This window comes from Ahaetulla prasina, chromosome 10 (genome assembly GCF_028640845.1).
Source record: "Ahaetulla prasina isolate Xishuangbanna chromosome 10, ASM2864084v1, whole genome shotgun sequence".
NCBI classification, from domain to species: domain Eukaryota; kingdom Metazoa; phylum Chordata; class Lepidosauria; order Squamata; family Colubridae; genus Ahaetulla; species Ahaetulla prasina.
The window spans coordinates 27013327-27074274 of NC_080548.1; the positions used below are offsets into that span (position 1 = coordinate 27013327).

A 60948-nucleotide genomic window follows, 5' to 3' on the forward strand; every position below is an offset into this window, starting at 1 on the left:
CACCCAGCAACCAGGCAGAGAACCTCTTGCTAAAATTTTCTGAAGCCCACTCCTGAACACTTTGCTAAACCAACAAAGGGTAGGGAGAATTAGAAAATGTATTCGTAAGTAAAAGAGAATAAAAGAGAGAACGTGGTGTCAGAGAAGCTGGAGAATTATAGAGACCAAGTGCTATTGTAAATAAATGCCTTCATTCCTTCTCCCACTTTGTTTGAAAGACTACTAGACCTCATGGATGGGGAAAAAAACTCGAACATTTTATTTGCAATTCTGGAGACCATTCGGCCATGTTGGCCTTTTTATCAGGCACAGATGACTTCACGAGAGGTTCTGGATGAAGAGGACTCCAGCAAGGGATGAAAAAATGATGCCTGAGGAAGAAATCACACCCCATACGCCCCTGTCGGTGCAAGCGGCTTTCACACTCAGCTTATATATCTTCCCCCCAAAAGGCACCAGGTCATTCTGTTGCAAGCTGCAGGCATTCGTAGTCGCACAGCCCTTGATGGCGAAGGATTGATTCGTAGATTTATCTGCAACGAGAGAAATAAGCAAAGCTACATTTGTGCAAACATGGGAATTGTGGAACCGGAGCTGGTTCTCACCTGCAAGTTCAACTCCGGAGTATTGTCTTACAGGTGCAAATCAAACAACGCTGAACTTCCTAAGTACATTCTTTTATTTTACCCTACAACAGGGGTGGGGAACTGTGGCCCTTTTATAGATTAACTGTTCTGTCTCCTTCCCCACTTCGGATTAACGAGCTGGCCTTCAGCCAGTGGATTCACGGCTCTTATCAGTATCTTATGATTATATTACTTGTCTGTTGTTTGTCTCCAGAGTTATGCACCGAAGACAAATTCCTTGTATGTTCAATCACACTTGGCCAATAAAAAATATTCTATTCTATTCTGTTCTGTTCTGTTCTATTCTATTCTATCCCCCCAATTTAATTATATCTTCTCTGAAAGTATTATCGTAAGAGGAGATGGTAAGGATCTTAGTAGCCTCCTCCAACTATGTTCCACACAATTTCTAAATTTCTTCCTTCTTGGAAAAGTGACTGGGTAACATTGGAAACTGCTCCATTGTGGGCTGAGGTTTTAGTGCTCATATGACGCAATTGGCTGAAATTATCCCAGGATTAAAAGTCTCTCCCGATCAAATTAGGTTTTGGAGGTTGTGTAACATATTAACCCCACCCCATATCTAGCTTGACACGTTACGGAAACCCATCCAGGAAGTTCTGAAGAGGAAACCTCAATTTAAAAATACTCATTTCCTCATTTGATGTGTATGATACCCGTCTCACCTAGAAAATCTAAAGATTTTATCCAAGGTAGATGCCTCATAACTTTGGATGTTGCTAAGTGTTTGATTATTCCCCAGTCATGTACAAGTAGGACTTGTAGGACTGGAGAATAATCTTGTACAAGTAGGACTTGTAGGACTGGAGAATAATCATATGAAGATGATTTGAGATCCATGCCAGAAATCCTATGTATTTTTCCTTACGTTTTATAGAATGTAGTAAATTCCTACATAGTCGAGAGGACACTTTCAGGGGTGGGCTTGCTGGGGAGTTCGCAGGGGTTTGGGAGAACCTCTAGCTAAGATTCTGTGCAGTTCAGAGAACCTTCAAATCCCACTCCTGGCTGGCCCCGCCCACCCCTCCCCTCCCAGGAATCCCCACGCGACCCGTTTTGGATGCAGGTAAGTGCAGGGTGCGCACAGAGGCTCGGGGAGGGTGAAAAACGGGCCTACTGGTGGCCTAGTCAGCCTCCAGAGCCTGGGGAGGCCATTTTTGCCCTCCTGGAGACTCAAGGAAAGCCTCTGGAGCCTGGGGAGGGCAAATATGCCCCCCGTGGTACAGGAGGCTGACTAGGTCATGCCCACCATGGCCACACCCACCCAGCAACCAGGCAGAGAACCTCTTGCTAAAATTTTCTGAAGCCCACTCCTGAACACTTTGCTAAACCAACAAAGGGTAGGGAGAATTAGAAAATGTATTTGTAAGTAAAAGAGAATAAAAGAGAGAACGTGGTGTCAGAGAGGCTGGAGAATTATAGAGACCAAGTGCTATTGTAAATAAATGCCTTCATTCCTTCTCCCACTTTGAAAGACTACTAGACCTCATGGATGGGAAAAAAACTCGAACATTTTATTTGCAATTCTGGAGACCATTCGGCCATGTTGGCCTTTTTATCAGGCACAGATGACTTCACGAGAGGATCTGGATGAAGAGGACTCCAGCAAGGGATGAAAAAATGATGCCTGAGGAAGAAATCACACCCCATACGCCTCTGTCGGTGCAAGCGGCTTTCACACTCAGCTTATATATCTTCCCCCCAAAAGGCACCAGGTCATTCTGTTGCAAGCTGCAGGCTTTCGTGGTCGCACAGCCCTTGATGGCAAAGGATTGATTCGTAGATTTATCTGCAATGAGAGAAATAAGCAAAGCTACATTTGTGCAAACATGGGAATTGTGGAATCGGAGCTGGTTCTCACCTGCAAGTTCAACTCCGGAGTATTGTCTTGCAGGTGCAAATCAAACAACGCTGAACTTCCTAAGTACATTCTTTTATTTTACCCTACAACAGGGGTGGGGAACTGTGGCCCTTTTATAGATTAACTGTTCTGTCTCCTTCCCCACTTCGGATTAACGAGCTGGCCTTCAGCCAGTGGATTCACGGCTTTTATCAGTCCTGGCAGAGAAATCATTGCTGCCTGCCAAAGTTCAAACAAATGACTCACGTAGCAAGACTTTCAGCTCTTTTTGAAACAGTTCAGCTAAACTTTTGCTTCCCGTGGAGTGAGAGCAGTCCCAAAGCTCCTTATATATCCTGTGGGGTGGGGCTCCTGCCCCACTCTTCCCTTTGATCTCTAATCTTCTGAAGCGCGGGTCAATCCAAGCTTGATTAGTATTATTATCAGCTGGGTCTGAAGGTGTAGCCTGGGGAAAGGAGGAATCGGGGGATGACGGCCTCATTACGTCCTCTGACTGGCCTGGTTCTGGCTCCTGGAGCTGGGCCAAAGGAATCGGTGCTCCCGAGGTAAGCCTTACCGGCCCTTCCCCCTCACTCTCAGAGTCACTTTCAGGCATGGGGCCAGGTTCGGGGGCTGGAGTCACAACATTAACAGAGTTGGAAGGGACCTTGTAGGTCATCTAGTCCAACCCCCTGCCCAAGCAGGAGACCCTACATCTGTGACGGCGAACATATGGCAGGCGTGCCAGAGGTGGCACGCAGAGCCCCCTCTGATGGCACGTGAGCCGTTGCCCCACTTCAGCTCTGCTGCACATGCACACACGGCTCCCGCCAGCCAGCTGGTTTTTGGGTTTCTACTGTGCATGCACAGGGGGTGGGGTGCATGTGGGGGTGCGTGTGCACATGCGCAGAGGTGGGGGTGCAGGGCATGCAAGGGGCTGCAGGTGCATGTGGGGGGACAGGGCGCATGTGTGAGGCATGCACACATGCATGGGGCAGGACGCATGCAGGGGCCACGCGCACATGAGCGGGGGCAAGGCGCATGCACGGGGGGCGCACCCCCATTGCATTTTGGGGGTTTGTGCGCAATCTTTGAGCACTCAGTCCAGAAAAGGTTAGCTATCACTGCCCTACACCATTCCTGACAGATGGCAGTCCAGTCTCTTCTTGAAAGCCTCCAGTGATAAAGTTCCCATAACTTCCAAAAGCAACTTCTGTTCCATTGGTTGATTGCTCTCCCTGTCAGAAAACTTCTCCTTATTTCCAGGTTGAATCTCTCCTTGGTCAGTTTCCATCCATTATTCCTTGTCTGGCCTTCCGGTGGTTTGGGAAATAGCTTGGCCCCCTCTTCTCTGTGGCAGCCCCTCAAATATCGGAAGACTGCTATCCTATCTCCCCTGGTCCTTCTCTTCCCTAGACAAGACATGCCCTGTTCCTGCAACTGTTCATCGTATGTTTTAACCTCCAGTCCTCTAATCATCCTGCTTCTCTGCACTTTTTCCATATAAAATCTTTGCCAGACCTATGCTTGATTACCGCTTACCTGCCGGGAACCCTCACTGTATTTCAGACATCAATACATTAGAAAGGGTCCGGAGATATTTTACTAGAAGTGTACTCAAATCTTCTGCTCGAAATAAAATTCCGTATACCACCAGGCTTGACAATTTAAGTCTAGATAGCCTCAACTGCATCGCCTACATTTCGACCTATGCTTAGTTGATAAGATTATTTACCAAAACGTTCTACCTGTAAATTGATGTACTTTTATTTCAATCGTAATAACACAGGGGCTATCAATAGATTTAAACTCAATGTAATTCGCTCTAATGTTAATTGTAGGAAATATGACTTCTGCAATAGAGTTGTAAATGTCTCGAACACTCTACCTGATCCTGTTGTTAGTCACTCTAATCCCCATACCTTTTACCTTAAACTGTCTACCATGGACCTTTCATGTTCCTTAAGAGGTCCCTAGGACATCCAGGACATAAACTGTTTCAACTCCACCCTCAAAATGACGCTATAGAGCACTGCACAACAGAACAACTAGTCACAAGAACAGTTTTTTCCCGAAGGCCATCACTCTGCTAAACAAATAATTCCCTCAACACTGTCAAACTATTTACTAAATCTGCACTACTATTAATCTTCTCATAGTTCCCATCACCAATCTCTTTCCACTTATGACTGTATGACTGCAACTTTGTTTATATTGATATATTGACCATCATTTGTGTTGTAAATGTTGTACCTTGATGAACGTATCTTTTCTTTTATGTACACTGAGAGCATGTGCACCAAGACAAATTCCTTGTGTGTCCAATCACACTTGGCCAATAAAAATTCTATTCTATGCTATTCTATTCTATTCTATTCTATTCTAAGGGGGTGTGCATAAGCGCACCAGCGTGCCTACCGTCCCTGTCCTACTATTCCCATTTATATGTAATCATTCTATGTGTTTATGGCTATGTTTTGCCTATTTATATCCTTTTATTTGTGCCCAATTTTTTTCATGCGTCCATTTCTGTCTCTATTCTGTTACTTGTTTTCTTGTACTTGTTGACAAAATAAATAAATGAATGAATAAATAAATAAATATTGGAAGACTGCTATCATGTCTCCCCAGTCCTTCTCTAAACTAGACTAGCCATGCTAAGTTCCTGCACCCATTCATCATGTTTAGCCTCCAGTCCCCTAATCATCTTGGTTGCTCTTCTCTGCACTTTTTCTAGAATCTCAACTTCTTTTTATAGTGTGGTGACCAAAACCGGATGCAGTATTCTAGGTGTGGCCTTACTAAGGCTTTATAGAGTGGTATGAGTACCTCCCTTGATCGTGATTGTATCCCTCTGTTAATGCAGTTTAGGATTGCGTTATGGACTTAATTCCCAGAATTCCTGAGCCAGCCATGCTTTAAGGCAGGAGTCTCCAACCTTGGCAACATTAAGACTTGTGGACTTCAACTCCCAGAATCCCTCAGCCAGCAAAGCTGACTGAGGGATTCTGGGACTTGAAGTCCACAAGTCTTAAAATTGCGAAGGTTGGATAACCCTGCTTTAAGGATTGTGGTGTGATTCCAGCCAGTATATTGGAGGAAAGGGTGGATGGGTGATGAAATAATTGAAGAAATACCAGTAGAAACTCCTGCGAGAGTAATGCATTTCTCCTCAGTTCCGGTGCAGGCAATGTGACTTTTGATTGCACACTCCTTCTGATTGTAGCTTTCACAGGCTGGGCAAGACACCCCGTTTCCCAAAGTACCAACTGCGGGAACTGTAAAGCAAGATAGATTTTCATCTTAGCATCCAAGTGAGAAGGAATATCAAGGGATCTGTTGGGGAGTACAGTCAGTGTCAAAAAAAAAAAAATCAGGATTGCCACCATGATCACATAACACTCTTAGTTTTGGTAGTGTAGCCAGGTACTATTTTGAATTTTTTGATACTACCAATACTACCCTTAGACACTCTGAGCCAGGGGTCTCCAACCTTGGCAACTTTAAGCCTGGAGGACTTCAACTACCAGAATTCCCCAGCCAGTTTTGCTGGCTGGGGAATTCTGGGAGTTGCAGTCCATCAGGCTTAAAGTTGCCAAGATAGGAGACCCCTGCTCTGAGCGATTAGCGTCCTGTACAATGGTGGGTTTCAAAAATGTTTATTACTGGTTCTGTGGGTGTGGCTTGGTGGGTGTGGCATGGCTTGGTGGGTGTGGCAGGGGAAGGATACCATAAAATCTCCATTCCCACCCCACTCCAGGGGAAGGATATTGTAAAATCTCCATTCCTACCCCACTCCAGGGGAAGGTTCCTGCAAAAATCCCCATTTTCTCCTGATCAGCTGGGACTCGGGAGGCAGAGAATAGAGGTGGGTGAGGCCAGTCAGAATTTTTACTACCGGTTCTCCAAACTACTCAAAATTTCCACTACCGGTTCTCCAGAACTGGTCAGAACCTGCTGAAACCCACCTCTCTCTCTCTATATATATATATTTAGAGAGAGACAGAGAGAGAGACAGAGAGAGAGAGAGAGAGAGACAGAGAGACAGAGAGACAGAGAGACAGAGAGAGAGAGGTGGGCCAAACCCCCAACCAATCAGAACACACCTCCACCCAATCAGAACACAGCCAAGCTCCCAACCAATCAGTTCAAACCCCCATTAGCAGTTAAAAGGAAGAAACAGCTGCAATCACACATTGCTCCCAGAAGCACGAAGCTGAAGCCTGAAGATGACAAATGAGACTTCACGAAACATCGCCAAGACATTTCCAATTTACACGGGAGAAAACCCGAATAACCAAAGACCTACATACAAACACCCAAACCTCAGAAAATATATATATATATATGTATGTATGTATGTATGTATATATTACATAAGAGAGTAGAATTCTTACGTTATAGTTTCCTCTTTTAAACAAAATAGTTCTATTTATTTTTTTTAAAAAAAGGAACAGTTCCCAAGCCCAGGAAATACCCACCACTTAGACTTAACCTTTCATTGCACATATCTGTTGAGCAACAGGCCATATTGCTTTGAATGTGACGTCCAGCAGCTGTGGTGAAGGTGAAGGCCAGAGGTCTACAATACTCAATGCATCCTTTGTATGATCCACTGGGACTGACATTTCCACCTGGGAAGAATGCATGAAAAGCAGATAGAGAAGAACAGAGCTAATCTCATTGGCTTTGGTAAAAAACAACATCAACCCACCTCAACCCTTCTTAGCTGAAGATTCTACTGAGTATTCTTTATTTATCTGAGTTTCATCCCAACTTTATAAGTAACTCAGGGCAGTGAACATACAGTACGTACTATTTCCTACTCCTAGTTTCCCCACAACAACCCTGTGCGTTGGGCTAAAAGAGGGTGATTGGCCCAAAATCTCCTAGTGCAAGGGTCTCCAACCATGGCAACTTTAAGCCTGGCGGACTTCAAGTCCCAGAATTCCCCAGCCAGCAAAGCTGGCTGGAGAATTCTGGGAGTTGAAGTCCGCCAGGCTTAAAGTTGCCAAGGTTGGAGACCCCTGAGCTAGTGGACAGTCATGCCTAAATCAGGATTAGAACCAGTGGTGAAATCCAAATGTTTACTACCGGTTCTGTGGGCGTGCCTTGGTGGTCGTGGTATGGCTTGGTGGGCGTGTCTTGGGGGGGCATGGTAGGGGAAGGATACTGCAAAATCTCCATTCCCACCCCACTCCAGGGGAAGGATACTGCAAAATCCCCATTCCCTCCCCACTCCAGGGGAAGGATATTGCAAAATCTCCATTTTCTCCTGATCAGCTGGGACTGGAGGCAGAGAATAGAGGTGGGTGAGGCCAGTCAGAATTTTTACTACCGGTTCTCCAAACTACTCAAAATTTCCACTACCGGTTCTCCAGAACTGGTCAGAACCTGCTGAAACCCACCTCTCTCTCTCTATATATATATATTTAGAGAGAGACAGAGAGAGAGACAGAGAGAGAGAGAGAGAGACAGAGACAGAGACAGAGAGACAGAGAGAGAGGTGGGCCAAACCCCAACCAATCAGAACACACCTCCACCCAATCAGAACACAGCCAAGCTCCCAACCAATCAGTTCAAACCCCCATTAGCAGTTAAAAGGAAGAAACAGCTGCAATCACACATTGCTCCCAGAAGCACGAAGCTGAAGCCTGAAGATGACAAATGAGACTTCGTCGAAACATCGCCAAGACATTTCCAATTTTACACGGGAGAAAACCCGAATAACCAAAGACCTACATACAAACACCCGCGAAAACCTCAGAAAATATATATATATATATGTATGTATGTATGTATGTATATATTACATAAGAGAGTAGAATTCTTACGTTATAGTTTCCTCTTTTAAACAAAATAGTTCTATTTTTTAAAAAAAAAAAAAAAAAAGGAAGAGTTCCCAAGCCCAGGAAATACCCACCACTTAGACTTAACCTTTCATTGCACATATCTGTTGAGCAACAGGCCATATTGCTTTGAATGTGACGTCCAGCAGCTGTGGTGAAGGTGAAGGCAACAGGTCTACAATACTCAATGCATCCTTTGTATGATCCACTGGGACTGACATTTCCACCTGGGAAGAATGCATGAAAAGCAGATAGAGAAGAACAGAGCTAATCTCATTGGCTTTGGTAAAAAACAACATCAACCCACCTCAACCCTTCTTAGCTGAAGATTCTACTGAGTATTCTTTATTTATCTGAGTTTCATCCCAACTTTATAAGTAACTCAGGGCAGTGAACATACAGTACGTACTATTTCCTACTCCTAGTTTCCCCACAACAACCCTGTGCGTTGGGCTAAAAGAGGGTGATTGGCCCAAAATCTCCTAGTGCAAGGGTCTCCAACCATGGCAACTTTAAGCCTGGCGGACTTTAACTCCCAGAATTCCCCAGCCAGCAAAGCTGGCTGGAGAATTCTGGGAGTTGAAGTCCGCCAGGCTTAAAGTTGCCAAGGTTGGAGACCCCTGAGCTAGTGGACAGTCATGCCTAAATCAGGATTAGAACCAGTGGTGAAATCCAAATGTTTACTACCGGTTCTGTGGGCGTGCCTTGGTGGTCGTGGTATGGCTTGGTGGGCGTGTCTTGGTGGGCGTGGTAGGGGAAGGATACTGCAAAATCTCCATTCCCACCCCACTCCAGGGGAAAGGATATTGCAAAATCTCCATTCCCTCCCCACTCCTGGGGAAAGGATATTGCAAAATCTCCATTCCCACCCCACTCTGGGGCCAGCCAGAGGTGGTATTTGCCGGTTCTCCGAACGACTCAAAATTTCTGCTACCGGTTCTCCAGAACCTGTCAGAACCTGCTGGATTTCACCTTTGATTAGAACACACCATCTGCTGGCGATTGGCCCAAAGTCACCCAACCAGCTTTCATGCCTAAGGCGGGACTAGAACTCACGGTCTCCTGGTGATTGGCCCAAAGTTCTCCAGCCAACTTTCATGCCTAAGACAAAGCTAGAACTTACAGTCTTCCCGGTTTCTAGGCAAGGACTTTAACCACTGCACCAAACCGGCTCTATGCGTGGCATCTGATGAGACCCAGCCCTCTTACCCAGTGTATTGACTTCTGCCAAAGTAACACATGCAAGAGCTTTGCAAGTAGCTGCGCATTTGGTGCTTCCAAGGGGACATGAAACACAGGTTGTTACATTTACTGCTCCTGGAGAGAGAGAGAAAAAAAATGTAAATTATGTGGGGGGGGGAATTGAGACACTTCTCTGCTACAGACCCCAACAGGCCTTGATCTTTGGACCACTGGAAGCTTTCAAGAAGAGACTGGACTGCCATCTGTCATAAATGCTGCCGGGCCTCTGGCTAGGGCAGGGGCAGCAGTGGGTTTCAGATTATGTTACTACTGGTTCACCCTACTCGCATGTGCTCACTTCATGCGTGAGCCTGGTTCGCGTGCACATCTGGCTTCCAGACATGCACCCGGCCTTTCGCGCATGTGTTTTGCTCATGTGCGTACCTTCTGCACATGTGCCCGGTCTCAAAAACATGCCTAAATAGGATGGCGATTTCCGCTACCAGTTCTAACTGGCTGAATACCGATCCAAACTGGCTGAATACCACCTCTGGGGGGAGGGTTGGACTAGATGACCTACAAGGTCCCTTCCAACCCTCTTCATCTGTTAATCTGTTAAATTGGAAATGTCCACTCAAGAGGGCAGCTCTGATAACTTCCGCGCTAATTTTTTCTTTCCTTCTTCCTCTCCTGGTGTTTGCCTACATATGAGGTGCTGGTTCTACAGCAAGGAACAGCACAGGCAATCCTCGATTTACGACCACAATTAGGAGCAGAATTTCCACTGCTAAGCAAACCACTGCAGTTGTTAAGCGAATCACTTGGTCCTTCAGTCAATCCGGGTGCACTTCAAGGTGTTGGTTATCACCTTTAAAGCGCTCCATGGCATTGCACCGAGATATTTACGGGACCGCCTGCTGCCGACAGTTACCTCCCATTGTCCGTTACGTCCAGTGCGCGCTCACAGGGAGGGTCTTCTTAGGGTGCCGTCGGCTAGTCAATGTCGGCTGACGGCCCCCAAGGGAAGAGCGTGGGTTTCAGCAGGTTCTGACCAGTTCTGGAGAACCGGTAGTGGAAATTTTGAGTAGTTCGGAGAGGGTCCTTGAGTGGCTCAGACTGTAAAGACAGTCTGTTATTAACAGCAGCTGCTTGCAATTACTGCAGGTTCAAGTCCCACCAGGCCCAAGGTTGACTCAGCCTTCTATCCTTTATAAGGTAGGTAAAATGAGGAGCCAGATTGTTGGGGGCAATAAAAGTTGACTTTGTATATAATATACAAATGGATGAAGACTATTGCTTGACATAGTGTAAGCCGCCCTGAGTCTTCGGAGAATGCAAATAAATGCAAATTAAAAAAAAAACTGGTAGTAAAAATTCTGACTGGCCTTGCCCCCATCTATTCTCTGTCTCCCAAGTCCCAGCTGATCGGGAGGAAATGGGGATTTCGCAGTAACCTTCCCCTGGATTGGGGTGGGAATGGAGATTTTACAGCATCTTTCCCCTGCCACGCCCACAAGCCACGCCCACCAAGTCATGCCATGCTCACCAAGCCACGGCCACATAACCGGTATTAAAAATAAATAAATTGAAACCCACCAGGAATTCACACGCCTAGCACAAACCCAAAAATTCATGGTTGAAAGGACTCACCGCGGACCCAAGGGAGGAGAATAGAAATAAGGCAGAGGGTCAAATCTCTCTTCATGGTTTCTTGTGGGGAGAACAAACAAAGGTGAACTCAGCAGCCGCTCCAATGGGGGGGATGCTTTCTGTTGCGTGAAGAAACAAATATTTCATCCCTTGGCTTCAAATCAGGACTTTCGTCTTACAAAACCGTATGGTTTTGCTTCAGTCCTCGTCACTTCTCGCCTGGACTACTGTAACGCTCTCTACATGGGGCTCCCCTTGAAGTGCACCCGGAGACTTCAGTTGGTTCAGGATGCAGCCGCGCGGGTGATAGAGGGAGCCACTCATGGCTCCCATATAACACCGATCCTGCGCAGGCTGCACTGGCTACCTGTGGTTTTCCGAATGCACTTCAAGGTGCTGGTTACCACCTTTAAAGCTCTCCATGGCATAGGACCGGGATATCTTCGGGACCGCCTTCTGGTACCACATGCCTCCCACCGGCCGGTACGCTCCCATAGAGAGGGTCTTCTCAGGGTGCCGTCAGCCAAACAGTGTAGGCTGGCGACCCCCACGGGGAGAGCCTTCTCGGTGGGGGCACCTACCCTCTGGAATGAGCTTCCCCCAGGACTTCGACAACTTCCTGACCTCCGGACCTTTCGCCGCGAGCTGAAGACATATCTATTCTTCCGAGCAGGACTGGCTTAAATAGGGTTTTTAAACATGGATTTTATTGGGGTTTATTTTATATTTTGTATTGTATTTTAAATTTAGGCTATATTGAATAAGTTTTTTAAATAGTGTTTTTATTGTAATGTATTGTATTATTTTATCTGCCTGTTCACCGCCCTGAGTCCTTCGGGAGAAGGGCGGTATAAAAATTAAATAATAATAATAATAATAATAATTATTATTATTATTATTATTAGTTCCATTTTAAAACGAAGACACGCAAGAGGAATGATCACTAAGTCACCTTGGAATTAAAACTGCCCTCTAAAATGTGCCACATCGTTCCACAAGCCCTGGGAGAATAAAAGTCGAGGTTAGCCATGGGCAGATTAGGGCTATTTTATGATGGGCAGATGATTTATTTATTTGTAAAATTTATTATCTTGCCCGTCTTGCCACATGGTAAATCCGGCTGGCTGAATAATTTCTGGTGAGCGTAAAATGTCAAAGAGAACTTCCAGGTTTAAAGAGTCCAATTGTGAGTGTTGAGGTCCAAGAACTTTCAATAAAGAAGGGTGGGGAATTTCCACATATTTTAAATAAGTCGTCTGTCCATTCTTTCTCCAAGTTTTACATTTTTTATTGTTCGGCTAAAGGTAAAGGTACAGGTTCCCCTCGTACATACGTGCTAGTCGTTCCTGACTCTAGGGGGCGGTGCTCATCTCCGTTTCAAAGCCGAAGAGCCAGCACTGTCCAAAGACGTCTCCATGATCATGCAACCAGCATGACTAAACGCCAAAGGCGCACGGAACACTGTTACCTTCTCACCAAAGGTGGTTCTTATTTTTCTACTTGCATTTTTTATGTGCTTTCGAACTGCTAGGTTGGCAGAAGGGGGGAAAAGTCACGGGAGCTCACCCCGTTACACGGCAGCACTAGGGATTCGAACCGCTGAATTGCCAACCTTTCGATCGACAAGCTCAGCGTCTTAGCCCCTGAGCCACCGCGTCCCTTATAGTTCAGCTAGAAGCATGCAAACTGATTGAATTCACCTTACGCTGCCTTCCCTCATTTATTTATTTATTTTATTTATTTATTTTGTCCCAACAATATATATGAAGAAGAAAAGAAAAACAATAGGACAGGAACGGTAGGCACATTTGTGCGCTTATGCACGTCCCTTATGGTCCTCTTAGGAATGGGGTGAGGTCAATAGTAGAAAGTTTTTGGTTAAAGCTTTTAGGATTATGAGAAGAGACCACAGAGTCAGGTAAAGTATTCCAAGCACTGATGATTCTGTTACAGAAGTCATATTTTCTGCAATCTAGATTAAAGCGGTTGACATTAAGTTTAAATCTATTGGTTGCTCTTGTATTATTGCAATTAAAGCTGAAGTAGTCTTTGACAGGAAGGACATTACAATAGATGATTCTATGAGTTAAACTTAGGTCTTGTCGAAGGCGACGGAGTTCCAAGTTTTCCAAGCCCAGGATTTCAAGTCTAGTGGGATAAGGTATTTTGTTGTTTTCAGAGGAATAGAGAACTCTTCTTGTAAAATATTTCTGGACACGTTCAATTGTATTGATGTCCGAGATATGGTGAGGGTTCCAAACAGGTGAGCTGTATTCTAGAATTGGTCTAGCAAATGTTTTATATGCTCTGGTTAGTAGTGTAGTGTTTTTGGAAAAGAAGCTACGCAAGATTTAGCCCTGGACCAGTTCAAGTTTGAAAATGCCACCAGTAAATTTAGAAATGTACCTCTAACCATTTGGAAATCCACCCACAAAATAATTTGGCAGCTTTTGAAATAACATTAATCTGGATGATGTGGGAAACAGAAGCAAGGAGAGAAAAGAAATAATACAAGGGAGTGGATGTCTGTCACTTATGCTAAAAAAGAGAGAGAGAAATTCATCACAACTTACCTACAAATTTGAGATCCGAAAGATGCGATTCGTTCCAGTTCAAGCCATCTCTTTTCCCCCTTTTATAGAGCTGATGATGGATTTGCTTAGGGAAATTATTCACCGACTAATAACATGACAAATTAGTTCCTGATAGCATACAAATGTCTTTAGACTTTGCCACTTCCGACCGCTAAGAATATTGTTCCAAACAAAACAATAGTTCTCACGAACGAAGGGAAATATACGGGTCCAGGGGTGGGGCAGCTGGGGGTTCGCAGGGGTTCGGGAGAACCTCTAGCTAAAATTCTGTGCAGTTCGGAGAACCTCCAAATCCCACTCCTGGATGGCTCCGCCCACCCTGCCCTACTCCTCCCAGGAATCCCCACGCAGCCTATTTTGGATGCAGGTAAGTGCAGGGCAAGCACAGAGGCTTGGGCACGGCGAAAAATGGGCCTACCGGAAGTTCAGGCCCATTTCCTCGCGCCTCCGGGAGGACAAAAACAGCCTCCAGAGTCCCTCCAGAGCCTGGAGAGACCGTTTTTGCCCTCCTGGAGGCACGAGGAAAACCTCCAGAGCCCGGGGAGGGCAAAAATGCCCACCCACCCACCGTGGTGCAGGAGACTAACTAAGCCACACCCATCATGGCCACACCCACATAGCAACTGGGCAGAGAACTGCTTGCTAAAAATTTTGAAGCCCACCCCTGTACGGGTCCCAGGATATTGTTGCAAGATCCAATCTAGATCGGTCACCAAGACCAGAAATTTTGTCTTCCGAGCTTTCGGATTCGTGCTGGAGTCCCTTACACATTCTGGTGAGAGAGAAGTTCCCTGAGAATGGGCTCCAGCACCAGTCCGAAAGCTGGGAAGACAAAAACGTCTGGTCCTGGTGACTGATCCAGATTGGATACTTGCAAAACAACACTTGCTGCTTGGTAGAAGTATCCTTCGGTTGTTGTGATGTAGAAAGTAAGAGTGATAGTGTTTGGAGGAAGAATCTCTGTATCTTTCTCCCATAGCTCATAGCCTAGCACGCTGGCTGGGGAGTTCTGGGAGTTGAAGTCCACACACCTTAAAAGTTGCCAAGGTTGAGAACCGCTTCCTGATGCTAAGCTGTCATGAGGTTGGCTTGCTTAGCTGAACACATTGTGTGAACCTGACTTGCTTAAAACATCCATTACTTCATGGCCATCCCAGTGACTAAGTTCACACAAACTTTGGAACTGGCCTGAAATGAGATTGTGATCCAGCCTGTTACAAACCCAAGGATCATCTTAGCATGGGCCTAGATTCAACCCAGAACATTACTCAAACTTGAAAAGTAACAGGGCACAGTTCTTGCTAAGTTAGTTTGTTTAAGGTAAAGGTTCCCCACGTACATACGTGCTAGTCATTCCCGACTCTAGGGGGCAGTGCTCATCTCCGTTTCAAAGCCAAAGAGCCAGCGCTGTCCGAAGACGTCTCCGTGGTCATGTGGCCGGCATGACTCAACGCCGGAGGCGCACGGAACCTTCCCACCAAAGTGGTCTCTATTTTTTCTACTTGCATTTTTTACGTGCTTTTGAACTGCTAAATTGGCAGAAGCTGGGACAAGTAACAGGAGCTCACCCCATTACGTGGCACTTGGGATTCGAACCAAATGATTTTAAGACAAGAACTACCCGTAATGAATGTTCCCGGACTGTATCTGACGCTGGGTTCTCCTAGACTTTCCAGCATAAACCAGATTATGGTACAAGCAGAATATTGTTTCTTGGAGGGCTGCAATGTCCTGTGGACCCAGGAATTTGATTTTGGCAACTGGAGTTCCTTTAGAACTTGGTGAATCTCTGAAGGATGAAAAGTTCTGCTGACTTTACCAGGAAGGACATCAAGGCCTCCTCAACCTGCCCTTTCCAACTTCCAGCCGGAAGTGAGGTCATCTTGAAGAAGGCCACATGCACAACTTTGCTTGTTTCCCTGCATGTTGGGGTGCCTACCACTGCTTTTGTCATGCGTGTTGCTTCCACAGCCGTGTATTTAAAAATCCGGCAATATAGAGATATGACTCATTTGGACAGTCCACATTCTAAATCCTTTCTTCCCAACAGAATGTTAGATACAATTCATCCTTTGCCCCAGAAAGATTGTGAAGTCTTGTGTAACATTGGAGAAGTTCTGTAGTTTCACCCTGATAAAGGCTGACATAAAAGGCAGCTATAAATCAGCTAAACTCCCAACTGGAGCAGAAACTTGACAGTAATGCATTACTTCTATTGATTTATTTATAGTATTTTTTTTATTATTAGCTACGAGTAATCTTGGGCTCCTTTTTCCCAACCCATGTAATCACATCTTCAGCTATTCAGGATATGGGGGAACGGGTTAGCAATAGCAAGAGCACTTAAGACTTATATACCACTTCATAGTGCTTTTACAGCCCTCTCTAAGAGGTTTACAGAGTCAGCCTCTTGCCCCCAACAATCTGGGTCCTCAGATTGTTAGGGAGTCTGGATGAATGGAGATGTAGAGATAGATAGATAGATAGATAGATAGATAGATAGATAGATAGATAGATAGATAGATAGATAGATAGATAGATAGATAGATAGATAGACAGACAGACAGACAGATAGACAGATGATAAATAGATAGATAGATAGATAGATAGATAGATAGATAGATAGATAGATAGACAGACAGACAGACAGACAGACAGACAGACAGACAGACAGACAAACAAGATAGATAGATAGATAGATAGATAGATAGATAGATAGATAGATAGATAGATAGATAGATAGATAGATAGATAGATAGATAGATAGATAGATGATAGATAGATAGACAAACAAGATAGATAGATAGACAAACAAGATAGATAGATAGATAGATAGATAGATAGATAGATAGATAGATAGATAGATAGATAGATAGATGAATAGATAGATAGATGAGATAGACAGACAAACAAGATAGATGAATAGATAGATAGATAGATAGATAGATAGATAGATAGATAGATAGAATAGATAGATAGATAGATAAATAGATAGATAGATAGATAGGTGGACAGACAGACAGACAGACAAACTAGATAGATAGATAGATAGATAGATAGATAGATAGATAGATAGATAGATAGATAGATAGATAGATAGATAGATAGATAGATAGATAGATAGATAGACAAACAAGATAGATAGATAGATAGATAGATAGATAGATAGATAGATAGATAGATAGATAGATAGATAGATAGATAGACAGATAGACAGATGATAGATAGATAGATAGATAGATAGATAGATAGATAGATAGAGAGAGAGAGAGAGAGAGACAGACAGACAGACAGACAGACAGACAGACAGACAGACAAACAAGATAGATAGATAGACAGACAGACAGACAGACAGACAGACAGACAGACAGACAGACAGACAGACAGACAGAGGGGTGGCCTGCTGGGGGTTCGCAGGGGTTCAGGAGAACCTCTAGCTAAGATTTTGTGCAGTTCGGAGAACCCCCAAATCCCACTCCTGTCTGGCCCAGCCCACTCCTCCCCTCCCCTCCCAGGAGTCCCCACATGGCCTATTTTGGATGCAGGTAAGTGCAGGGCACATGCGGAGACTTGGGGAGGGCAAATAACGGGTCTACTGGAAGTTCAGGAAGGCCTCCGGAGTTTGGGAAGGCCGTTTTCGCCCTCCTGGAGGCGCAAGGAAACCCTCGGGAGCCTGGGGAGGGCAACCCCCCCCCCGCCATGGTGCATAGGCCACACCCACCACGGCCACGGCCACCCAGCAGCCGGGCAGAGAACCCCTTGCTGAACTTTTTGAAGCCCACCCCTGGGCAGACAGACAGACAGAAACAGACAGACAGACACCTGTCTTTTTAGCAAGGAATAATCTGTCCTTCTGTGTCTGTCTGTCCGATTACTCCTTTCTAAACAGATGTGTACCTTCATCCATGACTCCTTCTCCAAATCTTAGTCTATGTTTACTTTTTACAGCACTTTTTGGCAACTTTTAAGACCTGTGGACTTCAGCTCCCAGAATTCCCTAGCCGGCTTGGCAACCGACATGTATTTTCCGACAGTTGCAAAATCCCAGGGTAAAACAGTCACCCTCTGTGACCTTCCCAGCAAACATCTGACAAGCCAAGTCAAAAGGAGTAGCTGGATTCACTTGATGACCGTGGCTGGCTGAGGAATTCTGGGAGTTGAAGTCCACAAATCTTAAAAGTTGCCAAGGATGGACAAGGGTTGGGACATCAGGGTTCCAAAATTCAACCTTTCAAGGGTAGAAAGAAATGGAGACTCTAGAAAGAGTGCAGAGAAGAGCAACCAAGATGATTACAGGACTGGAGGCTAAAACATATGAAGAACAGTTGCAGGAACTGGCTATGTCTAGTTTAATGAAATTAAGGACTAAGGGAAACAAGATAACAGTGTTCCAATATCTCAGGGTCTGACATAAAGAAGCGGGAGTCAAGCTATTCTCTAAAGCAGGGGTCTCCAATCTTGGCAACTTTAAGACCCAGAAGAAGACTATTCTGGGAGTTGAAGTCCAAAGCTGGCTGAGGAATTCTGGGAGTTGAAGTCCATAAGTCTTAAAATTGCCAAGGTTGGAGACCCCTGCTCTAAAGCACCTGAGGGCAGGACAAGAAGCAATGGTTGGAAACTAACCAAGGAGAGAAGCAACTTAGAACCAAGGAGAAATTTCCTGACAGTTGCAACAATTGATCAGTGGAACAACTTGCCTCCAGAAGTTGTAAATGCTCCAACACTGGAAGTTTTTAAGAAGATGTTGGACAACCATTTGTCTGAAGTGATGTAGGGTTTCCTGCTTAAGCAGGGGGTTGGACTAGAAGACCTCCAAGATCCCTTCCAACTCTGTTATTCTATATTAAAGGAACTATTCTTTGCATTACAATCATCATGATTGTAATGAGTCCCTCGGGAGATAGGGCGGTATAAAAATGTGATTAAATAAATAAATAAATAAAATCACTCAGAAATGGCCAAATCCTCAGCCCAGTTAGGTAAACTGAGTCTCTCAAGTTAATGGTCTTATGGAGGTAGGCCATCTGGAGAGCAATGTATTCCAACTTTTTCCAAGCAGGGTAATCCAATCCCTCATTTTTTTTTATGAACCCTCCCTGAACTTTCAATTGCATGGGGACATTTGTTTCTGCCCCACCTGTTCGCAGGTTAATGATTAAGCTCCCTTTTTCTTTTCATCCATATGCACCTTATTCAACTGTTGAATGTGGGGAAAAATGGGCCGACTCCTTCCCCAATTTTTTTTTTTTTTAAAAAAATTGGACAATGGAATTTTCTCACAAGGTTGTGAGCAACTGGGAAGGAATTTATATTCTGTTTCGAAGTAGGGTGGAGACATTTTCAACAGCAAACATGGCAGGATCTTGGATTGTCTGGGTGGGTGGGTGTGTGTTGGTCAGAATGGGAACTGCAATGCATTAAAAAAAAAAAGGAACAGGGCTTGGTTTGCATAATTGCAGTTAATATATTGACTTATTTTGCAATCACCTGCAGACCTCTAGACCAGGGGTGAAATGTAAAATTTGTTACTACCGGTTCTGTGAGCGTGACTTGGGGTGGGGGTTGTTAATGTGACTGGGTGGGCATGGCCACCTTTTTTGTTTTTACTTTTAAAAGCATTTTTTCTACAACCTCTTTGGCTGAAGGTCGTAGAAAAAATGCTTTTAAAAGGCTCCTCTGACGATCCCAGCTGAGCCGCGCGATCATCAGAGGCTTTTTTTATTTTTTTACTTTTAAAAGCATTTTTTCGGCTGAAGAAAAAATGCTTTCAAAAGTTTTTTTAAAAAAAAACCTCTGACGATCACGCAGCTCAGCTGGGCATGTGGGGGGGGGCAGGGATTTTTGCTACCGGTTCTCTGAACAATCCACCACCATTGCTACCAGATCGGACAATCCGGTCTGAACCAGGAGCTTTCACCCCTGGTCTCCAATCTTGGCAACTTTAAGATTTGTGGACTTCAACTCCCAGAATTCAAGCTTTGCTGGCTGAGGAACTCTGGGAGTTGAAGTCCACAAATCTTAAAAGTTGCCAAGATTGGAGAGCCCTGCTTCTAGACCGCACTCCGGAATTAGGAGGGAAGGTCCAAAGCTATATTTGATTTCACTTCCAAATGATTTGAATGGAATATTAAGTGGTATGGCCTTCCTCTCATGCATTTCATGAGTTCCCTCTTCTGTCTTAATGAAACCTGTTGTTTGGTAACAGTTTTCTGAGGAATTTGAAGGCCGTATTTAGAATAGAATAGAATAGAATAGAATAGAATTTATTGGCCAAGTGTGATTGGACACACAAGGAATTTGTCTTGGTGCATATGCTCTCAGTGTACATAAAAGAAAAGATACGTTCATCAAGGTACAACATTTACAACACAATTGATGATCAATATATCAATATAAATCATAAGGATTGCCAGCAACAAGTTATAGTCATACAGTCATGTGGAAAGAGATTGGTGATGGGAACGATGAAACAATTAATAGTAGTGCAGATTCAGTAAATAGTCTGACAGTGTTGAGGGAATTATTTGTTTAGCAGAGTGATGGCCTTCGGGAAAAAACTGTTCTTGTGTCTAGTTGTTCTGGTGTGCAGTGCTCTATAGCGTCTCTGTAAGCAGATACGGTTTCCCCATCCATTTTCCAGGCCTTAACGCCAGTGTATTCTCCCTGTTGCTTGTGAAGGAAATATTTTTTTTTCTTACTTTATTCGAAGCATTTCTCAAACGGCTGGATGACTGCAGCTTTTATTCCCAGTTTGTTGGTTGAAACTTGAGGAAGGAACCCTGCCAGCATTATACGCCAACAGTGAATTCATCCAAAATCAGAATTCCTAAACATTTGCTACTGCAGTTAAGACGATTGGCAGCATTTCAATATCATTCGAAGCCCTTTTAATGCACCGCCTGAATTAATAGCGATCCTTTTCGTTAGAAATAAAATTCCGCACTGCCATACTGTTCACGCATCGATTTGACATTTTTATAATAAATAAATAAATAAATAAATAACTTAGAAATAGAATTCCTAAACCTCTTTTGAAGATCCAATTTTAACTTTGGTTTGAGTCAATTGTCCAGTTGGTGCCACTTGGGATAATTCCATGTTTTGCCCTGGAGAATAATCTAGTCTGCCATCTAGTGGAGGCTGAAGGGAACAATACATTTTTTACCGGAAGTTTTAGCTTTGGTCGCGTTGGTGGATGATCTCTGGAGGGCCAGAGACAGGGGTTATTCCTCTGCTCTGGTCCTATTAGACCTCTCAGCGGCTTTCGATACCATCGACCATGGTATCCTGCTGCACCGGTTGGAGGGATTGGGAGTGGGAGGCACCGTTTACCGGTGGTTCTCCTCCTATCTCTCCGACCGGTCGCAGACGGTGTTGACAGGGGGGCAGAGGTCGACCGCGAGACACCTCACTTGTGGGGTGCCGCAGGGGTCGATTCTCTCACCCCTCCTGTTCAACATCTATATGAAGCCGTTGGGTGAGATCATCAGTGGCTTTGGGGTGAGATATCAACTGTCGCTGATGATACTCAGCTGTACTTTTCACCCCGGCCACCCCAACGAAGCTGTCAAGTGCTGTCCCGGTGTTTGGAAGCCGTGCGGGTCTGGATGGGGAGGAACAGGCTCAAGCTCAATCCCTCCAAGGCGGAGTGGCTGTGGATGCCGGCACTGATACAGTCAGCTGCAGCCGCAGCTGACTGTTGGGGCGAGTTATTGGCCCCAAAGGAGGAGTGCGCAGCTTGGGTGTTCTCCTGGATGCACGGCTGTCGTTTGAAGATCATTTGGCGGCCGTCTCCAGGAGAGCCTTCACCAGGTTCGCCTGGTGCGCCAGTTGCGCCTTCCTTGATCGGGATGCCCTATGCACAGTCACTCACGCTCTGGTTACCTCCCGCCTGGATTATTGCAATGCTCTCTACATGGGGCTCCCCTTGAGATGCACTCGGAGGCTTCAGTTGGTCCAGAATGCAGCTGCGCGGGTGATAGAGGGAGTCACGCGTAGCTCACATGTGACACCTCTCCTGCGCAGACTGCACTGGCTTCCTGTTGCCTTTCGGGTGCATTTCAAGGTTTTGGTAACCACCTTTAAAGCGCTCCATGGCTTGGGACCTGGGTACTTACGGGACCGCCTTCTGTTACCTCATGCCTCCCACCGACCCGTACGCTCGCACAGAGAGGGCCTTCTCAGGGTGCCGTCCGCCAGACAATGTCGGCTGGCGGGGCCCAGGGGAAGGTCCCTCTCTGTGGGGGCCCCCACTCTTTGGAACGAACTCCCCCCTGGTTTACGTCAAATTCCTGACCTTCGGACTTTCCGCCGCGAACTGAAAACATATTTGTTTGTTCGTGCGGGGCTTTCTTAAATTGTTTAATTTTAAATTTTAAATTTTTTCTTTGGTTTTAATTGGGGTTTTAGATTCTTAATTCTTAATTATTTCGGCCATACTGTATAATAAGTTTTTTAATTGTATTTTTAATTGTATATTGTTCTTTTTTTATCCTGGCTGTACACCGCCCTGAGTCCTTCGGGAGAAGGGCGGTTTATAAATCCAATAAATAAATAAATAAATAAATAAATAAATTTATATTTGTATTTTTTGTTAATAACAAAAGTGCATTAAAAATGGGATACAGGCAGTGGTGGGATTCAAATAATTTAACTACCGGTTCTCTGCCCTAATGATTTTTTCCAACAACCAGTTCACCAAAACTGCTCAGAAAGTTAACAACCGGTTCTCCCGAAGTGGTGCGAACCGGCTGAATCCCACCACTGGATATAGGTAGTCTCAACTGACAACCGTTCATTTAGTGACCGTTTGAAAACACAACAGTGCTGAAAAAAGTGACTTACGACCTGTTTTCACACTTAGGACTGTTGCAGTTTACCCATGATCACATAATCAAAATTTGGGCATTTAACAACTGGCATATATTTAGGAGCAGTTGCCCTGTTCTGTTGCATGGGCCAGGAGGCTGAAGATGATTGAGAAGATTTACAGCAAATAATGTCCAGAATCGACAGCATTAGAATCAACAGCATTAGAATCAACAGCACTTTATTGAGCATCAGACAAAGTTTATATAGTTTCTCAGTTTCCCATGTCTCACCTAACATATGTGTTACTTCATTATTGGTTAATTGGTCTCCAAGGCACAATAATTGGTTAGTAATTACGTCATTGGCTTTTCGTGAGAATACGTGTTCATGCTAGAAAGCAAATGCAACAGTGTTTCAGGGCTACAACTTTGTTTCATCCTGTATTCTTGTATATTTTATTTATTTATTTATTTTGTCACAACATCATACAAAAAGATTATATAGTATATAAACATATATATGAGTAAATGTTAGGAGGTATAAGCATATATATATATATATAGGAAGAAGAAAAGAAAAACAATAGGACAGGAACGGTAGGCACGTTTGTGCGCTGGGAACGCTGCTTAAATGAGGTTTGCCATCCAAGATAAGAGGCTACCCACATAATATTGTGACTGACTTTTCAAAAGGAGAAATGAAGGAAAGACAGAGATTAATGCATCAAAAAAAATGGCAAGAGACAAAAGTATTATTCTTTGAATTATTAATAGACAAAAATATTATTGTCCCCGAAAGACAATGACCAGGACCACTTAAATAGCTACTGTAACGCTTGGTATTGAAATTTTATAATGTGTTGTATTGTATCTTGAATAGAATATTTTTGAAAGAGTTTATGTAAGGAAGACCTGGGGGGAAAAATTATATGGTTATAGAAGCTATAAGGGAGATATTTTATGAACTGGATTGCATTTTTATGTTTTAGTTGATTTTATACTTTAGGATTAATTTGTTTTATTGATTTATATATTTTGTTATTCTTAATTCTTAATTTTCTTATTTTTATATATATATTTTTCTTCTTGAAGGATTTTGGATGTGTTAGGAGGAAGCCAGAGTTAGAAAGGGAAAATTGGTATAATAGTTTTGGGGAAAAATTTTCTTAGCATATGTTTGTTTTATTTTTAACTATACCTTGTGCTTCATCCAGGAAGTCAGGGGGGAGGGGGGAGGGTTTAGTGAAGGGAGGGGGGTTGGGGGAAAAGGGGGGGGATTTTTTTTTGTAAAACGTTTTGAATTTAAAAAAAAAAAAAAAAGAGGCTACCCGCATTCCAAAATGCATACATGATGAACAACAAAATGTTTGCCTTTCGCAATGTTTGCCTTTCACAAACCCTTCACTGTTCCTGGGTCATGTGATCCCCATTTGTAACCTTTCCAACTGGCTTCCAACAAGCAAAGTCAGTGGGGGAAGCCAGATTCATTTAATAACCAGAAGATTCACTTAATGACTGCAGTGGTTTGCTTAAGAACGGTGCGAAAATCAAAAAGCGGGAGAAAGTCACTGAACAATTGTTTTCTTGCTTAACAATTGAAATTGTGTAATCTGGGACTACCTGTACTGAAATAGGTTTAAGATTAGAATCGTTTATTCCTCTGATTATCGTAACTTTTCATGCTTTGTAGGTGCATTCAGCTGAGAAATTCTACCCTCACCAGCCCACATTAAAAAAAACTCCTAAACTCATAAATTTGAAAATTTGTGTTTAAAACAGTGTACATGGTCTCTGCAAATATGCACACTTTGTTAACTTCCACAATTGTTCCACGGTGATCTACTTTTAAGCCATTTGTGCAAATAGCAATTGTATGATTGTCTTCCTCAAGGATGGCTTGCATGATTAATAACTCCGTGGTCATGTGGCCGGTATGACTAAACGCCAAAGGCGCACGGAACGCTGTTCCCTTCCCACCAAAGATGGTCCCTATTTTTCTACTTTGCATTTTTTACCTGCTTTCGAACTGCTAGGTTAGCAGAAGCTGGGACAAGTCACGGGAGCTCACCCCGTTACTAGGGATTCGAACCGCTGAACTGCCAACCTTCCGATCGTCAAGCTCAGCGTCTTAGCCACTGAGCCACTGCGTCCCCCAAGGGATGATAAGAATGGTCTATAAATTGTATGTATAAAATGAATGAATGACCCACTGAGACATCAAGAGATTCCAGAGCATTTATCATTTCAGAAAGGTTGCTGCTGTAATAAAAGATTCCAAGAACCAATTTATTACATGAAAAACTGTAAAACTCCTCCCAGTAACCAAATCTGCTACAGCTAAAGAAATGCAAAGTATCTTCCCAATGTATGTAGTGTCAGCCTTTGAAGATTTATCTCAATAACCTTTGGGGGGGGGCAGAGGGGTTCTCTTCATAGGATAGGCAGCAGACAGGGTCTGCTTGGTTAGGGTCTCCTGGCCGGTTTGACCAATTGGAGAAAACAAGAAGCAACAGAGAGGCAGAAAAGAGAAATAAAACCCACACGTTTGTCCATCTCCAAGCAATTTTGGGCGGCGTTCTTGATCCGTCTTCATTCATAGATGAAGCCCGGTGAAGGATAGCCCTAGGAGTCCTGGACCTCTGTCTCCAATCCATATGCTCTTTCCAAGACCCTCTGGGCATCTTCTGCAAAGCTATCCAGAGCTGTGTGCAGCAAGTAATAGGCAGCCACGAACGAGGCGGCCCCTGCTACCAAGTTGTTGAAAAAGGGGAACTGGCTCTTCAGCATCATGGCCATCACCTGCCCACAGACTGCAGCTTGGCTCAAAACCGCCCGGACAGCATCCCCCGAAAGGTGTCTCACGAAGGTCGAACGCACTTGGTTTTTCAATTCGTAAAAGGGCTTTGAGACCGTGGCAGCCAAGGTCTTCAAAGACGCATCATCCAAGCCGAAATGCTGCTGGTAATTCTTCAGAGTGTTCACAAGCATGGGGACGTTGAGGTGGATCGGATGGCCAGGCAGGGCTGAAACGATACACGCCAGTAGCGCCGTCTTCCAGATGTGCTGGCGCAGCGAACTCTTCTTCTTCTGCACAGCTGCGGCGGTGACGGACGGGAAGGATAGCAGAAGGGTGTGTCTCTTGTGACCTTCCAGCTCTTCAGCCAGAGTCTCCTGCAAGCGGCAGAAATCGAATCTGTGCAAATGGAAGCTGGAGATCAAGAAGACTTTGGGGTTCTCCAGACCTTCCTTCTTCAGCTGGCGGGTACAGTCTGCCTCTATTTGCTGCAGCACTTGAGCTTCCTGGAACAAGGTTGGCCTTCGTTGTTGGGTAGCCCACACATCCTGGTCTATCTTGGAACGGACGAAGTAGAAGCGTTTGCCCATGGCAGCCACGGCCCGAGCGAGCTCAGCGTGATTCTCTCGGAAACGCTCGGATGCGACGATGATGAAGAAATCGTATCTCTCAAAGCTCACCAGCTGCAGATATTTTCGGGCTTGGAAGGAAGGGGTACCAATGCCTGGCAGGTCCCAAAGCCGAACACGGGGCAGATGAGGGTGATGAAAAGGGGTGGGGGAAGCAGTAGTCTCAACCACGCCAGTTTTGGCCGCGCGGAAGTCATCATCGCTGATCCCCAACATGGCGTTGATGAAGGTGGACTTGCCAGCCCCACCTTCGCCCGTCACTGCGATGTCCAGCGTGGTGGTTTCTAGAGAATCCAGGAGTGACTGGACTCGAGAGGATACCTCCACGACAACTTTCGACTGGATGACAGAAGCCATCTCTCTGAGGTCCTCGTCCTGGAAGTCCATGGTAGAAGCTCAGCTGTAGAAGAAAAATAGAAAAAATAAATTACAAGCTATTTAAAAGAAACCCTCACCTGTAGTTCCTATTTGGGATAGAGTTGGGGTGAGTGGACGGAGCTGTGCGTTTACTGGCCAGACGCCCTTCCTGACACCTACATAGAGTTCACAGCAGATTTTTTTTCTTCTTCTTTGTGCCTCAGGAGAGAAATATCTGTTGCAACCTAGGATTGAACTCTCAACCTTCTGAGTGGGAGGAGAGCATCTTCACCACTTCTTTCTATACGCTCTTCTTTCTATATATGCACTATATTTGCAAAATATAGAACGGGCAACAGCTCCCTCTGCAGGGCAGCTTTAGTCATGCACTGCTGGCTTGAAAGCACTGTCTCTACACCTTACAAATAACTCAAGGTGGCAAATATATTCAACGCACTTTCTCTTCTTATTTTTCCCACAACAACAACCCTGCCAGGTGAGTTGGATTGAGAGAAAGGGACTGGCCCAAGATTACTCAGCTGGCTTTCATGGCTAAACTGGATTTATTTAACATAACATAACAACAGAGTTGGAAGGGACCTTGGAGGCCTTCTAGTCCAACCCCCTGCCCAGGCAGGAAACCCTACACCATCTCAGTCAGATGGTTATCCAACATTTTCTTAAAAATTTCCAGTGTTGGAGCATTCACAACTTCTGCAGGGAAGTCGTTCCACTTATTAATTGTTCTAACTGTCAGGAAATTTCTCCTTAGTTCTAAGTTGCTTCTTTCTTTGATCAGTTTCCACCCATTGCTTCTTGTTCTACCCTCAGGTGCTTTGGAGAACAGCCCGACTCCCTCTTCTTTGTGGCAACCCCTGAGATATTGGAACACGGCTATCATGTCTCCCCTAGTCCTTCTTTTCATTAAACTAGACATACCCAGTTCCTGCAACTTGAATTCACCGTCTCCTCCTGGCTTTCTAAGCGTGGTGCCACACGAAGGCTGCATCGAAGTGCATTTCTGTTCATCAAAAACTTTTGTTTTTCTTCCAGGCCTGCAAACCTCGGCCCACTCTTTCTCTAAGCGACTGCTGCTTTTGTTCGGATTCCAACAGCTCTTAAAACCCACAGACATTTTCCTCCTACGGCTACTCAGTTTAGAATCCACAGTCCCGTCCACACAGGGCACACCCAAAAAAGCAACAAGGGAAGGAAGCGGTTGTGCTCCTTTTTTTTTTTTGCTACGCTGAAAGAACGACTCGAACCATGGAGCACCGGCACACAAAAAAACGCCAATCCCAGCAAATGAACGTTGTGCGCGCACGACCATTTAAAAACATGAGCTGAAAAGCATCGCCAGCAAATCCTCAGCAAGCATCTCTGCGCCCACCCACTACAGCCCACCCTATCCTACCCCAGAAAGCACATGACACTCATACAGTGTGGTCACCACACTATAAAAAAGATTTTTTTTTGGTTTTTTTTAATTTGCATTTATATCCCGCCCTTCTCCGAAGACTCAGGGCGGCTTACAATGTGTTAAGCAATAGTCTTCATCCATTTGTATATTATATACAAAGTCAACTTTTATTGCCCCCAACAATCTGGGTCCTCATTTTACCTACCTTATAAAGCATGGAAGGCTGAGTCAACCTTGGGCCTGGTGGCACTTGAACCTGCAGTAATTGCAAGCAGCTGCTGTTAATAACAGGCTGCATTAGCCTGTTGAGCCACCAGAGGCTGAGACTCTAGAACAGTGGTGGCTAAACATTTTGCCATCACGTGCCGGGAGGTGGGTGGGGGTCGTGCGCACGCATAAACACACCCATAATTCTGTGTGCTCTGCCCCTGCGCATGCACGCCCGACCCCCCCCCGACCCCCTTGATTCCGGTGTGACCAGAAGTTGGCAAACGGGCCATTTTTTGCCTCCGGAGGACCTCCGGGGGGTGGGGGAGGCTGTTTTCGTCCTCCCCAGACTCCTAGAGAGGCTCTGGAGGCAGGTGAGAGAGAAAAACGGGCTTTCCCCACCACCCTCGAGGCCCTCTGGAGGCAGGAAACAGCCTATTTCCCTACTTCTGGTGGGCCCAGAAGGCCCGAAAATTACGTGGCCGGAGCACCCATGCATGCCAGAGCTGAACTCGCGAGCCCACTGATATGGCTACGCGTGCCACCTGTGGAACTGGGCCTGGCTAGTCTAGTGAAGAAAAGGACCAGGGGAGACATGAGAGCAGTCTTCCAATATTTGAGGGGCTGCCAGAGAGGAGGGGGCCAAGCTATTTTTCTAAAGCACCTGAAGGCCAGACAAGGAATAATGGATGGAAACGCACCTATTTATTCAAGCGGGACTGGCTTAGAAGTTTTACTAAATTTTAACTGGGGCTATTTATATTTTAGGGTTTTAAACTGTTTTAAATTTTGGCCATCTTGTAATATGTTTTGTTTCAGTCTGGTTTTTAAAGTGTATATTGAAGATTTTTATTTGGCTGTACACCGCCCTGAGTCCTTCGGGAGAAGGGCGGTATAAAAATCGAATAAAATAAATAAATAAATAAACTGACCAAGGAGAGATTCAACCTGGAAATAAGGAGAAATTTTCTGACAGTGAGAGCAATCCACCAATGGAACAGAAGTTGCCTTCAGAAGTTTTAGGTGCTTCATCACTACAGGCTTTCAAGAAGAGACTGGACTGCCATTTGTCATAAATGCTGTAGGGTCTCCTGCTTGGGGTTGGACTAGATGACCTACAAGGTCCCTTCCAACTCCATTAATCTGTAAATCATTTGTTACACACAACTGCAGTTGTTTCTCCAAATACGACCACAATCAAGCCTCTCGCTAAGCAAGGCAGCCGTTAAGCGAGTCAAGCATCATTTTCGCTTTTGGCCACATTTTTTTTTTAAGCAAATCGCTCAAATTGTTCAATGCATCGCATGGTCGATAACTTTGCTTGTCAGAAGCTCTGTAAAAAAAAGATTGCAAATGCCAATCCAAGGGGTGAAATCCAGCAGGTTCTGACAGGGTCTGGAGAACCGGGTAGAGGAAATTTTGAGCAGTTCGAAGAACCGGTAGCGGAAATTTTGAGTAGTTAGGAAAACCGGCAAATACTTCCTCTGGCTGGCCTCAGGAGTGCAGTGGGAATCACACGGCTCAGCTGGGATCGTCAAGAGCCTTTTAAAAGCATTTTTTCCACAACCTCTTCGGCCAAAGAGATTGTAAAAAAAAAAAATACTTTTAAAAGGCTCTGACAGCGGAGTTGCCTGATCGTCCAAGACTTTTAAAAGCATTTTTTTACAACCTCTTCCGCCGAAGAGGTTGTCGAAAAAAATGCTTTTAAAAGTTTTTTTTTTAAAAAGTTGGCCACGCCCACCCAGCTACATTACACCCCCCCATCAAGCCACACCCACAGAACTGGTAGTAACAAATTTTACATTTCACCACTAGTTGGCGACTCCTGTTCTAATCACACTTGGCCAATTAAGAATGTCTATTCCAGGGGTAGTCCACCTTTTTATACCTAACGCCCACTTTTGTATCTCTGTTAGTAGTAAAATTTTCTAACCGCTCACCGGTTCCACAGTAATGCACCATTTATCGTCGTCTGCGCATGCCTCTCGTGTATCGTAGATTGGGTTTGGGGCAGTGGTGCAATTCAAATAATTTAACAACCGGTTCTCTGCCCTAATGATTTCTTCCAACAACCAGTTCGCCAAACTGCTCAGAAAGTTAACAACCGGTTCTCCCGAAGTGGTGTGAACTGGCTGAATCCCACCACTGGTTTGGAGGGGGTGTGGTGTGCCGGCTACCAGCTCTGCTTGTCTGTTACAACTGGGTGGTGTGGGGGGAGATGCGCAAGCTATTCTGGGACGAGGCATTTTGTTTGCGGTTGCACTATAGCGCCATAACATAACATAACATAATAACAGAGTTGGAAGGGACCTTGGAGGTCTTCTAGTCCAACCCCCTGCCGAAGCAGGAAACCCTACACCATTTCAGACAAATGGCTATCCAACATTTTTTTTAAACCTTCCAGTGTTGGAACATTCACAACTTCTGCAGGCAAATTGTTCCACTGATTGATTGTTCTGTCAGGAAATTTCTCCTTAGTTCTAAGTTGCTTCTCTCCTTGATCAGTTTCCACCCATTGCTTCTTGTTCTTGCCATTTAGTTTCACTTACGTAACGTGAACCAAACTTATGCGCGGGCGATACAAAGAGTATATTTTCAGAAATCTAAATCGTCAGGGGGAATTTTATGAAAAACTAATGCAAATGTTTTTAAATAATGCTATGAATTTTTTTTTAAAAAAGTCAATTAAATTAAAAAAAAAAGGAAAGTGCTTCAGTAGCAGACAAAACCCCTACCACCCACCATGAAAGCTGGAACACCCACTAGTGGGCGGTAAGGACCAGGTTGACTACCCCTGGTCTATTCTATATAGCAGGGGTCTCCAACCTTGGCAACTTCAAGACTTGTGGACTTCAACTCCCAGGGTCCCTCAGCCAGCTTTGCTTTGCTTTGCTTTGTTTTGCTGGCTGAGGAATTTTGGGAGTTGAAGTCCACAGGTCTTGAAGTTGCCAAGGTTGGAAACCCTGCTACATATATAGTGAAAAGTCTGCAAGAAAACAAGCAAACTCCGAGAGCAACCAAGTCCCCTCTCTTGAGACCCCCTTTTTCAGCGCTTCTGTCACTCTGAGCAGTCACTAAACGAACTGGTCGTAAGCGGAGGGCTACCTGTTGCCAACGTTTTGCTGCACCCGCAGGGCGGATCCGAGCCCACCGACCCCCCTGGCAACCGGCTTCGGTCTTGCGGGAGCCGTGAATTAAGGAGATGCGCGCGATCCTTCGGGGCTCCTCGGTCTCCCAGGAATGCGAAAGCCACCCAGGGTTTCTCTTTCTGGATCGGATTTCTTCCCTCCCGTGAAACGAAGCCGGAGATGGGCAGCCTTTCGCTCGGATGGGAAGGGAAAGGAAACAGAAACTTAGCCCCCGAGAAGGCGGAGCCGCTGACGAGCCGAAAAGGAAAGAGGGGAGGGAGTTGCTTTCCGAATTCCCCGAAGGCGCAAGCTTGCACGGCATCCTAAACAGAGTGGTGGGGAGGAGAGGGTTAAATCCGGAGGGGCTCCGGTTTGTTTTTTTTCGTCTTGGGGGTGGGTGGGAAGGGTTTTTGCAGACCGGTTCGAAACACTGGCGAACTGGTTCCGTTTTATTCGATGCGGGCCGATCTTCCCATTTTGCAAAGGCGATGCGCGCGTTTTCAAAAAGGGATCCGCGCACCAGGGGAGAGAACGTTGCCAACGCCGAGCTGGCTTCCAAGTTTGCTTGCAAAAAAACAGCATCCCTGCTTATTCTGTCTATGGAGATTTTCCTCCCAAAAATCTGTTTATTATGTATATGGAGACTCTCCAAAAAAAAAAAAAATCTGCTGCTTCTAACTGTCCATGGAGATTCTCCCCCCCCCCCCCCAAAAAACACAATCTGCTTCTTCTAACAGTCTATGGCAGGGGTCTCCAACCTTGGTCCCTTTAAGACTTGTGGACTTCAACTCCCAGAGTTCCTCAGCCAGCTTTGCTGAGTCCCAGGGACTCTGGGAGTTGAAGTCCACTAGTCTTAGAGTGGCCAAGGTTGGAAACCCCTGTTCCAGGACACCATAAATGAAAAAGGCTGAGTGAAATGCGCTGCCCCCCCCCAATTGATTTTTTATCATTTTGGGGAAGTCCATCCCCCGCAATTTGGCTGGATTCGAGACGGGAGGCGGCGAGGATGAGGGCGCAATCTTATTTCGGAATTAAGGCAACCTCCATTTATTATAAAACTTAAATGAAGTTGGAGGGCGCCAGGTTGAAGAAGGTCGGCCCAGCCCTGCTTCCCAAAGAACCCGCCCCTTTCTGTCGCTATGGTTACCAGGCTTGCGCCACAAAGCAAACTACGCAAGAACGAAGGGGCGGGGCGAGCAGCCTCCCCCTGACGCTTGCGTGGCTGAAGAACTACAAGCTCGGGAACGTTCGTTGGGAGGCGGGACGCAGTCTCGCGCTCCTATTGGCTGGCCCGCGGGGAGCGACAGATCAACAGAGCTTAGCTCAGGGGTGTCCAAACTTGGCGACTTTTAAGACCTGTGGACTTCAACTCCCAGAATTCCTCAGCTGAGGAATTCTGGGAGTTGAAGTCCACAAGTCTTAAAGTTGCCACGTTTGGACACCCCTGCCTTAGCTGATCCCAGCAACTGATTCTAGCCGAGCATCTCTATAAGCGTGTGTGATGCACATCGATGCAAAAGTGACTTTTTTTATTCCGAAGTAAGCGTGCAACGGGGTTGTTGTATCTTTAAATTGTGCCAGACTGGTTGTCCACAGAGTCATCAGGATTCAAAAATCGAATGTTAAAAACAGGAGGGTCACGCAGCATGGACTTTGTAATACTCGCAATATGGGTTTCAAAGTACCACCCAAGAGTTGCGATGGAGTGGGTGGGTATATATTTTAGCAGACTTTATTAAACTTGTCATGAAGAAAATTTCCCACGCTAAAGAACGGCAAAATCCCTATTACAATCTAGCAGCGATTTCGGGAGACAAGGTTGGCTTCTTTAAAGCTTCAGAACTTTGGTTGGGTGTAAGACTCAGATGGATGTTTGTTTTTATCCTGCCTTTTAAAAAAAATGCCTCCGACAGGACCTGTGTTTAACTCATAGAATCATCTATTGCAATGTCCTTCTTCAGCTTCAATCACAATACAAGAGCAAACAATAGATTTAAACTCAATGTTAACCGCTTCAATCTTGATTGCAGAAAATATAACTTCAGTAACAGTTGTTAATGCTTGGAATGCACTACCTGACTCTGTGGTCTCTTCTCAAAGGCCCCAAAGCTTCAACCAAAAACTATCTACCATTGACCTCACCCCATTCCTAAGAGGTCTGTAAGGGGCGTGCATAAGAGCACAAACATGCCTACTGTTCCTGTCCTATTATTCCCTTTCATTATATCCAATTAATATAGTTATTACATACTTATGCTTATATATATGCGTATATATTATATAGTTGTTACATGTCAATACTTATATATACTGTTGTGACAAAATAAATAAATAAAATAAATAATTCAAGATAGCAAACATAAAACTACTGCTTCCTATTTTCCACACAACAACCCTGTGAGGTGGGTTGGGATGATGAGAGAGAGAGAGACAGGGAGATGTTTGGGGCGCATACGCGGGGGCCACACACAAATTAATTTTGGGGGAGGTTCGGCACATGCATGTTTTGGGCACTCATTCCGGAAAAGGTTAGCCATCACTGATATAGAGTCTCTTGCTTCAGCAGGGGGTTGGACTAGAAGACCTCCAAGGTCCCTTCCTGCTCTATTCTGACTGATTTGAGCACTTCACGGCTGTCATCTGACCACCAGAGTCGATGGAAAAGCTGGCAGTAAAATCACAAGTCATGTGTCACACATGAAAAATCAGGCAGTTCAAACGTATAGTCAGTCCTCAACTTACAACCACAATTGAACTAAAAATTTCTGTTGCTAAGTGAGACATTTGCTAAGTGAGGTTTGCCCCATTTTACGACCTTTCTTGCCACCGTTGTTAACTGAATCACTGCAGTTGATAAGTTAGTAATCCGGTTGTTAAGCGAATCCGGCTTCCCCATTGACTTTGCTGGTCAGAAGGTCACAAAAGGGGGTCGCACGACCCCTCCTGGGACAATGCAACCCACATAAACATGAACCCATCTGAATTCTGATCACATGATCATGGAGATGCTACAAAGGCCGTAAGTGCAAAAAAATGGTCGTAAGTCACATTTTTTGGTGCCGTTGCAACGGTCACTAAATGAACAGTTGTAATTTGAGGACTACCTGTATAGGTTTATTGTAAGCTTAACCACTCTGCAAAGAATCTGAACTACTAGTCAAAGGAAATTGGTGGTAGATAAAGGATCGGTGGAATTCAAGTGGGCTTAAGATCTCTGCTGGGTGCAAAGGGACTCCAGACTGATGACACATTTGATCCCTCCCTCGGGTTTAGCGTAGCCATCTCCTACATCATGGTCACATGCAGTGGTGGGATTCAACCGGTTCGTATCACTTCGGCCGAACCGGTTGTTAAATTGCTGGCTGGTCCCACCCCTCTCCTTCCAGAAGTCCCCACGTGCCCTGTTTTTGCTCCCAGGAGGCTGCAGCGAGGCCTATTAGGCCCAAAACGGCACAGGGGGGTGTAGCATGGGCCCCCACAGCCCATTTTTGCTCCCAGGAAGCTGCAGGGAGGCCTAATAGGCCCAAAACGGGGTGCAGAGGGTACTCCTCCACCTTGCAACCCATTTTTGCTTCCGGGGGGGGTGCAGGAGGCCGAGCGCTGCCTGTCACACCCCTTGGCCACATCCACTATGGCCACCCTCACCCAGCTGGTCATTAGGGCAGAGAACCGGTTGTTAAATTATTTGAATCCCACCACTGGTCACACATTGTCCTAATAAACAACCACAAACAGAAGTGAGGACGTGATTCCGTTAGGCTGATGTGATCTCTTGCTTAGCAACTGGGTCACTCAGCGATGGGGTTACCAGTCCCAACTGTGGTCCTTAAGTGAGGACTCTACAAATTTTTACTTGCTCTGTCTTCCCCTTTCCCTGAACCTAGTAATGACAACTATTCAAGAAAGCTTTTGCCCGCTGTTGAAAGAACAAGAGAGGGAACCTCTCCAGAGAGGTGTAAAGTTTTCCCAGCTGAGATCAGCGTCCACAGGCTTAAAAGGTCGAGGGGGGTTAATTGAGGACACTGGCCTTCACCGGCCATTTTCTAAACCGCCAGCGTCTTTGGGATGCTCTGTTCAATGCCGGCTTTATACGTTGAAACCCGCGAGTAAGATTTGAGTAAAAGCACCTCCAGCAGGTCCAAACGGTGGCTTGTTGCAAACAGGACCTTGCTGGAGGAAGCCAGCTCAGAGCCTTTTGCAGAAGAGAGGCTCGTGTGCCAAATCAGGGCCTCAGATGGCCGATTTTTCCAAAGAACAGCTGCCAATTTTGGCCGCTCCCTTTTTTTAGCAGTGTGAATAATGCAGTTTGGCCCTTGGACGTTTCCATCCTTGGAACAAAAGTCAATACTGTAGAACAGGGATGTCGAGGGCCGGATCAGCATTGTACTATAGTTCTCCTCTGCGTGCCAGCCGGGGAGGGGGGCGGGCAAGATGGGACGGATGTCCCCTGCAGCACTCTGTTGGCAAAAGCAGGGCACAGGGGACCGCATGTGGGCCCCTCGTGTCCCTTTTTGGCCTGGACGGCCTCCTGCAGTACTTTGCCAGCCAAAACATGCCCCGTTTTGGCTGGCAGTGCTGCAGGAGGCCATCCAGGCCGAAAACAGAACATGGGGGAGGGGTTTCCGTGCCCCCCCCCCGTGCCCCCTGTTAGATCCGAGTAAGGACAAAGGCGAGGCTGCCACAACTTCTCTTTATTGGCATTCAGTTAACTCAACTTACATTTCTAACCGTTCCAAACTAGTCACAACAACTTCTGAGGCGAGCGCTTGCCTTGACAGCTACACAAACAGGAGCTGTCAAGAGGGGAACCAATCACAGCTCTTCCTGGTTCCCGCTTTTCTTGTTGCCTGCGCTTTATCCAATCAGCGCGCGGCTAACCAGCTTTGCTGAGGCAGACAGGACGTAGCCGCGAGGACTTAACACCCCTCAACCCCCGGACCGCGCATGCGTAGTCGGCCAAATACGCCGGCCGGCGCCGACTCCGCCCCGAGCGTCTCAGTTCGGGGAGTGGCGCGGTCGAAGGAGGAGCTGGAGGCCGGCCCTGAAGGATTATCGATGATGGCATAGGCAAAGGAGGAGCCGGACCTTCGGAGATCGGACCCAATGGATAATTAGGTACGTCATCCGCCGAGAACGCCCGGCTGGCGCGGTGGTGGTCGATTGGTTGGGACAGTGTTGAGTGGCCTTATTGTCGGCTGGGCCTGATCACTTGGCGGTTCTAATTGGGTATCAACCTCGGGCTGAGTGGGCGACTGGGGTTGTTGGCAGTCCACGTCGACGTCTTTTCTGCGCCTTAATTGATTGATGTGCCGCCGCCACACTCGTCTGTTTGGGAGCTGGACCCTATAAGAGCAGGGTCCAGTTATTTGAATTATGTGACCCGCAACCATTTTGAGTCTCCAAATTTTGTGCAAATATAGGATCCCCATTACTGAATGCTCGGGCTCTAATGTTGGGCTCTTGGAGCTTTTCTGGCATGTAAGTGGGGTGCAAACGGTCAAGGACAGTCCTCAATCGTCGTCCCATTAGCAACTCTGCTGGGCTCATTTTAGTCACTTGGCATGGGGTGGTATGTTGGGCCATTAAATATTTGTTTATGTTCTGTTGCCAGTTAGAGGTGCCCAGGCGGCCTAACGCCTCCTTGGCTGACCTCACGGCCCGTTCTGCCCTGCCATTCGCCGCAGGGTGGAACGGGGCCGTGGGGGCATGCCGAACCCCGTGGATTGCTAAAAATTGTAGGAATGACGCCGAGGAGAATTGGGGCCCATTATCGGTGACTAGCACATCTGGGAGTCCGAATGTTGCAAACAGCCTGTCCAGGATCCGGACTATATTGTCTGTGGTGGTGGAGTGCATTAGGAATAATTCTACCCACTTAGAATATGCGTCCACCACCACTAGAAATGTTTTTCCGTGGAAGGGGCCAGCGAGATCCAAATGGATCCGAGCCCACGGTCCCCGGGGAGTTTCCCACTCCCGGACGGGCGCGGCCGGGGCTGCAGCCCTGGAGCCCTGGCATTGCGGGCAACGTCCTACCCACGCTTCTATGTCTTGGTCTAGCTTCGGCCACCAAACATAGCTGCGACCTAGGGCTTTCATTCTCCCTATACCTGGGTGGGCCATGTGTAGGCATTCTAGCACTTGAGATCGTAGGGCCGGAGGAACCACCACTCGACCCCCCCAGAGTAGGCAACCCTTATGCACTGACAATTCCCCTAGCCTGCGGGTATAAGGCAGAAATTCCGGCCCCACCGTTCCTTTCGGCCAGCCCCTGCGGGCCCAGTCGAGGACCTGTACCAAGATTGGGTCCTTAGCGGATTCTCGAGAGACGTCGTGCGCTGAGATAGGGGAGTTCGACTCCTCTATTAGAAGTACAGGCAGGGACGGGGACGGGTCGATGACCCCCGTAGGAAGGGGGCAGCGGCTGAGGGCATCTGCGTGTCCTATAGCACTTCCCGGCTTGTATTTTAGTTGGTAAGAGTAAGCCGCTAGGAATTCTGTCCACCGTGCCATGCGCGGTGACAATATCTGCGGGGTAGGGCGGTCACTGGCTAGCAATCCTAACAATGGCTTATGGTCAGTGATCAGAGAAAAGAAACGGCCATATAGATAGTCGTGGAATCTCTTGATTCCAGCGACAATGGCAAGGGCCTCTCTATCCAGCTGACTATAGTTCCGTTCAGCTGGAGAGAGGGTGCGGGAATAAAACGCTATGGGGGCCTCCGACCCGTTTGGAAATTGGTGACTGAGGACAGCCCCAACCCCATACGGCGACGCGTCACAAGTGAGTGTTAGGGGGAGCCTTTCATTGTACTGCACCAGGACTGCGGAAGAAGTCAGGAGCCGTTTGACAGCATCAAAAGAGGCTGCTGCGGCTCTAGACCAATTCCAGGTGGCGCCAGCATCTAGGAGGCGATGGAGTGGCTCGGCCACCGTCGCCTTATGGGGAAGGAATATAGCATAAAAATTTAGCAGGCCCAAGAAGGCTTGGAGCTCGGCCTTAGACTTGGGTGTGGGGGCTCTTCGGATCGCTTCAACTTTCGAGGGGGTTGGACGGATGCCATGGGCATCCACAAGGAACCCTAAGAATTCAACTTGGGGCACTCCGATATGACATTTGTCCTTCCTCAATTTCAACCCCGCTTGGCGGAACCGGCTTAAGACAGCTCTCACCTTGGTGACCAGTTCTGGGAGGTCTTTACCAGACACCAGAACGTCATCAAAGTACGGAATAACTCCTGGGAGACCATGGAGCATCCGCTCCATAAGTCCCTGGAATATTCCTGGCGCTACACTGACTCCAAACTGGAGTCGTGTACATTTGAAAGCTCCCCGGTGGGTGACGATGGTCTGAGCGAGAGCTGTGTCGTCATCCACCGGGAGCTGTTGATAGGCCTGTGCCAAATCCAATTTGGCAAAAACCTGGCCCTGGCCCAGGGAGTGGAGCAAATGCTGCACTACCGGGACAGGGTACGGGTTGGCTTGGAGTGCTTTATTTATTGTTCCCTTGTAGTCCGCACAGATCCGTATGGATCCGTCCGGCTTCAGGGGGGTCACGATGGGGGTTTCCCATTTAGCGTGATCGATGGGAACCAGAATACCCTGGGCTATCAGTTTGTCCAGTTGTTCGTCTACCCTCGGTCGGAGTGCTAAAGGGACCTGTCTTGGCTTCAATCTAATGGGTTGCACCTGGGGATCAAGCTGAAATGACACTGGTGTTCCATTATATTTACCCAGGGAGTCTTCAAACACGTCAGCGAATTCGCTGGCCAATGCTGACGGCATGTCAAGGGACGTGGCATGGACACCTGCCACGTTTAGGCCAAGGGCAGCGAACCAATCCAGCCCTAGTAGGGTTGGCAAGGCACTTTTAACAACGATCAGTGGTAATCTGCCCTCGAATTTCTGGTATGCCACCCGGAACCTGCCCATGCCCAAGGTTGGGATTGCTTTCCCTTGATAGTCTCGTAATGTCACTGAGCAGGGCTTGAGAGATCCCTTTTCCAGCTCCGGGACTAGTTGTTTCAGGGTAGACCAGGCAATAAGGGAGCGCGACGAGCCGGTATCCACTTCCATGCTGCACCGTGCCTTCGAGCTGTACCATCAGGTGTATTTTGGTGGTAGGCGTTGTGGAGGAGGCGAAACTGACGACATCGTCGGTTGAATCGGAAGCGGTAAAATAGGCACGTTGACGTGGCATCGGTCTCCGGGTTGGGTTCAGCGACTTGGCTCGCTCCGGGGTGTTGTCGCTGGACGGCAGGGTTGCCCTGCACACCCGTGCCAGGTGTCCCCGTTTCCCGCAGCGGCGACAAACAGCTGTTTTGAATTTGCAGTCGCCTCTGCGTGGTCTCCACCCCACCCCATGCAAGGATTTGGCAGACGCTTGTCGGTGACCCCCTCTCGCCGCCTCTGGCGGAGCTTCAGGCGGCACACGTCGGCGTCTTCGTCCGACGAGCCCCCCTGAGTATCATCTTCATGGTGGACTCCCAGGGGGCGATCGCTTGCTAGGTGTCCCCTCTGGTGCCGCTGGAGCTCAGCGGCCGAGTCATCGGCTAGTTCTGCAGCTCTAGCCTCGGATAAGGCCATTGGGAGATCTAAATCGTTCCGTGCCAGGAGGCGCCGTTGGAGCCTTATGTCTCGGACACCACAGACCAACTGGTCTAACAGCATGTCATCCAGAAAATCTCTAAACTCACATTGGAGGGCAGCCAATCTTAAGGAAGCCATATAAGCATTAATTGATTGTCCTTCCTTTTGCATGCAATGCCGGAATGCGTGTCTGCGGGCAATTCGGGAGGGGGCGGGCGCGTAGTGATTCTTTAATTTTTCCACCAGTGCTTCCCAGGTTAAGTCAAAAACTAGCTGTGGGGCAGCGAGAGCTCGAGCGGTACTGAACACTTCGCTGCCGCATGAGCTTAGGAAATAGCCCGTTTCCTCGCGCGGACAAGTCCGCGAGATTATTGGCGTGCAGGGCCCACTCGAACCTCTCAATGTACTCGTCCCACTTCTCGGACGAAGGAACGAACGGCGGAAAGATAGGTAGTGCACTAGCCATAACTAACGTGAGTCGGGCGTCTCTCTTGCCGCGTGGTATTTGGCTTCGCCAGGCGCTTCCTTCTCTGTCTGTAGCTCGGATCTTTAACGTCGGTAGGATCCCACCTTCGTCGCCAGTGTTAGATCCGAGTAAGGACAAAGGCGAGGCTGCCACAACTTCTCTTTATTGGCATTCAGTTAACTCAACTTACATTTCTAACCGTTCCAAACTAGTCACAACAACTTCTGAGGCGAGCGCTTGCCTTGACAGCTACACAAACAGGAGCTGTCAAGAGGGGAACCAATCACAGCTCTTCCTGGTTCCCGCTTTTCTTGTTGCCTGCGCTTTATCCAATCAGCGCGCGGCTAACCAGCTTTGCTGAGGCAGACAGGACGTAGCCGCGAGGACTTAACACCCCCTGTTTTGGCCGGCAAAGTGCTGCAGGAGGCCGTCCAGCAGAAGTGGTATTCAGCTGGTTAACACCGGTTCGGGTGAACCGGTAGCAACGATCGTGGGTGGGCCCACTCACCAGCGCTCCAAGTTGTGACTTTTAGGGTACGTTTTCGAGGCTGGGCGCAGGTGCGGAAGGCGCGCGAGCGAGCAAAGCTCATGCGCGGATAGCGCATGCATGCACAAAGCACACATGTGTGCAAAGCGCAGGTACCCACACGTGGCGAACTGGTGGTAAAGGTAAGTGAAACTCTAACCCCTGCCATTCTGGCTGAAAATGGGGCGTGCGGGGGCTGCGCGTAGCCCCCCTCCGCACCCCATTTTGGCCGGCAAAGTGCTGCTGGAGACCATCCAGGCCGAAAACAGGGCACGGGGGAGCTGCGTGTGCCCCCCGCACCATGTTTTGGTCAGCAAAGCACTGCAGGAGGCCGTCCAGGCTGAAAATGGGATGCAGGGGGGGGCCACACCCCATTTTGGCTACAAGAGACACCACAGACTGGTTCTTTGCTATTTCCAGGCCAGCCCAATGGGTCAGATTTAAGCACCCCGGGCGTCGAATCCGGCCTGCCAGCCTTGAGTTTGACACCCTTGAACAATAGATTTGGGGGAGTGGGTAAAAGGTAGAGGGGTCCCTGTGGATTTTACTCCGCTGGTCGTTGCCGATTATCGGGGACGGTGCTCATCTCTGTTTCAAGCCCTTTCTGAAGACACTTCCATGGTCATGTGGCCAGCATGACATCACAGTGTCATCAGCTTCCCACAGAAGTTGTACTTATTTTATCTACTCACATTCCCATGTTTTCGAATTACTAGGTTCACAGCAACTGGGGCGAGGACAGGAGCTGTAGCCTTATATAACAAAATGTGCCAACTCGACCATTATTAACTTGCCTGAATACCAACTTCGGGCACCGCTCTGCACGTCTGCCAATACCACCACACCATAACACGCAAGAGTCAAATGTGCTCCTTCCTTTTATCTGGCCCCAGAATACTACTTGGGTGGCCTCACCATATAACATGGTTTCTTGAGCTCGTCCGTATTAAAACAGGCGGACTTCAAGTGGTCACGTTTGAGAAAGATGATAGCAATAGCACTTATATACCATTTTATCGTGCTTTACAGCCCTCTCTTAAGCGGTTTAGAATCAGCGTCTCACTTCCAATCCTCTGGGTCCTCATTTTACCGACCTCAGAAGGACGGAAGATTAAGTTAATCTTGAGCCGGTCAGGATTGAACTCCAGACTGCAAGCAGAGTTAGGCCTTAATACTTCATTCTAAGCACTGCACCACTACAGTCTACATCTACCCCAGCACTCACAACTATGGCTCCACACACCTAGCAGAAAATTGCACCCACTTCTACTCGATCCTTAAGTTACTGCATTCATAGATATTTGAGGGTTCACATCATCCATTCACTTCCATTCTTCCGAAGTCGATAAAATGTGGACCCAGATTGTTGGGGGCAAGAGGCTGACTCTGTAAACCGCTTAGAGAGGGCTGTAAAGCACTGTAAAGCGGTATATAAGTCTTAAGTGCTATTGCTATTATAAGAGCTGTGGTGGCTCAGTAGTTAGAATGCAGCATTGCAAACCAACTCTGCCCACTGCCAGGAGTTCGATCCTGACTGGCTCAAGGCTGACTCAGCCTTCCATCCTTCCGAGGTCGGTAAAATGAGGACGCAGATTATTGGGGGGGGGGCGATAGGCTGACTGTAAACCGCTTGTAAAGTGGTATAGAAGTCTAAATGCTATTGCTATCTATCTATCTATCGCTATATATTGTCTTAGGGACAGTGGCTCAGTGGCTAAGACGCTGAGCTTGTCGATCAAAAGGTCGGCAGTTCAGCAGTTCAAATCCCTAGTGCCACGTAACAGGGTGAGCTCCCGTTACTCGTTCCAACTTCTGCCAACCTAGCAGTTCAAAAGCCCGTAAAAAAAGCAAGTAGAAAAATAGGGACCACCTTTGGTGGGAAGGTAACAGCGTTCCGTGCGCCTTTGGCATTGAGTCATGCCGGCCACATGACCACAGAGACATCTTTGGACAGCGCTGGCTCTTCGGCTTTGAAACGGAGATGAGCACTGCCCCCTAGAGTGGGGAACGACTAGCACATATGTACGAGGGGAACCTTTTCCTTTAGCTTATATATGTTGCCTTGTATTTTTGTTATGGATTGCACCAGTAGAGGCTAAACCAATTTCACAGTATACATGAGGTACAATGACAATAAAGGGTATTATTATTATTCTTTATTGGCCAAGTGTGATTGGACACACAAGGAATTTGTCTTGGTGCAGAATGCTCTGTGTACATAAAAGAAAAGATACATAAGATACAACACTTAATGATAGTCATAGGGAACAAATAAGCAATTGAATCATACTAGGAAACAATCAATATCAATATTGATAATATTTAATATTAGTATTAATATTAATCTTCAGGGTCAGCCTTGCATGCAGCATCTTGCCTTAGTCAAGCAGTCAGGTGACTAGGGATTGAGTTGACATAAAGTTTACTGGGAAAGACCCACTGCAAGTAACTTTTTCAGTGCCATTGTTAAGTTGGAACCCTTGCTAAAAAAAAATATGGTTTTAAGTCAAGGATTATCTCCATACTGTCCTAGATTTTTATTGTATTTTATTTATATCCCACCTTTATTATTTTTATAAATACTCCTCCTACTTCCTTACTCTTTATACTCGGCTTTGCAACTGGAAGCTTCGTATGTTATTACTGTTGTCTTTTGTTATCCACCCAATCCTAAACTCCCCAAGAAGGCTGGGTTCACACACACACCCAAAAATACTTTGCAAACATAAAACCACAACCAAGCAGCTGCTTAACCCCTGCCCAATTTCTCCTGGGTCTGGATAAGAATAGAATAGAATAGAATAGAATAGAATAGAATAGAATAGAATAGAATAGAATAGAATAGAATAGAATTTATTGGCCAAATGTGATTGGACACACAAGGAATTTATTTTGGTGCATATGCTCTCAGTGTACATAAGAGGGTAATATTTTATCTATAAGTAACCATATCAAATAGGTTTTTTAAGGGTTGTTTTTAGTTTTGTATTGTTGTTTTCTTTCTGTATTTTATTCTTGGCTGTACACCACCCTGAGTCCTTCGGGAGATAAATAAAAATATTCTGTTCTATTCTATTCTATTCTATAAAAGAAAAAGAAAAAAAACCTTCATCAAAGGTACATTTACAACACAAATGATGGTCATAGGTTGCAATTTAACCCTGAATAGAATAGAATAGAATAGAATAGAATTTTATTGGCCAAGTGTGATTGGACACACAAGGACTGTCTTGGTGCATATGCTCTCAGTGTACATAAAAGATACCTGCATCAAGGTACAACATTTACGACACAAATGATGGTCAATATATCAATATAAATCATAAGAATTGCCAGCAACAAAGTTACAGTCATACAGTCGTAAGTGGAACTAGATTGGTGATGAAAACGATGGGAAGATTAATAGTAGCGCAGATTCAGTAAATAGTTTGACCGTGTTGAGGGAATTATTTGTTTAGCAGAGTGAAACTCGAGTGTTGGTTTCACAGTGAAACCAACAAGGCTCCACGTTTGTCCTTCTACACGCTTCCCGTGCCCTCGACCTCCTTTTGCAATCCCCTCCCTCTCCCCCTGCACCCGAATAAAATTAGAAAGTGAAGTCAGGGGGGCTCTCAGGGAAAAGGAGGGGGGGGCGCAAACGTTTCCAGCGGGGGAAGCTTTATTTGGAGACGACGAGCGGGTCCTCCCCCCGCCTTCCTCCTTCTCCTCCTCCCCCCGCGCGCGTGCAAGGGAAGCGCGGGAACGCGCCTTTCCCCCCAGCTTTCTTGAACGTTCCAGCCTGTTCGGCCCGGGGGGGAAAACGGCGGCCGCGGGAGCGCGCTTTTTTTGCAAAAGCACCGCCTTTTGCAATAAGGCCGGCCGACCGACAGAACCGACCGGATTGGACGAGGGAAGCAGCCAAGTCGAGAAGGTTCTGTAAAGTGTCCGGGGGGGGGGTGAGGAGGAGGAGGAGGAGGAGGGAATGTACTAGAAGGGGCGGGGTGGGAGCGGGGCTCTTGGCCTATAAAGTCGGGCAAGAGGCGGACCGTCGGGTTCGTTAAAAAGTGGGGGTTGCAAGAAAAGCGTGCGCGAGAGGAGCGGTTTTGGGGTTTTTTTCTTTTGCACGGCGGGTTGCGAAGAGCCCAGCGCTTTTTGGGGGGGGTTAATTCGTCGAAAAGCGGATTGCAACCGAAGCGCGAACAAAAAAACAACAACAAGGTACCGTATTCGGGGCGTGCAAAGTTGCTAGGAGAAGGAAAATCGCAGAGGCTTCGGCAAGGCGTTGCATTGCATTTAATTGCATTGCATTTAATTGCATTGCATTGCATTGCATTGCATTGCATCCCCCAAGAACCGTGCAAGGGTCGTGAGCCGGCCGCGGGGTTTTTTGCTGACCTCTTCTTCTTTTTCTTTTGCAAAGTGTCGGTTTCTTCCCCTGCCCGTGCAAAAAAAAAAGCGCGGTGCGTAGGGCTTGGTTCTCGCCGCCTTTTCCGCGCGCTCCCGCCCCGGGTTCAACTACTTACTGCCCCCGCCCGGCTTGGGAATCGCCCGCCCCGCCTGTCCCGCTTTGGCTGCCAGGATCTCGTTCCCACGACGCGCCAGCTCGGTTGGGAAAGTTGCATTGAGTCGGGGCTGTTTTTTGGGGTTGCTTTTGTGGGTTGTTTTTTTTTTCTTGCACAAGTTGGGCGTCCTGGGTTGAAGCCAAGCCCGTTTGCTTGGGGAATCTTTACGGGTTAGAAAGTTGGGGCTGGTTTCGGGAGACGCGTGTCGTGTGAATGCAGGCAAGGGGGGGGAAGGAGTTTTAGGAAAAAGGGTTGCCCGCGTTTGCTGCGGTCTTGAGGAATCAACATGGGCTGTTGTGTTGTGGGTGGAGGAGAATAAAATAAAGAGGGCAGGGTTGGCTGGGCCAAGGATCCTTGTGCGATAAAGAGGGGGAGACACGGAACGTGGGGATGGGGCGAGAGAGAGAAGAAAGCCTTAAACGCGTGCGAGCCTTATTGACACTTTTCGCTGGAAACTCCCCGCTTTTCTTTTTTTTTTTGGACACGTCGGAATCCCAACGATTTGTTCCAGAGACTTTGAAAAGTGTGGGGAAGGGGGTGCCACATAAACTAGTAGTAGGGGCCCCCTAGATTCCCACCCAACGGGGGGGAAAAGAAAAGGGGGAGGTGGTGGTCTTTGGCTTGCAGCCTTAAGGGAAGAGACGGTTTAATTGCAAAGCAGATTTCTTCCCCCCCCTCCCCTTTTTGCACGCAGTTGGTATTTTTGCTTTGCAGTCTTTAACCCTTTGGCTGCCCTTCCTTGCTGAAGAATGCAGAGGAAGCATCGAGAAGGTCTGGTCCCTGTCCGATGGGAAGCTCCCCCCACCTACCCACCCCACCCAAAAAAAAGGGCTGGTGTCCCATGGTGGTTGCATGAAGCCTGAACCACAGTCCCCCCCCCTCTCTTTTTTCTTTTAAATCATTTTGAGTTCAAAGCATCTTGGTCCCTTTGCCCAAGTCAATTTGTTGCTGGAACTGAGCGGAGAAAGTGAAAAAGGACAGGAGAAAGTTGGAAAGTGGATCTCATTCCTTGTGAACCAAAAAATTTAAAAAAAAATCTATATATTTTTTTTTAATATGGATTGATTCAGAAAGATCAGCCCTGGTCGGAATAAAATGAAACTTTGCCTGGAACTGCTTGGAGGCCCCTTGAAATCGATATTTTAATTCATAAGTGAAGAGGCAGAGAGAGATTTGATTGTGCCATTTGTCTTGGGGAAGGGGAAAAAATGGATTTTTTTTTAAAAAAAAATAGTAACTGCCTTATCCTCTCATTCCACTTAAAGTCTTGCCTCTCTTTTGAAATTTATGACTTGTTTTTTAAGTTCAGAGCCTGAATGGCAGGCAATTGTCTTCATTCTTTCTGTATTACTTAAAGGTTATTTTTATGACGCAGTTAAGCCAAGAAAAAAAAATTCCATTGGAATAAGCCTGAATCAATGGAAAAGGAAGCCTCTATCCCACCAGTTGTTTGGACTTAAACTTTTTTTAAAAAAAGGTTAAAAGATTTGGGGCGAGGTGAAGACCTGGATTATGGTCTTCTTCCTACAAAAATAAAACTTCAGAAACTTAATGGTAAGGTTTTCTTTTGGAAGTAAGTCTGTTGCTTTTGAGTGGTATTGATCAATGGCACACAAAAGTCTAGCAATTCTATTTCCATAGGAAAATACTTTTTTTTTTCCACCCTGATCCTTTGACCTGGTTAAAACTAACTTTATCAAAGAGTAAATTAGGAGGACTTGATTCTTTATAACATCGAAAGGTTTTCCCACCCTGGATTCCAGGATTTTTGCTGCATCTTTTAATTCCTGAGGTTAAGTCCCAAAATTGAGTTTAAAAGTCTTGAAAATAGTCTGGGGATTCGGCCCTGTTGATTATTTCTTTAAACCAGAAGTCTTCAAATTTGGCAACTTTAAGACTTGGGGACTTCAACTCCCAGAATTCTCCAGCCAGCTGAATTCTGGGAGTTGAAATCCACAAGTCTTAAAAGTTGCCAAGTTTGGGGGACCCCTGCTTTTTAAACCTTCCTATCTGGATTGGGTGGGGGGGGCTGTTTATGAAAGACCTACCAAGAGATCTACAAGTTTCTTTCCAGAAACTTGCCAGCAATACAAGAAAATTTAATTGGGTTGAAATGTCTGGAGATTTTCAAGACACCGTTTGTCTTAAAAGTGCTTTTTTTTCATCTTCTTCTTCAAAAAGCAGCTGGACTTTTCTTGAGGTTTGTTTTCCTTTTGAAAAGGTTTTGCTTCTTATCCCAGAACCGAAGAAGAAACTTCTTAGATGAGAAAACATTTTCAAAGGAAAAAAAATATACTTTTAACCTTTTCAAAGGAAAAAAACCAACCAAGAAAATCCAGTTGCCTTTTTTTTTTTTTTTTTTTAAACTTTTTGGGGGGGGTGGGGTTGTCTAGTTTTCAGAATTAATAATGCTTTTTTTTTTTGGTCTTTTGAACCAGGGGTAGGAGCCAGGGTACTTCAGATAAATTGCAGAATTGGCTGCCTAATCTTGCTGGAGCTCTGTGGCTGATCAGAATTGCTGCAGCTGCATTCCCCAAGCCAGCCCACTAGTGGAGTTCTAGAAAATTCTTTCCTGTTCTGGAAACAGGGTTTGGTGGAGGGGGGGGGAGAGCCTGAAGCCAAGTCAGTGGCGTAAGTCTTTTTTTTTTTTTTTAATGTAGTCTCTGGCACAGTAGAGCTGGGTGGGGCTGTCCGCTCTTGAGGGTTTCTCTTCCCCCCTCCTCATATCTTATCTTGGTTAACTCAACAGCATTTTTTAAAAAAGCTGCTTCCCGCTCAGAGCAACATTTCTTGGAAGCTGCAAGTTAGATCTTTGCACTTGCTAAAAGTCGTCTTTATTATTTTCCAGCTGGCAGGGCCAACTAACTAGTTCTTCCAACAAACATCACACTTTTAAAGAACCATCTGTAGCTTCATCTTAACAAGTTCTGGCAATTGCCTTTTTTCTTAGCTTGCCTTTTTAAAAGCATTTTCCTCCTTTGCCGTTTTTAAAACTTGGCAGGCAGGAATAATTTAAGGACAGCTAGGTTTGTGTGTGTGTCTACAATTCACTTCTTTAAACGACCTCCCTTTCTCTCCCCCCCCTTTTCAGTGAATTCAGAAGACAAGGGATTGCGAGCATGTGCAGAATACTTTGGCTTTTTTAAACCCTTGCACAGTTAAAATGAAAAGCTTCAGTGGCTTTCCTGGATTTTTTTTTTTTAACTGTTATTTAGGCTTTCTGATTTTTTTTTTAGCTCAACTACCAGTATAGTTAAGTAAGCCAAGGACTGCCATGTGCAGTTCTGAATACGTCCTGCAGGGGGGGCAAGCCAATAAAAATACTTAGCACATGCAATACATTTGCTGCACCATAGCAAAACATGATTCATAAGAGCTCTCAGGAATTTAAGGAGAAAATGGGAGAATTGAATGGCTGCTTTTTAAAAGAATATGAGACTTGTGAAATATTTAATCCATATCTTATCCCTCATCTTGAAGACTTGGCCCATGTTGCATCTAGACTGAGTTTCTTAGCCTATTGTTTATCCTGGAATGAGAGATCCCTAGATAGACATAAATGGGAGTGATTTTTCTCATATAAATGAACCCTTAACTTTGGCCTAAATTACAAAAAAAAAAAAGATTATTTTGTCTTGCTCAAAAGTGAATCTTCATAAATACTGTTCTCTTCAAATCTTTGTGACAATCCATAAAATTGTCTGCTAGTTAGCAAAGGTGGGTGTAGAGCAAGCCTTGAAATTAAAAAAAAAAAGATTTTTTTTTCTGGCCATTCCTGTTTCTAGAAGAAAAAAAATGGCTTACCAAAAGAAGCCTTTAATAAACCCAAGCCAAAGAGAAACCTGACACTAAGTGAATAGTATTTTCTACCTAGAAAACATCATTTAAGTACTAAAATTGCATGGTACTAAAGCTGCTTGCTTGCTAGCCAATTGGGCTTTGCAGAGCATGTCAAAAGCATGCTTAACCTTCCATCTGCAGTCAGGCCACTGTTGTTTGTTACCAGGCTGAGAAATGAAGTGCTCTCTTGAGAATTCCATCATCATCTTTTAATGACCCCTTAATCCCTTGCGGAGTGGAATCAGGGCAACTGAATAGAACTAGCAAAGTGTTTACTGGCCCGATGCCCTTCCTGTTGCCAATGCGGAGGTGTTTTTTTTTTCTCCCCAGCACAGATATTCTCAATGTGCCCAGAGAGAGAAATATCTGCCTCTACCTAGGATCGAACTCACAGCCTCCTGATTGTGAGGCGAGAGCACCACCTCTAGGGCCATTGCACCACTTGGTTGCTCTCTTGAATGCTGCCTTGAGAACTCCCGTTCTCCTTTTTAATCTGTGGCGTGCCTCTTTTTGCAGGCAAAATGTCCAAGGGTCCAGCTGTTGGCATTGATTTGGGGACCACCTACTCCTGCGTAGGCGTTTTCCAGCATGGCAAGGTGGAGATCATCGCCAACGACCAGGGCAACCGCACCACGCCTAGCTACGTGGCTTTCACAGACACCGAGCGTCTCATTGGTGATGCTGCCAAGAACCAAGTGGCCATGAATCCAACCAACACTGTCTTCGGTAAGAGGGGGAAATTGGGCCTGGTTCTGCCAGGACTACCAGGAATTGAGGCCAGATGGCTCATTGCTGCGCTTTTAAGCCTTATGGGAGTGACCAATCATCTTCTGGCCTTACTCCCTAGTCGTCCTTTTTGTTTCAGCTGCTCTTGCCTTCTGGCAGCTCTTCGCATGCCTAGGAATAGGCTCCTCCTGTTGCTCTGCCTCTCTGCTGTCCACCTCGAGGCTCCGGAGTCCGCACATCACTCCCATATGGCGCTGGCCCCATCTCTGCCTCCAATGCAGAGCCCTCATCCAGGCCTTCCCCTGACTCCAGGACTGGCCCATTGTCCTTCCTAGCCTCCTCACTGTCCAACTCTGCTGCCAGGTCCGCAGGTGGACCACAACAACTCAAGCAAACTTGAATGAAAAGCATACATAGCGATTGCACTTCATAGTGCTTTGCAACAGGGGGCCTCCAACCTTGGCAACTTTTAAGACATGTGGACTTCAACTTCTAGAATATGAGTTGAAGTCCAGGAGTCTTAAAGTTGCCAAGATTGGAGACACACACACACACACACACACCCCGCCTTACAGCATTCTGTAAGCACTTTATACAACTATCTAGGTCCTCCTTTTCCCGACCTCGGAAGGGATGGAATGCTGAGTCAACCTTGAGCCGGTCAGGATCGAACTCCTGGCAGTGAGCAGAGTTAGCCTGCAATACTGCATTCTAGCCACTGTGCCACACCACCACATACCAAAAAAGATGGTACCCAAAATCTCTCATAAACTGGGGATCTTTGCTGTTCTCTGAGCTTGGTTGTTTTCCCACAGACATTTCCTTACCAAACTCGGTAGCATCATCAGTACCAGAAAGGGAGTGGGATTTGCTCTCGTTTTATATACTAGTAGGATTGCCTTGTCAGTATTGGGAATGGACTTGTTTCCTTGATTGGGCTATTGAGGCTTGTTGGGAACCAACAAATCCACTCCCACCAACACCGACAAGGCGAGCCACTAAAGACCAAACTCCGCTCCCTTCTAGCACTGGTGATGTTATCTAGTTGGGTAATGAAACGTTTGCAAGAAAATCACCAAGCCCGGAGAGAACCAGGGACCCAGCAGTTCAACCCTGAGCCACAAATACTTTCTTATCTTAATAAACTCTCAGGAGCTTCTTGATAACGGACAAGGGCAGCAAGTTTCCACAGTGTTAAGTTCTGTGCAGAAGTTCCCAGCTTAATGGCTTTTATTAAAACCCGGCACCAGGACTTCATGCCCTGTGGTCACCAAGCTGCAAGACTTGACCTTGGATGGGTGGCACGTGATTTTCTGGGATGGGAACCGAAAGTCCTGAGACTTTTCACTGATAAGAAAAACTTTCACAGCCAGATATTCCCTCCCACCTTTATTCAGCAAACAGGTTAGCTCAGAAAGAACTTAAAACTTAAACTTCCCTTACAAACCTGTCACTTCTTGATAATACAATGTCTCCCACATTGCCACCCCACTGGCATGATAAGATAGCTTTTGGGTTCCTTGTTTGCTTTTCGCTGTTTAATCAATCTGGGGAGGGGCTAAGCCGAGAAAAAGGGATGCAGTGGCTAAGACGCTAAGCTTGTTGATCGAAACGTCGGCAGTTCGAATCCCTAGGGCCACGTAATGGGGTGAGCTCCCGTGACTGGTCCCAACTTCTGCCAACCTAGCAGTTTGAAAGCACGTAAAAAATGCAAGTAGAAAAATAGGACCATCTTTGGTGGGAAGATAACAGAATTCCGTGCGCCTTTGGCGTTTAATCATGCCGGCCACATGACCACGGTGATGTCTCTGGACAGCGCTGGCTCTTATGCTTTGAAACGGAGATGAGCACCGCCCCCTAGAGTCGGGAACGACTAGCACATATGTGCAAGGGGAACCTTTATCTTTAACCCATAAAAATCAGACTTAAAACACAAATGTGGAACTTGCTCGTCCCTTCTAAACCATGGGCCTCGTAACATTTGAGAGACTCTGGCACTTTGAGGTAGGCTAGGTATGTCTTTCTGAGGAAGTCCTCCAGTGTTTTGAATCTTCCCCGTTCTCAGATGCCAAGCGCCTGATTGGCCGACGTTACGATGACCCGGTGGTGCACTCCGACATGAAACACTGGCCTTTCCACGTGATCAATGACGGGGGTCGTCCCAAAGTCCAAGTAGAGTATAAGGGTGATATGAAGTCCTTCTATGCTGAAGAGGTCTCCTCTATGGTGCTGACCAAGATGAAGGAAATTGCAGAAGCTTACCTGGGCAAGGTGAGTTGGTACAAGGGCAGCCTTCTCAAGCTTTGTACGTATCTGGCGTGCAGGAGAAACGAAGTAGAGGAGACATTAATGCAGTATACAGGTAGTCCTCTACTTAAAACAGTTCATTTAGTGCCGGGATAGCTCAGGCTACAGAGAAGCCTGTTATTAGAACACAAAGCCTGCAATTACTGCAGGTTCGAGCCCGGCCCAAGGTTGACTCAGCCTTCCACCCTTTATAAGGTAGGTAAAATGAGGACCCAGATTGTTGGGGGGGCAATAAGTTGACTTTGTAAAAAAAATATACAAATAGAATGAGACTATTGCCCTATACACTGTAAGCCGCCCTGAGTCTTCGGAGAAGGGTGGGATATAAATGTAAACAAAAAAAATAACGGCACTGAAAACGGTGAGTTAGGACCATTTTTCACACATGCCACCGTTGCAACATCTCTCAGGTAATCCAAATGCAGTCAACTGGCTCGTATTTATGACAGTTGCAGTGTCCCGGGGTCATGGAATTCGCGTTTTGCAATCTTCTCACAAGCTCTCACCGGGGAAGCCAGGTTCACTTAACAACGGCAGTTGTTCACTTAACAACCATGGCAAGAAAGGTGGTAAAATGGTAGAAAGTCCACTTAACCACTGTCTTGCTTAGCAACAGAGATTTGGTGTTCAGTTGTGGTCATAAGTCAAGGGCTGCTTGTATACTCTGTCCCTTGTGATAAAAGTGGAATTTTTTATCGGTTCAAAAACGAAGGAACCAGACTCTTGTGTGGTGCAAATTATGTTCTATCCCAAGAAGAGGGATGGGGAAAAGCAGAGGTTTTTGGAGGATAAAAATGCCGCATCTTGGAACTTTTGGATCCTATTTTTTAACTTAAGACAGGGGTCTGATAACTCTTGGAGTTGAAGTCCACAAGTCTTAAAAGAGCCAAGTTTGCAGACCCCTGATTTAAGAGAAGCAAGGAAGTTCCAGTTGAAAGTTTTAACGCTTGCAAGTGGGAACTGCTTATGGGATGAATAGAATAGAATTTTTATTGGCCAAGTGTGATTGGACACACAAGGAATTTGTCTTGGTGCATATGCTCTCAGTGTACATAAAAGAAAAGATACGTTCATCAAGGTACAACATTTACGACACAATTGATGATCAATATATCAATATAAATCATAAGGATTGCCAGCAACAAGTTATAATCATACAGTCATAAGTGGAAAGAGATTGGTGATGGGAACTATGAAACGATTAATAGTAGTGCAGATTCTGTAAATAGTCTGACAGTGTTGAGAGAATTATTTGTTTAGCAGAGTGATGGCCTTGGGGAAGAAACTGTTCTAGTTGTTCTGGTGTGCAGTGCTCTATAGCGTCGTTTTGAGGGTAGGAGTTGAAACAGTTTATGTCCAGGATGCGAGGGATCTGCAAATGAAGACATTAGTAGTGAGATTCTGTTCATTTCCTTGTCTGAAGTGACGCAGAGTTATTTTTCACTGACCCGATCTCTCCTTCCCTCGCGTCACAGACAATTACAAACGCCGTAATCACAGTCCCGGCCTACTTCAATGACTCTCAGCGGCAAGCCACCAAAGATGCCGGCACCATCGCAGGCCTCAACGTCCTTCGCATCATCAACGAACCCACGGCAGCAGCCATTGCCTACGGGCTGGATAAAAAGGTAGGGATGTGGTGGTGTTCCTACATGGGATTGATTACTTTTAGAGAGAGTCCGGAAGGGAACTTCGGGAGATCTCCGAAGATCTGCTAAGAATTTCTCAATTCCCCTTTTTGAAACTCTTTTAGGGGTTCTTTGGGAGTTGTCGACCGTCCCACGCAGTTCATTCGGCAAGACTCCATGGGGCAGTTTCGTTTTCTCAGAGTACAATGTATTGAGCTGGCATCAATGGTGGCATTCAAATTTTTTTACTACCAGTTCTGTGGGCGTGGCAGGGGAAGGGTACTGCAAAATCCTCCTTCCCTCCCCATTCCTGGGGAAAAGGATATTGCAAAATCTCTGTTCCCACCCCACTCTGGGGCCAGCCAGAGGTGGTATGTGCCGGTTGTCTGAACTACTAAAAATTTCCGCTACCGGTTCTCCAGAACCTGCTAAATAACAACACCCCTGGCTGGCATGGATAAGGAAGTATCAAACCCAATTCTAACGGGTCCCCATGCAAACAGCATAATTCAAATCAAATCGAGTTTATTACAGTCAGTCAAGAGACCAGAACAAATGAAAACACGCAAGGGCTATCCAGTTATAAATGCTAGAATAATAAGGTAATAAATAACAGGTAAAATCACAATTTGGCATCCAGTCTTTCAGTTACACACAGCCGAACTACAGCATAATTAAAAGTCCCATCCTCCAGACTGTCCCACAGTCCTTTATTTCCTCTAATCCAGGGGTCCCCAACCTTGGCCCTTTTAAGACTTGTGGACTTCAACTCCCAGAGTTCCTCAGCCAGCAAAGCAAAGCAAAGCTGGCTGAGGAACTTTGGGAGTTGAAGTCCACAAGTCTTAAAGGAGCCAAGGTTGGAGGCCCCTGTTCTAATCCACTATGTTTATTTTGTTTGGGTAACGGACTCGACTTTCCCAGCTACTTAGCCTTCAGGTGTTGACATAGTTGCAAGCTTCCAATGGGCGTTCTTGCATTCCTTTCGTCCCCCCTCCCCATATCTCCCTTACATTCCAATCATTCCCTCCCTCCGTTGCTTCTTGCCTGTCTGAACAGGGTTGGCCATGTTTCAGCCAGGACACCCATGTTCTAACAACTGAAGTTTGGGTTTTTTTAACGGCAAGATGAATTCATTGGCACTTAAGCAGATCCTGATTTGCTAGATTAATCAGCTTAAAGATGCAGACCAAGGTACCTGCAGAGTACTAGCAGGGAGAATTATCTCCAGCATTTGAGCCAATCTTAATCTACTTCGTATAGGTTGTCGTGTCATAGGATATGGACATGCTCGCAAAATCAGTTTCCCGTTCTTAATTAATTGGGTTCTTTTGTTTTTCAGGTGGGTGGCGAGCGAAACGTCCTCATTTTTGACCTAGGCGGTGGCACCTTTGATGTGTCCATTCTGACGATTGAGGATGGCATCTTTGAAGTGAAATCGACTGCCGGAGACACTCACCTGGGTGGTGAGGATTTTGACAATCGCATGGTCAACCACTTCGTGTCGGAATTCAAGCGCAAGCACAAGAAGGATATCACAGACAATAAGCGGGCCGTCCGGCGGCTGCGCACAGCTTGCGAGCGGGCCAAGCGCACGCTCAGCTCTTCCACCCAGGCTTCCATTGAAATTGATTCCCTCTATGAGGGCATTGACTTCTACACTTCCATCACCCGGGCTCGCTTTGAAGAGCTGAATGCTGACCTCTTCCGGGGCACCTTGGAGCCGGTGGAGAAGGCTTTGCGAGATGCCAAGTTGGACAAGGCCCAGGTCCACGACATTGTGCTGGTGGGGGGCTCCACCCGCATTCCCAAGATCCAGAAGCTTTTGCAGGACTTCTTCAACGGCCGGGAGCTTAACAAGAGCATCAACCCAGACGAAGCGGTGGCTTATGGAGCAGGTAGGTTTCATAGAAAGTGGCGGGGTGTTGTGACTGAGTAAGAAACACAGTAGTGGGGACCTTCTGCAAGTTCTTCAGAAGATTGGCTACAAGTGGGAAGACCCCATCGTTCTCTTGATGGAGAAGATTTTAAAAAATGACCCTTGTAAAGGTTGTGGTAGACCCACAATTATGTCAGGTGTGCGGGCTCGTTGTCTTTCCACTTGGCTGGAGAATACCAATAGAGTTCAGGGAAACATCCATTTTGGGAGACTACCTTGTTCGTGATATGCGAAGGCATGGTTGGTTAAGCCGTGCTTTATTGATTATAGGTAAACTCGTTGTATGGTGTAACCCAAGGGGGTGGGTACAACCTTGGCAAATTTTAAGACGTGGACTTAAATTCCCCAACCAGCTATGCTGGGAGTTGAAGTTCACAGGTGTTAAAGTTGTCAAGGCTGGACACACCCCTGGTATAAATGGAGAAGAAACCTAGTGATTTGTTGAACGTTTATGGAGATCAAGTCATCCACGTCATGGTTGTCCCAAAGGTGCTTTTTCAAAAAAAAAACAACTAGACTTAGTTTTTCCTTGAAGACGTTTCGCTTCTTATCTGAGAAGCTTCTTCAGTTCTGGAGAAGCTTCTTGGAAGACAAGCGAGACATCTTCAAGGAAAAACAAAAGCTTTGCATTTGGTGCTTCCTAGGAAAAGATCCAAGTTAGCTCTTCTAGGGGATGTAGGGTTAAATCAGTGGTTCTCAACCTTAATGCAATTCCCCACGATGTGGCGACCCCAACCGTAAAATTACTTTCGTTTTGAATTTATCGTGCCTGAAGCCGTATCGGCTAGCGATCTGGACTGCTTGCGATTGCTTTGAGGACGGAGGCATTAAAGCGGAGACTCCTCCCCTATTAAGTTTATCGTGCCTGAAGCCAGATTCGGCTAGCGATTGGGAGTGATTGCAGCTGGCTTGAGAGGGAGACATCAGAGCAAAGATTTCTCTCTTTTTTAATTCATTGCGCCTGAAGCCGAATTCGGCTAGCGATTGGGAATGATTGCAGCTGGCTTGAGAGGGAGACATCAGAGCAAAGATTTCTCTCTTTTTTAATTCATCGCGCCTGAAGCCGAATTCGGCTAGCGATTTGAAGAACCTGCAGCTGGCTTGTGGAGTCAACCATTGGAGCGCGATTCTTCGACTTGCAAACATACTTCCCATATATCCGATGGTCTTAGGTGACCCCTGGCAAATCGTCATTCGACACACACACCCCAATGGGGTCGCGACCCACAGGTTGAGAACCGCTGGGTTAAATCTTGACCACTTTTCCTCTGCTTTGCTCTTCCAGCTGTCCAGGCTGCCATCTTGTGTGGGGACAAGTCTGAAAACGTTCAAGACCTGCTCCTTTTGGATGTGACCCCACTTTCCTTGGGTATTGAGACTGCAGGCGGGGTGATGACGGCCCTCATCAAGAGAAACACTACCATCCCCACCAAACAGACCCAGACCTTCACCACTTACTCCGACAACCAGCCTGGAGTACTTATTCAGGTAAGCAACGTTGGATCATCGCAGGATGGGGCTGGTAATGGTAGAAGAACATACGGGGTTGATCTGCTACCAAGCTGAAGACCTCAAGAAGACATAGATGGAAAAAAGAAGATGGATTAGAACAGGGGGGTCTCCCAACCCTTGGCAACTTTAAGGCTGGAGGACTTCAACTCCCAGAATTCCCCAGCCAGCTTTACTCTGGGAGTTGAAGTCCTGGCTTAAAGTTGCCAAGGTTGGAGACCCCTGGATTAGAAGACATAGATGGAAAAAGAAGATGGATTAGAACAGTGGTCACCAACCAGTGGTCCGTGGACCACTGGTGGTCCACGAGCAAATTTTGGTGGTCCGTAGAAAAATTATTTGCATTTTTATATTGCACTAAATATTATTTATCTTTTTAAAAAATTCATATTACTGGTCCTCAGGATTTAAAATTATGAATTTAGTGGTCCCTGAGGTCTGAAAGGTTGGTGACCCCTGGATTAGAAGACATAGATGGAAAAAGAGGATGGATTAGGGTGGTTCTTGTTTTTTCCAAAACTCACGAGCTTTGAGCATGCAAAGAATGAGAGTTTTCTGTTGAGCAGGGAAATCCACCTGTAAAACCAGGTGGAATCCCGCCTTTTATCTGGTTCCATATTTGCAAAGTGATGTAGCTTTTGAGGGAAGGGATAAAACAGTTGTGTAATCTCATTCAGCTTTTGGTGCCAAGTCCAAAAGAGGTTTTAGTGTTTCAGGTGGCAACTTCGTGTTAGACGGGTGATGGCGACGATGATTTCATGCCATCAAATCATTGTTAAGCAGCCACTTAACCTTTCTCCATGACCATCTAAGCTGATCTCTGAGCTCTTCCAATGGCGCCTTCATCTCTACCTTAACTAAGGCGCAGTGGTTAGAATGCAGTACTGCAGGCTACTTCTGCTGACTGCCGGCTGCCAGCAATTAGGCGGTTGGGTTCTCACCGACTCAAAAGTTGACTCGGCCTTCCATCCTTCCGAGGTCATTAAAGGGAGGACCCAGATTGTTGGGGGCAATAGGCCGACTCTGTAAAGCCGCTTAGGGCTGTGAAAACAATGTGAAGCGGTATACAAGTGCTGTTGATCAATCTATCCACTTGGCTGCTGGCTGTCCTTTTCTCTTCGCACCTTTCCAGACATTGTAGTCTTCTCCAAAGAGCCATAGTTTTGTCACCTTGGTTAAGGAAGCCGTAAAATAGTTGCTGGGTTGAAGGCTAAGATTCAGGCCATCCCTAAAACCAAACTCTGGATTCGACAGTGTTTTCTTTTTATCGATTATGTGGGTTGGCAATAAGGGTCTCAAGCTTGACTTCCTACCCTGTTTTTTTCTGCCCACAGGTGTACGAGGGTGAGCGTGCCATGACCAAAGACAACAATTTGCTGGGCAAGTTTGAGTTGACGGGCATCCCGCCTGCTCCTCGGGGGGTTCCCCAGATCGAAGTGACCTTTGACATCGATGCCAATGGTATCCTCAACGTGTCTGCGGTGGACAAGAGCACGGGCAAGGAGAACAAGATCACCATCACCAACGATAAAGGTGAGGCGTTGGTCCGTGGACCCAGTCGGTTTTTCAGAAATTTGAATCCCACCCCAACCAGAAGGTACCAGCTTTGGAAAAGGGTCGTACTCAGCGAACCCCTGGTGTGGTTTCAATCTCCCGATAACTCCTCTTTCGCTTTTCACCCTAGGCCGTCTTAGCAAAGAGGAGATTGAACGCATGGTCCAAGAAGCCGAACAGTACAAAGCTGAGGACGAGGTCCAGAGGGAGAAGATAGCTGCCAAGAACTCCTTGGAGTCTCTGGCCTTCAACATGAAGAGCACAGCAGAAGATGAGAAGCTGAAGGACAAGCTGTCTCCAGAGGACAAGCAGAAGATCCTGGATAAATGCAATGAGGTTATTTCCTGGCTGGACAGGAACCAGGTGAGTGAAGGGAGCAGGGATATGGCTTGTGGGTGTTGGTTAAATCAGATCTTTCCTGTTCAGTTGCTTCCATGGGGGTTCTTCACCGAGCTGTAGGATCTCAGACTTTATAGTTGTTGTGACCCAGGCCCAAGTCGGTAGTATTAAACGCAGTCAGTTCAAAAACAGACTTTATTAGAACAGCTGAGAATTAACTCATCCTCAGCATAGTCCAAATTAAATCAAAACAAAATTCTTCCTAACACAATTCTTCAGTCTTATCACCAACCTTGGTCTCTTGGCCCTACTCCCGAATCGTCCTCTTTGATTTCGCTGCTCTTTCCTTCTGTCTGGCAGCTCTTCTCATGCGTGCCTCTCTGTTGTCAGGCAATATGTATATATTGCCTAACAGAACTCAGAAAGACTTGTGCCAATCAATCAAGCAAGTGCATGTAATATCGCGTTTCCCCGAACATAAGACCGGGTCTTGTGTGTGTATATGTGTGTGTGTGTGTGTGTCTGGTTATTCGGGTTTTCTCCCGCGTAAAATTAGAAGTGTCTTGGCAACGTTTCGACGAAGTCTCATTCGTCGTCTTCAGGCTTCAGCTTCGTGCTTCTGGGAGCAATGTGTGATCGCAGCAGTACACAGTATGTACATACATACACACACACAAGACCCGGTAGCAGTACACAGTATGTACATACATACATACATACATACATACATACATACATACATACATACATACATGCACACACAAGACCCGGTCTTATTTTCGGGGAAACGCGATATTACATGCACTCACTTGATTGATTGGCACAAGTCTTTCTGAGTTCTGAAGTTCGGTTTCTTGTTAGAAGATAAGACTTTTAATTTTCTACTTGCTTGCATTCAAATTTTCTCATCCCTCCTGTTTTTCCCCTTCCTCAGATGGCAGAAAAGGATGAATATGAGCATCAGCAGAAAGAGCTGCAGAACGTTTGCAACCCCATCATCACCAAGCTGTACCAAGGAGCCGGAGGGATGCCCGGCGGCATGCCGGGTGGAATGCCTGGGGGCTTCCCCGGAGCTGGAGGAGCTGGAGGCGGCTCTTCTGGTCCCACCATTGAAGAGGTGGATTAAGCTCCTCCCTCTTCTGAAGCGTCCTGCAAGAGTGACGGGTGGGTGAAGACTTAAGAAGAAACGCAACGCATCTTCCAGAACGAGAACCATCGTTTGGTTCTGCTTCATTTCAGCTGTTGCCTCCGGGCCTGTTCAGGATGTCTCTGTGTGTCTTGTCTCTTTTTGTCTCTGCCTTCACACAGCTTCCTAGCTTTGCTCTCTTCTTTCTCTTCCCCTTCCCGCCTTCCTTCTCCACTCCGTTAATGGAGGGACGCCTCTCTCCTTAACTGCCAATTTGAGACTTCCAAATGAACGTTCATGTGAATAAATTATTGCACTTCGGTCAACCCGCCAACTTTGTGCCGCTGTGGTTTTTGTCTTGTCTTCGGGAAACGACACGGTGTCCATGCACGCACAGCTAACAGCCGTTGGGGGTGGTGTGAAGCAATTGCACTCGAGAGTTGGACGTTATCTGAGGCAGAAGGGAGGGCTTCTGGCACCACAAAGAGCCGTGGGGAAGAGAAGTCCATGATGGGCAACATCTCCTATCCCACTGGTTTAAAGCAGGGGTCACCAACCTTTTGGACCTCAAGGACCATTAAATTCATAATTTTAAATCCAGCGGACCACTAATATGATTTTTTTAAAAAGATAAATAGTATTTAGTGCAATATTTAAAAAATGCAAATAATTTTTCTGCGGACCATCAACATTTTCTCACGGACCACCACTGGTCCAAGGACCACTGGTTGGTGACTGCTGGTTTAAAGGGTCT

General features: G+C 46.3%; 2 protein-coding genes and 1 long non-coding RNA gene across 5 annotated transcripts; 1 reads left to right on the forward strand and 2 right to left on the reverse strand.

Annotated features, from left to right (window-relative positions):
• Positions 1-8437: 8437 nt before the first annotated feature.
• Positions 8438-11262, reverse strand: LOC131204851 (uncharacterized). The gene is made up of 3 exons (XR_009156652.1): positions 11169-11262; positions 9546-9653; positions 8438-8563 (listed from the first exon to the last, which is right to left on the reverse strand). It is a non-coding gene; the product is annotated as an uncharacterized LOC131204851 (long non-coding RNA).
• A 12532-nt stretch (positions 11263-23794) lies between these two features.
• Positions 23795-46548, reverse strand: LOC131204849 (interferon-inducible GTPase 5-like). 3 transcript variants are annotated; one of them, XM_058196473.1, is made up of 2 exons: positions 44890-46548; positions 23795-26395 (listed from the first exon to the last, which is right to left on the reverse strand). In XM_058196473.1, exon 2 carries the CDS (start codon positions 26380-26382, stop codon positions 25195-25197), a length of 1188 nt encoding a protein of 395 aa, XP_058052456.1. In that variant the 5' UTR covers positions 26383-26395; positions 44890-46548; the 3' UTR covers positions 23795-25194. The 3 variants fall into 3 exon arrangements, with proteins under 3 accessions (XP_058052456.1, XP_058052455.1, XP_058052454.1); XM_058196472.1 differs by lacking the exon at positions 44890-46548 and adding an exon at positions 27292-27632; XM_058196471.1 differs by lacking the exon at positions 44890-46548 and adding an exon at positions 31085-31323 and having other exon boundaries at positions 23796-26395.
• Positions 44727-60528, forward strand: LOC131204847 (heat shock cognate 71 kDa protein-like). Its single transcript, XM_058196468.1, has 9 exons — positions 44727-44885; positions 49586-49795; positions 51861-52066; positions 53578-53730; positions 55070-55625; positions 56952-57154; positions 58510-58708; positions 58860-59092; positions 60003-60528. Exons 2-9 carry the CDS (start codon positions 49591-49593, stop codon positions 60192-60194), a joined length of 1947 nt encoding a protein of 648 aa, XP_058052451.1. The 5' UTR covers positions 44727-44885; positions 49586-49590; the 3' UTR covers positions 60195-60528.
• Positions 60529-60948: the final 420 nt, after the last annotated feature.

Excerpts from the sequence above, each read along its gene's own strand:
- LOC131204849 (XM_058196473.1), bottom strand. The coding sequence starts at position 26,382 with ATGGACTTCCAGGACGAGGACCTCAGAGAGATGGCTTCTGTCATCCAG.
- LOC131204847 (XM_058196468.1), top strand. The coding sequence starts at position 49,591 with ATGTCCAAGGGTCCAGCTGTTGGCATTGATTTGGGGACCACCTACTCC. Across the intron at positions 49,796-51,860 it reads TCCAACCAACACTGTCTTCG|ATGCCAAGCGCCTGATTGGC; the intron begins GTAAGAGGGGGA and ends CCCCGTTCTCAG. Across the intron at positions 57,155-58,509 it reads AGCCTGGAGTACTTATTCAG|GTGTACGAGGGTGAGCGTGC; the intron begins GTAAGCAACGTT and ends TTCTGCCCACAG.